This window comes from Gymnoscopelus microlampas, assembly GCF_963454915.1.
Source record: "Gymnoscopelus microlampas genome assembly, chromosome: 14".
NCBI lineage: Eukaryota > Metazoa > Chordata > Actinopteri > Myctophiformes > Myctophidae > Gymnoscopelus > Gymnoscopelus microlampas.
In genome coordinates this window covers 25646189-25701605 of record NC_139951.1, presented here as the reverse complement: position 1 = coordinate 25701605, position 55417 = coordinate 25646189, and the positions used below count along the sequence as shown (strand labels likewise).

The 55417-nt window shown below is 42.7% G+C and overlaps 2 protein-coding genes across 2 annotated transcripts; one reads left to right on the top strand and one right to left on the bottom strand.

Moving 5' to 3' along the window:
- Positions 1-772: 772 nt before the first annotated feature.
- Positions 773-53282, top strand: rhbdl1 (rhomboid, veinlet-like 1). The gene is made up of 8 exons (XM_084078564.1): positions 773-1185; positions 14346-14504; positions 31049-31273; positions 32917-33065; positions 34622-34734; positions 47329-47429; positions 51031-51091; positions 52020-53282. Exons 1-8 carry the CDS (start codon positions 1147-1149, stop codon positions 52289-52291), a joined length of 1119 nt encoding a protein of 372 aa, XP_083934690.1. The 5' UTR covers positions 773-1146; the 3' UTR covers positions 52292-53282.
- Positions 35668-36165, bottom strand: LOC311060429 (large ribosomal subunit protein bL17m-like; the record flags this gene model as incomplete). The annotated part of the gene is made up of 1 exon (XM_084078608.1): positions 35668-36165. The coding sequence occupies one exon, from the start codon at positions 36163-36165 to the stop codon at positions 35668-35670; it is 498 nt and encodes a 165-aa protein (XP_083934734.1).
- Positions 53283-55417: the final 2135 nt, after the last annotated feature.

The window sequence follows — 55417 nt, the reverse complement described above, 5'->3', positions numbered from 1 at the left end:
GTGTGTGTGTGTGTGTGTGTGTGTGTGTGTGTGTGTGTGTGTGTGTTAGGGCTGATTGTGCAGCAGTGCATACATTGCGCTAATGTGCTTGTGTGTATAATTAGAATGGAAATATGAACGGCTTATGAACAGTGTGTGGTTGGCTGGTGGTGTCAGTAGTAGTACTATTAATAATGTAAATATTCCTGTTCTCTGATCCTTTCAAGTCACATAGGATATCATTTTACACACACACACACACACACACACACACACACACACACACACACACACACACACACACACACACACACACACACACACACACACACACACACACACACACACACACACAAACGCACAGGCCGCTCGATGATGTTTACAATTCATGCAGTCGCCTGTGAATGTATTTGTGTCTGTGCATGTGTGTAACAGTGTGGACGTGTGCGTGAGATTCTGTGCCAGTAGTAACGCACAGAGCCGCAGTGGAGCCCATCCCCTGTTCCCTCCCTGAGCAGCCTTGCTTTGCAGTGGGAAGAGGAACAGCAGCCAGCGGCCACTCCTACCCCGGCTCCCATTGGTGGAGAACGGACACCTCCCTCCCCTGCCTCATTGGTATGCAGGCTGTGTGTATGCCAGTGTGTGTGTGTGTGTGTGTATGTGTGTGTGTGTGAGAGAGAGAGAGAGGGGGAGAGAGAGAGGTAGCAGTCAGTGCTGTAGGGCAGAGGAGAGCGAGGAGGAGGAGAGTGAGTGAGTGAATGAGAGCTGCTTGCTTTGCCTGCCTGCCCGCCTATCGTCTGCTGAAGCCTGGGCTTACCTCCGCACCACGCTGCTACACTGGCACAGAGCACAGCACACACACCCACACACTCACACATACATATACGCACAGCCTTAGACTCCCCAGGGCCGATCACTCCCACGACACTGCTAGCAAGGAGATACGGGGGGGGGCCCACTAGGAGTCGGGCTCACTGGGCTCTCTCCATCCATCAAGGCAGAAGGGGGGGAACGTAGCCGCTACGGAGGGGCCTGACGCTACGATCTCGGCACCCATTCAAGCCTCACCCGAGTCCTCCCCCAACCCCTGATCCATCCTCGCCGACACCGTCACCCCTCTTTCGCTCCTCCCTATGCCCTTGTCCTCGGCGGCTCCCTGGCCAGTATATGGATAGAAGCTCCTTGTTTCAGCTCATACAAGAGCAGGTAAGGTTTCTATGGTTACAGTCCCTTGCCTCTCTCTTCTTGTCTGTGACGGGATCGAGTCTGGGGGCTGCATTGACTAAGGGATGTTAGTGGTGGTTAGAGCAGGGGAGGGGGCATGTTTGTGTTGGCTGATTGAGATCATAAGACAACATGATGGACCATGCTGGCCCCTGTGGACGTCAGACTTTGGACTGCGTCCTGGCATGGATGGATGGATGGATGGATGGATGGATTCTTTATCTTTGTACAGCAAGAGCATGATCGTAAAAACGTAGATGATACCCATGCTCTGCTAGAGTGTAGTATAGGTCACTGAGTTCACTGTGTGTGTGTGTGTGTGTGTGTGTGTGTGTGTGTGTGTGTGTGTGTGTGTGTGTGTGTGTGTGTGTGTGTGTGTGTGTGTGTGTGTGTGTGTGTGTGTGTGTGTGTGTGTGTGTGTGTGTGTGTGTGTGTGTGAGATAGATATTGGAAATACATATTTGCATCCAATTGAGACATAATGAGAGATTGTTCCATGTTTTGGCATTAGAGTTGTTTTCAGTCTGCTTGCCATCTTTGAAGCACAGAAGGTTGCTGTGTTTCCTGGTTTCAAGGCAGACCTTGGCAAAGGCTCCAGCTCAAGAAAGGAGGCTGTTAAGAGGCTTTGAACTTCTTTGTTGTCCTCATTTTCGTTTGTGGCATTGAATGCCCTTTATTGCTTAGATGATCAGTGAAAAAGGTGTCTTTTTCACTTCTGGTATCAAAGAGACTTTTGGCCATGTAGATATTTTTGTGGTGAAACCGAAGAGAATCAGGACTCTATATTTACCTTTTTAGTCTGCCACTCTCCAAAAGCAGCAGACCAAAAGCTATGTTAGAAGGCAGCAGCTGCCTGTTTATGCAAAGTGAGAAGGCATCTCTTCAGATACCATTCCCCTGCGGACAGGATTGCTTGCCCAAAATGTGTATACCATATACCTGCCTTGGAGCAAATCCAGTCAGCCCTATTTCATATCCCTTATTCATTTCTGGGCCGTCTACGGGTAATCTATCTGTGGTCTTGATGATACACTGGTCCATAGGGGTTTAGGCAGATTGGCAGATAGATTGTGCAATCATTCCGACCAAGAGGGAGGAATTGATTACCTGCTGTAGGGCCTAGTGGAGGTCACGAGTGGCCTATCAGCAAAACATTGATCAACAGACTCAAGAGCCGAGGGCAGACATGCGTATGTGTGTGTGGATGAGCCTGAATCTGTGCACGCATGCATTATTTTTTGTTTGTGTGTGTTTGTATGTATGAAGTGCAGGAAGCCTGATGTAGGCTATAGAGTGAATATCAATGGGGCGAGATGGTGCACTATGGTCACGGTGGTGGTTTTTCAAACCCTCCTGGTCGGCAGTCAGGCTTGGTGAATCATTTATAAGCACTTCATTGAAGGTGCTCAGGTGATGGCAACTAGATTTAGTTTCTTTGCACCAGCAATGCTTTGGTGAGACGTTGCTTCTCCGAAAATACATTTTTTATGTGTTATAAAAGGGGCTCATTTATTCACATCAATATCCTCTTCCCTACATGACTCAAGACTCCAGGCCGCAGATAAAGACAATATATCCTCGCTGTAAATGGCTGCTTGTCTTATTGATTGTTAAGGTTGCGCAGCGTGTGCCAATAATGTTTCAAAAGACCACGGTTTGCACTGGCATAGTTGAGCAGGCCGCACTCCTCTCAGGCCCTTGCATTGGCTTCCATGTGAGCTTGTAGATCTGCTATTTTCAATATTTCATTTTGACTAGAATATTGGATACTGACAAAGATGAAAACTAAGGACATTTTAGTTAGTTTCACTTCATTTTATAAACACGCAACACAGTTTCATTTAGTTATCGTTTTTTTTGTAAAGCCTTGTTTTAGTGTTATTTCAGTTAGCTAAAATGTTTTTTTTTTTTTTTTTTTCAATTGTAGTTGTAGTTCATTATAATAACCCTGGTTAGGACCCCATGTAAGATCCCTCTGTTTAGGTTCCGTAATCCAACCAGAATGACAGCGGTCATGTCTGATGATTCATTTAAAGCTAACATATTTTGCATAGTATTGTACTGTCACGATGACAGCCAGGCCTGTCTTTCATTTAGGGAAGGGTTAGGCTGTGCACACTGCTCTCCTCACCTGGAGGCTGCCTAGTGCAGTGGTTCTCAAACTTTTCCATGTCAAGGACCCCCAAAATGATATGTATTTGGCCGCGGACCCCCATCTCAAAATATTTTGTTCCAGGGACCCCCAGAAGCAAAGGTTTTATCTACAAAATGTTTGCTTTAAAACATTCTACAAGTTCATAGCGCCATGAGCTTGTATATCTGCTATTTTTGAATAGCCAAAGTATAAAAGGTTAAAGTGGTTAAAATGATTGTGATGCTATATTAAAGGTAGGGTAAGTGATTTGCTTTTGTTAAAATAAGTGCTAAATAGCTCTATATTGTGATAGTACTCATTGCTATAGAGTGTTTGTTCAGTAACAGGAGTCTCCTTGTCTCTCCACCTCTTTATCAAACAGAAAATGCATGTTCGTTTCAGTTTCAGTTTCATTTCCAATTGTATCCAACCAGGATAGAGAACTCAATCAGGATATAGATTAAACAAGTGAAATTGGAAGTGATGACACTAAGAAAATGAGCAGACAAAATTTGAACTGGAACACTATACAAATTAAGCTTAAAAATGGGTACTTTCTCCTGATTGGCTGAGATTTTGACACCTACCGAAAAATGTATTTTCTGTTTATTAAAGAGCTGGAGAGACGGGGAGACATCTGTTACTGAACAAACACTCTATAGCAATGATTACTATCAGAATATAGTCATTTAACCTTTAAAAAAAATACTTTTTGTTTTAACCAAAAAATATCACTTACCCTACCTTTAATACATACATACAATACAATGCTGCCCCCCCCCCTCCCCCAAGGACCCCACTTTGAGAACCAATGACCTAGTGCATCCACTGACTTTTACTAGTGGGCAAGTAGAGCTCCACTGAAGCAAATGAAATTTAACCACTTAACCCCAGCATCCGCATTCTACAAGCTTGTATTGTGAGCTTGTAGATCGGCTGTTTTCTACGAAGATATTTAATGTAGTTTGAAAACAGAAAAGTCACTAGTATGGGCTATAGAGCCCTGAGGGACTCCGGTCAACCATATAGGGGTTTTTAAGTGGTTAAGTGCTTTGCTCAAGGGCAAGTGTTGAAGGAGAAGCATTTTTCGGAACTGGTCAGAGGATTTGAACTGCCAACCCTGCACCTCTCTTAACCTTAACCACATACTGTATACCTTAGCATCCCTATTCTGGGGGGGGCGATCATTTGGTGAAAATAGCTGACATACAAGCTCACAACGCATCGCAATGCTTTTTTAGTTTGTAGATTGACTATTTTCTGCAAAGATATTTGGTGTTGAGGGAAAAAAGGACTGTGTCTAGTATAGACCGCTGGGGAACTCTAGTCAACAAAGTACTGTATACAGTGTAGGGTTTAAGTGTTATGGCAGCTGTGGCTGTTCGGGGTCCAGCAGTGAACAGCAGCTTGACTTCTTATAATCCCAAGGAAGCAACGTTTTCTGCTGTAGCGTTTGTATTTTTCTTTTTAAATGTTTATACACATTGATGTATTTTGAATATTGTGGTCACTACAGTCTCAAATGGGATCAGTTGACAAAAAAGTTTGGAAACCTCTTGCTCACATGAATGCCCCATTAACACTGGCCTTGCAGGCATAGAGGAGAAGAAAATGTTGTTTTTATGCTCTTAGGTGGGAACATATGAAAATGCTGCAGGGAGAGAGAGAGAGAGAGAGAGAGAGAGAGAGAGAGAGAGAGAGTGAGAGACATTAAGAGAGAGAGTGAGAGAGAGAGCAGTGGCTACACAAGTATTAGTCTTTGTCTGCAAGAAGTAGCAATGCTGAGCTCAGGCTATTTCTGGCCCATGCAAGCACACATGCACACTCATGATGACAGCATGCACATGCGCATACACACATGCACTCACATATTTGTGTCATTGCCTTTCTACAGCCATGTAAGCACCATCAGTGAGGCATGCGGTCATTAGTCAGTGAATATCTCACCGCCTATGTCATTCTCTTCTTATCTGACTTATCTCCATCTACCCCATAAAGACCCACATTGTCAAGCAGAGAATGAGACTCCTATGCACCTTCCTCTTTCATCACCGAGTGATACTGATCCGCATTGATCTGTATACGAGGAATCCTTCCCGCCTGTTTGTTTATACACAACTGACCGCATAAATGTCAGGAGGAAATGTCATAAGGTGCTCTACTTTCATTAAGACAAAACAGCTCGGAAAGGACCTCTGCGATAATCTCCAACAGAACCGCGAAGAGAGCAAACGATGTCTGCCGTCTGGCAGTGATGGAAACAGTTGCAGGGCTGCGAGTGGGATGTTTGTAACAGTAGAGCATAAAATGCATTGTGATAATTATGGAGAGAGTGACCCAGTTGTGTGTGAACAGCAGTGGGACCTTAGGGCAGGAGGCATCATTCACAGGGCAATCTCTGGTTCATGGCTCATAATACCAAGCCCAGTCACGGCCATTGCACCTACACAGTCAATCACTTGAACCCCAGCAATCCCTATTCTGGGGGGATCGTTCACCAAAAATAGCAGAAATTTAGTGTAGAGTGAAAAAATAGCATACTGTATGTGCAGTTGCAACTCAGGACCGTTTTACTCAGTATAAGGGTTTAATTGGTTATGCCTAATTTGATACTTCATCGTATGATGGTGTCATCAATAGCCTATCAATGTGTCATGATGTGATGCATTGTGAGCTTGTAGCTATTTTCACTATTTTAGAAAATGTTTGCAAAGTTTCACCTTTAGGCATCCCCAAAATAGGTATGCCAGGTTGAAATTGGTTAAATTACAGTACAGTACAAACTCCAGATTTTGCTGTGTATGCACAGCTGCACCAGGTTCGTCTGATGCTCACACAATTGTTGGCTACGTTGCTTCTACTCGACACACACAACCTATAACTACTACTCAGACACTATAATTAAACTAGCGCACTAATTATAGCGCTTCATTTGTTATTATTCACTTTAAAAGGCCTTAGACTCTAGCCAGTTATCTACATTGTTGACTGTTATACGTATATGACACTCAACTCAACACACACACAGACAACCCATGACTATACTATTCTGCCTCTCAGACACTATTGCTTTTGATCTTATGACTTGTGTTGATCCTATATACCATTATGTTGCATCACATCAACAACTAACTAATATCATAATTTAGTACTGTATCACTGAGACGCGTTCTTTGTATCATGCCTGTGCCCTGTATAGTGAGGCAGGCCTCATTGTTTGCCGTGCAACAGCAGCAACGTACATGCCCGTTTGAGTCTAATTCATGCTCCGTCCATACAATGGCTTCGTAGACCAAAAATAGCCGATATATAAGCTCACTTATTAGATCTACTAGGTTTGGTCCATGACACTGTCATGCAACAAAGTATAAATCGGGCTTTACAGCCCACTGGCTGTATTTAAATCTGTGAAGGTGAGGTACTGTATGTACCCAGGACAGGGTCTCGTCTCAGCCCCTCCCATGTGGATTCACCCCTGGTCTGGGTTGGAGCTGGGCGATATGACTTCAAACCAATATCACGATTATTTCAAACTTTTGCCTCGATTACGATGTATGAACAATTGTTTTTGCACACCACCATTGTACAGTGAAGTATAATACAGTGCTTTATTTATTTTTTCAGACTAAGCGATGTAGTCGATTAATTACAAAAAATCTATTTGTGTCTATTTGTTGATATACAGATTGTTTTTACAAACCTGCATCTCGATTATTCGATTAACCTACTAGTAGTACTAGTACATGAGCAAGAGTAAGTAAGTTGGTTATTGGTTCTAAATATCGGTTTCGATATGTTTTCAGTTAATTGCCCAGCCCTGGTCTGGGTACAGTGGAGTGGCTGTGCACTCTCCACAGGCAGTAATAGAGGTCGTGAGGGTTAATACTGCCATCATTCCCCCTGTAGTCAGCAGTCCCCCCCTCTTCCTTGTTCTCCTACTCCTTCACACTGCTCCACTCCCCCTCCATTCGTCCATAATGTTAGACTGTGTGATCTGCCACCCCTTCACTCCTCCACACATTACCGCCGTCTCATGTCTCATCAGTCCTACCGTAACACACTGAAAGCTTCCCTTCAGCTGTTTGTTACCACCTTGTTCGCTTTGCTCGTGCCTCACATCTCTTCCCATATGTCTGTATTCTAGCAGACTCTCCCAGCCGTCTTGTCTGTCTGTCTGTACCAACAGCCCCCCGCCACACACACACACACACACACACACACACACACACACACACACACACACACACACACACACACACACACACACACACACACACACACACACACACACACACACACACACACACACACACACACACACAGATAGACAGGTCCCTTACACTCCCTTTTGTCTCCTTCCTCTTCTCCTGCCTGGTTTAAAAAAAAAGAAAAATGGAAAGAGTGGAAAAAACACAAGAAAAGCAGCGACAAGCATGCAGGCGGTAACCATGGCAACGCGTGCAGCTTGTCACCTCATCGTCCCTCGCCAGCCTTGGATCGGCTCAGTAACCGCCCCCACCCCCTGCACCCCCCTGTCTTTTCTCTCTGTTTATCATCCCTCCCTCTGTCTGTCTCGCTGTCTATCTTTCAGTGTTTTTCACGCTTTCCTCATCTCTCCATTCCTACCTCTATACTGTTTTTATGTTTTTTTTTTATAATTCTGCATGGCATGACCAGCAAAGGACCATGGGCCAGTGTTCATTCATCACTGAGTTCAAATCATCCTAGGCATGGGCGATACAACCTCAACTCAATATTGCTATCATTTGAACATTTTGCTTCGAATACGATTATTGAACAATTTGTTTCATTTAGATGTGAAAATAGTCAATCTACAAGCTCACAGCGCGTCGTGAGCTTGTAGATTGTAGATTTTCACAATCTTTGCATGCCACCATTGTACAATGAAGTATAATATAGTAACAGGCCTCAAGTGGTTAATCAGACTAATCAATTTAGTCGATTATAAAAACATCTATTAGAGCGTTTTCGTGTTGATTCGTTGAAAAAAAGAAAACCTTGCTTCACGATTACGTCGGTTATTTGTTCCAAATGTCGGTTTCGGTATAAGTTAAGTTAATTGCCCAGCTCTACCTCATCCCACTAAATGATAATCCTTAACTGGCTGCAGCAAGTGCCATCCCTCTGCCATGCCCCCCCCCCCCCCCCCCCCCACACCTCCATGTTGTGGACAGACAATCTCCCGTGGGTAATGTTCCCATCAGCAGGAGACCAAAACAACAAGGTAGCTGAGGCTTTTTTTCACCATGCAACATTAGGGAAGGGTAGATGTGTGTGGCCCAAAATCACTCTCCGAAAGACAGGATAAGGATTTACTATGTATCTACTATCTTCCTCTCTCTTTCTTTCACGTCTCCGTGTGGTATGTACTGTATGTGGCAGCGTGTACATAATGCACGTCTGAGCTTCTGCGTTAATGTCTGTGAATAAGTGCAACCGCTGGCTGCCGTGTATACTGTTATAGCCTAGTGATGTGCTGACATATGGGGGATGACAGTAATCGCACGTCCCCGATGTACCTCCGTGTTCCCCCTCCTGTCAGCCCCCCCGACCGTGCCAGCGGCGCATTAGAATCTGTCTGAATCGGAATCCGTCTCCTCCGCGGCGGCAAAGTGGATGCAGAGCACTGGAGTGTGTCACAGACCTCTGATAGACTGAAAGACACTGCAGGGAAGGAAGCAAAAAGAGCGCATGGCAGGGAGATGACATACAGAGCGGCAGGCAAAGCGCCCTGTGCATTCATATTCCCTCTGCCTGATTGTGTGTGTGTTTCTCAGAGAAATATTAATCTGCCCTTCTGCCCTTTCTGGCTAGATAAGTCCTCTCTCGCTCTCCCCCCGCTCTGCCTGTCTCTGTCCTTGTCGGTCCCTTCCCTGGCTTCCAGCTGCTGCATGCATCCAATTAAAAACACTGGTGATGACCTACAGGTTAATCAAGGGCATGCCCCCCCCTTACCTCCAGTATTATGATCCTCCCCTACACCCCTTCCTGCACACTCCAAGCGTCCTAGACTCTTCTCCCTCCTGGCTCTCAATCTGCGGAATGACCTCCTCCTCTCAGTCAGGACTGCAGACTCACTCCCTCTTTTCCGCCGCAGTCTGACCTCTTCAGACTCTACTTCAACCAGCACTCCTTATTCTTTGTATCACTTTAGTTGCCTGTAGATGCTAGCTAATACTATGCTGGTTACCTGCTTACATACGCATGTTATTGAGATAGACATATACTATTAGCTTGACCACACATGTTAAGCATGTTATTTCGATAGCATGTTGTTCAGACTGCTGCTATGTTTTGATGTTTAGATTGGCTAGTTTCGCCAAAGAGATTTGGTCTAGAAGGGACGAAGTATATAGAGCCCTGGGACCTCAGTCAGCAAAGTACAGTATAGGCAGGGTTTAAGAGGTGAATTGATTTCAATGCACTCTATTGACGTGACCATTTACCCTGTCGCTTGTTGACTTGGGTTCATGCCATTTACTCTGATATTGCACTTCATAAGTCGTTCTGGATAAGAGCCGCAGAGCGTCTGCTAAATGCCTAAATTGTAAATTGTCTTTCATGTCTACCTCCTCTATGCTTTGCATGCTCTCCCTGTTGATCCCTTTCACCTCCCCACCTCACACTTCCTCCCAATTTCCTGCTTGTCTGCGACTTTTATGTTCACCCTCTCCAATTTTCCTTCACTTGCTTCTCTCCTTGTATTTAGTGTGTGTGTGTGTGTGTGTGTGTGTGTGTGTGTGTGTGTGTGTGTGTGTGTGTGTGTGTGTGTGTGTGTGTGTGTGTGTGTGTGTGTGTGTGTGTGTGTGTGTGTGTGTGTGTGTGTGTGTGTGTGTGTGTGTGTGTGTGTGTGCAATATTCTTCTTCCTCTTCTCTCTCTCTTTAAATTTTCCCCCCGTGTTATCCCAGTGCCCTACAAAGCCCAAGCAAACGGCAACCATATCCACACCCTTCCCTTCGCAAGCCTCGAGGGAAGAATGGGCCACGTTCTTAAGTAAAAACTCCACGGAGCACACAGTTAAGGGGATTAGCTAAAAATAGATCGGAGCACGCTTTTCTGTCGCTCCTTGGCTTCATTTTCAAATAGACCCGTTTAGCTTTCTAGATGCATTTCAGGAAGATGTTTGCAGCGTGGGGGGGCTGCCTCGCCCTGATGCAACCCCCCCCCCCCTTTCTGTGTGTGCGTGTGCTGCCCCCCATTTAGTGGAGATTACAGTGTGTGTGAAGTGTGTGAGAGCAGGGGATGGAGCAGATTGCTGATCTGCCACTGTGTAATGGCGTGAGGCTGTGGTGTGGCTGCACCACATTGGTCCATAGCAGCGATTACCAACCTGTGGGCCAGGGCCCACTGGTGGGCCGTGAGGGTATTGTAAGTTGGCCCCCAAATAATTGACAAAAACATGATTAATGATAATACAACATTAATAATAAACGATGTAAAATTGAAAAGTCATGGTATATGGCATAAACGTTCTGCTCCACGTTCCCACAGCTCGAGCCATTTACTGCACTTTACATTGTTCACCTGACGTGCTGTCATTTGTTCATTCCATATATAATATTATTATTATATTTTTATATTGTGTATTTTTTCAAAGACACCCATTTTGATATGCATTAGGGTGGCCATGGACCCCCATTCGATAGGGATTTTACCTCTGGCACCCCAATCTACGCCATACAATCCTCAGTGTTATTTCAACTCTGAGACTGTACAAATGGAAGCAAATGGACCCTTTCCCCAAACCCAACGTTGATAACCAGTGGTCTGTTGCGAAGGGACACTAGGGATACTTAGCCTTATAAAACTATGTTTTAACTAAAAATGACCTTGAACTGAATGTTTGAACATGCCAATTGTTTCCCCTGATATCATAACTGCAATGTGACTACTTTCCTAGACAAGTAGACAGAATAATGGTTGTTTAATCTAGTAGCAATACCCGGCACAGTTGTGTTTGGTTAACACTGCTTTCAACATAAGCCTTCATTTAACATATTTGTGTGATGTCAGGAAATGTAAAAGCCTTTCATGAGCCCCAAGTGGATCAAGGCATCATCAAAGCTAAACTATTAGTCCCCTACTGCCAGTACAGTATACTTCCCCAGGTTAATACATAGTAGATAACAACTGATCACATGGAATTAAAGGGCAGCTTGTAACAGCAGTAAATGCTGCTGAAATTAGCACAGGGGAGAGTGCATGTAAATGCTATAAAATAAAATGAAATACTGTATACACACACACACACACACACACACACACACACACACACACACACACACACACACACACACACACACACACACACACACACACACACACACACACACACACACACACACACACACACACACACACACACACACACACACACACACGCTCTTGTGCCAAGGAATTTTGTGATTGATTGTCCTTTTTCCTTAGTTGAGCAATGGAGCTCTAAACTTTAAAGCACCTGCTGTAAGGACTGGCACAGCATGGCATAATTTAATGTTAAATTAAAATGCCCATGTCTCACCCTGTCAGAGCAGAGCGCAAACTCTGTCCTGGACCTAGAACTCAAGCTCAGACTCTAGGTTTTATGGTACTGTACCTTTATGGCAGTGTTTTTTCTTTTTGTCATGGACCCCCAAATCGATATGAACTTGAACATGGACCCCCATCTGAAAAGAGTTTGTGCTAGGAACCTTGTCCAAATGTGTCAGAAATAGTAGATAGATCTACAAGCTCCCAACGCGTTGCATTGCAACACATTGTGAGCTTGTAGATGGGCTATGTTTTAATGCCTGAAAAATACAATAGGGATTAATTGTTTAAACTGTTCCTCATTTTGCTGGGGACCCCCTGAAACCCTCTCAAGGACCCCTGGAGGAGAACCAGTGCCTTATGGGAAATTTGGTTTGCAGCAAGAAACACAATACCCATCAGATAAAAACATTAGGAGGTACAGTATATCATGATCACCCAGTGTTTAGAGAGACCTTCCTGTAATGGAACAGTGTCATGTTTGAGTCTCACAGCCGGCAGTATGGCAGCATGTCCTTGAATAGTATGTCCTCAGTGAATGTAGTTTGCTCTTGGGGAGGAACATAGCTGTCAGGTAGGCTACATGTAAAATAAGTAGGAAAAACACATATGACACGTTGTGAAATGTTCAAATATTCAAATACAGTACGTGGCCAAAGGACCTTTTAGGATTGAAGGGAGAGGCTCTGTTACAGTTGAAAACAACGTTTACGACACACAATGGGATAAATGAAGATGGAGTCTTCCTCATGGACTGTTGACACGGGCAAACAGTGACTACACACTGACGCAACATCTGAAAGCCCGCTCTTCCCCCTGGCTGACACACGGCTGTTGGTTTTCCATCCGAAGCCTAATGAGGGGCTGTGTTAGCATTCAGGAAACGGTAAAGCTCGACGACAGCTCTTCCCATGTGGTCTCTTTGTACTGCTTGAGATTGTCCTTAGGCACACTCTCTCAAGCGGGCGCCAGATTTGGTGTGCAAAAGAAAAAATAGAATACCAAAAAAGTAAAATAATGCACCCTCAAAAAGAGCATTTGAACTGCCTTTGGGAAGGAAATTATCAGAAGAATTTGAGTTTGAAAGCAAGCAGCATGTCCCCCCCCCCCCACACACATAGAAAATAAAGAAAGAAACCACTTACACAGCATGAAAACCACATGCACATGCAGCACACACCCTATACTTTAAGGGACATTTTTAACTGGGCACTATTTCAGACAACTGTTCTCCGGCACTTTTATGACACTCCCTCGCTTAAATCAATTACAAGGAGCAGCAGTGGCATGAAGGCATCAGCGGTAATAACCCACGGGGCCGCAGTGCCTCGCAGAGTGAGAAGTGATTAATGAAAACCATACTGATTGGAAGCTGCAAAAAAAAGAAGGAAAAAAATATCACCAGAGTTGGACTCACACAGTCAAATGAGGCATATACTGTACTCCCAAATGAATATGAGGGAAGAAAAAAATTGCCTGGGATTTTTCGGCTCCTCATTGATTGCAGGTAAACTATGGGTCACTGTGTACCATTAGAATGACATGTCAGCGACACATCTTCGCTTCCCTTTCTTCTCCCACAAAGACAACAGTGTTGAGACAATGTTGCAGGGTTTTCTCTTCCAGCCCTGCAACCTTTAATGAGGTTGCATGTGGCCTGATTATTAAGATAGATCAAATTCTCTCATCTGCATCATGGTGACAATATTTCTTAACCCTTGCACTGTTGACTGAGACCAATCCCCCCTCACCTGATAGCTCCGTGTGTGAGTGTGTATGTGAATGAGTGATTCCAGAGCTAATCTTGCACAGCGCTAGACACATCAAGCCCAAACTGTTTGTACACGCTAGTAGAGCAAGGAAGACACTCCACAAATATGTTTCCAATCCGTATGCAGGTGATGAAGTCATTGCCTGTACCTTGAGGCCGTGTGTCCAAAGCCTTTTTCCTGAGCCCAACGTGTCTACATGTATATCCCTTCACCCCATTGCCCCATCCTTTTTCATACGTGTCGTGCACACAACCCCCACATGATCCAGACAGAAAGAGGGAGGTACGGAGTGCCCCCTGAAGGAAATGTGCACCGCACCTCCTGTCTATAGTAGTTATCACTGTTTCCTGTTTGACATTTACCTCTCACCTCAAATCACAGCCTGACACAATGCGTTTCCCAGGGTTTGGGAAGAAGGTTACAAGTGTGATTCGTAACAGATTGCTAATAGTTGTGCATGTAGTTGTGATCAGCAACCTAATCTCAATAATTTCAGCATGCGGTTAATTAGTAATCTGTAATTATCTGTAACTCTGAATGTAATCCTCCCTGCCATGGTGTTTCCTGAAGGGGGATGATGTATAAAAGGAACATTGCTGTGAGGGCTGCTCTTGGCAGAGATGGCTTTCATATCCAGACGCTCTCCGAGTGGACTGTTACTGACTGTCACTATCGTTCTGTCTAGCTGGACCCAGACAACACCGGTTTCATCGCAGTGGAGAACTTCACCAGCTTGGTGGAGCACCATGAACTGCAGCTGGACCCAACCAAACTGGACATGCTGTTCGCTCTGGTCCAGAGCAATGAGGACGGACAGGTGTGCTACCAGGAGCTTATTGAGCTGGTGAGTGGAAAGCAGTGAAAAAAAAGTGTGTGTGTGTGTGTGTGTATATATATATATACACATACATATATACACACACAATACATACTGTAGTTTATACGTATATATGCAGCAATATTATTTAATACATACACATATGTACAGTATACACATACATACATACAGTAATTATTTTTTATTATATAGTACACACACACACACACACACACACACACACACACACACACACACACACACACACACACACACACACACACACACACACACACACACACACACACACACACACACACATACATACTGTTACAACAACTTCAACTTCATATTATTTACACATTACAGGTTTACAGGTATAAAACTGTGGGTGAAATGATTTGAGTGCAAGCTAAATGGGAGGAATAGGTGTAAAAAATACCAAATATCGACCAAATATCAAATATTCATAAAGTTTGTAATAAAGACAGAGTTCCTCAGTTTCTTGTGCAAATAAAAGATATATCAAATAGCAGAATATATCAAATATGCATAACATTTATGGGAAATGAGAGTATCTACAGTCCTTTACTGTACAGTGTAATGGGAGCATGTAAGACTGAAATGGCGACAGGTCTCAGTGCCTATTCAGCAGCCTGATGGCCCGACTGTGGAAAGTGTCCCTTGTCTGTTCGTTCAGCATTTGATATTGCGGTATCGCCTGCCTGATGGTAACAGCATGAACAGATTGTTGCTGGGGTAGTAAGTGTCTTTGACGATCTGCTTAGCCTTGGCTACGCACCGCTTGGCATAAACAGTACTGTATGTCTTGGAGGGAGCGAAGCTCAGTTCCGACCCTGTGCTGAGCCGTCCGCACCACCAACTGTATCGCTCTGCGTCCGAGGCCGTTTGCAGTGATGCAGGACTCGTCAGGACACTCTCGATGGTGCTGCTGTAGAACGTCCTGAGGGAGCGTGCTGAATTTCATACGGTACATCTGCCTTCAGCAGCCTGAGGCCGTACAGATGTTGGACCCTTTTCACCAGGTGTGCGGTGTGGGTTTCCCATGTGAGGTCCTCAGAGACGTGTAAGCTGGGAATTCAAGTCACTGACCCTTTCCACTGAGACACCGTCACATGGGGATGGGTGCGTGCTCTCTTCTCTCTCCTGTTCTCTCCCGTTCAGCTCCTTGGACTGACTTTTTGGTCTGGTTTTTCTCACTATGTATCACTGTGTCAGTGATCTGACCTCATGTAGGCAGTCTCATCATTGCTGAAGATCAGGCACATCATGATGATGATGATGATGGAGCTGAGTGCATAGCCACACAGGGAGTAGAGGAGAGTTCTCATCGCACATAGCCCTGAAGGGCTCCTCTGCTGAGGGTCAGTTGCACATGGTTGGTCGGGTGTAGTAGCCTGGCATGCCCAGACTAATATCACTGCGTAGAATCTGTGTGGAACCTGCATTTCCGAGGGACAAATAAAAAAAATGCCTCTGGTGATAAACCCGCCCCATATTTGCATACTGGGCCCTGATTGCTCCCTCACAACTTCGGAGGGAGAGAAATCCAATCTCTATTGAGAGGGGCCAGTCCTAATCTGCCACGGGCATTTTTTTTTTGCAATGGCAGATTTGTCTGGAACCAGGCTACGGGTGTAGGCCCATGAGCTTGGTAGGAATTATTCTGCTGAATGCCGAGCTGTTAGTCCACACACAGCATCTACACACCACAGTTTTTCACCTGCAGGTGAGAAAGGGCAGTGTGAAGAAGAGCCATTGCAATTGCATTGTCAGTAGATCTATTTTGCCATGGGTCCAGTATAGCAGGCAACAGTGAAATAATTAAGTCCCTCACCAAACCTCTCCAAAGCATTTGCTGACAATTGAGGTGATGGCGGCAGGTCTCCAGTCATTCTGACAAGTTATCTTGGAGTGCTTAGCGACAGGCAAAAATGTTGGACATCTTGCAGCCCGCCTGCCAGCTGGTCCACACTGTGTGGACGCAGCCCAGGGCCTGCGGCCTCGCGGATGTTCACCCACTTGAAGGCTTTGCACACGTCAGCCACTGAGATAATGTAGGCTGCCTGGCCTCCTTAGGTGCAGTGGTGGAAAAAAGTTCTCAAATGTTTTACTTAAGTAAAAGTATCAATACTGCATTGTAGGAAAAAAAAAGTCCGGAATTCAAAATGTACTTAAGTAAAAGTACAAAAGTATTGGTGTCAACATGTACTTAAAGTACCAAAGGTAGAAAGCACTCATTATGCAGAATGCCACATTTCACAAGTTTTCAAATGTATAAAAATCTTTTGAAAATAGCAGATCTACAAGCTCACAATGCAACGCATTGTGAGCTTGTAGATCGGCTATTTTCAAATAACCCATATATATATAGGGCTGAAGTGGTTAATGCATGTTTTGTAATAATAATCAAAATCTACAAAGTATCTAGTAACTAAAGTTCTGAAATAATTGTAGTGGAGTAGAAGTATAATATTTGCCTCTGAGATGTAGTGGAGTAAAAGTATTGAACATTGGAAATACTCCAGTTAAGTAAAAAATCCTAAAAAGTGTACTTAAGTACAATACTTCAGTAAATGTACTTAGTTACTTTCCACCACTGCTCAGGTGTTGCTATCCCCGATTGGTCGGTGCTGTTTACCTTGAACCGAGCAGAAAATGTATTCGGCTCACCCAGAGGGAGGGCGAGGGGTTTGCTACACAGGTGGCTCTGCCTCTGACGTCTGTTATTATTATCTGTAACCTTCGCCACATACTCCTCACCTTATTTTCTGTTGAACTGATCTTCCACTTTATTCTTGTACTCCCACTTGGCCTTTGTGACAGTTCTCTGGAGGTCAGAGAGGCATATCAATAAACCTGGCTTGGTCCAGGAGCTGTAGGTTATGTCATGAACATGAAGTGCCGTCGCCACCGTCGCCATTAATCCACAGTGTCTGGTAGGGATATATTCGAACTAACTGGGTTAACTTGGAACGCCATCTGTGCACTTTCTGATCCAATTCCAAATCCTGTGACTGTAAGAGTTTTTTTATTTGCTGATATGTACTTGCTGATGTTATTCTCAGAGGTGTGCTGGAACAACACACACACACACACGACACACACACACACACACACACACACACACACACACACACACACACACACACACACACACACACACACACACACACACACACACACACACACACACACACACACACACACACACACACACACACACACACACACACACACACACACACACACACACACACACACACACACACACATACACGTGAATGCAGATGACTAAACAAAACACAATACATGATAACCACAATAAAATCATAATCCATATAAGCAAGACAAAAGAAATTGCACACACACAAATACACAATTGCACATTCTGGCACGTGCACAAGGGGAACACACATTAACGCTGAGAATCCCCTGGGATCCTTGGTGTCTCTGAGTACAAACTGTGCTACTGAGGTTCACCAAACGTGGTGAATCCCAGCATGCACGCACGCGCGCACGCAATGCATTAACACCACACATGAGAAGGGAGAAGTATAGGTGCATTAAATGATATGCCCAAAATATACGTCATTAAATGTCAGACAATGGCAAATTCGTACACATGCACACGCACGTCCGTAATTTTAGAAAGGTTAAAGAATTGATTCTGCACCCTCCAAAGAGAGCAAGTAAGCTTTACGCTGGCAAAATTGACCATACTATCGGAAGTCTGCAGTTCCAGCAAAGGGAGGCTCATTCACTCCAATTAAAAATATTGATAAATCCACATGATGTACCACGCTAGTGAACGCCCACGTGAAGTGGACTCACAGACAACTGTTACAGTACACATTCTGATACTGATACTCCTGATAGGAGTAATCTTCATAATCTTCACTTGCATCTCTGTAATCCCTTAACTACACCAGTGTTTCCCAAACAATGGGTTGGGGACCCATTGTTATGGGTAGCAAGTAAATATCCCTTTTCTTTTACGTTTCCTACACATTTCTTTTTTTTCCCAAACATTTCTCCAAAAAACAAAATAACGTTTTTTCAATAACTTTCATTAAAAAATGAATCTAACGTGTCTGAGCTGAGCAACACTTTAGGGTTCTTTTTGAAATTCATAAAGGAACAGCCCTGATTCTCACAGATATGAGCACCTTCCTCTGCTCCTTGCAGCTGTATACGGTTGAGAGGAGCGTGATTAATTCAGCGCAATGCAATTCCAGGCATATTTTCACTTCCTTAAGCTCTATTTTTCTCTCTCTCTTTCTCGTTCTCTCTCCTCTCTTTCTTTCAAATGTTTCTCCCTCGATAGAGCCCAGGGCTGTTGTCTCAAGACCACATTTTGATGGGCTTGGTCTCGCCTACAATTGTACTCATTCTTGACTTGGTCTCAGACCAGAGGAGTCAGGATTTATTTTTTCTAATTTCTCCAAAGTTGGCTACTGCATCTTGAAGAGATTTCTTCTTCTTTTTAATACAGACATTTATATACAGAGTTTATACAGAGTATGTAGCAGGCCCAATGTTCTCATCATCAGTAGCAGTGGTAAGGCGTTTAGCACTCTTGTTTCTCATTATACCCGATTCTGAGCTTTTCCAAAATCAATAAGATATAATTGCAACTGTAAAAGTCTTGGTCGGGAATACATCACTACTTTGTCTTTGTCTCTTATTCCCTTTATTACATTTCTCTCTCTGTCTTCCTCTCCTCCATCCTTGAGATCTGTCCGTGGTTTTGTAATGAAGGCTGTTCGGTTTGGGGCACGTCCAAGTTCCTCAGGTCTCTGCCTCCGAAGAGAAAAATACACTGCGGTGCTCCCACACTGACATTTCAGCTTACCTCCCTGCTTGTTTTGCGGATCTGTACTGCTCTCCTTGAAGGTTTTTTTCTCCCTCTGAACCATCTAATTTTAATGCCTCCTCTTTTTAACCTCACTCATGAAGACCTCAGACCTCCTTTCCTTCTCTCACTTGTACCAAACTCCTCAGCAGCATAAGTTATTATGTGAAGGGGTTGGGAGGGGGTCACTCTGCTTTGGTATCCGAAGGCATCAGAAGACACGCTTTTAACATTGCCTGTCAGCCAAATGCAAATTGGCTTCGATCAGCCCAGCGCTGGCAGTAGCAGGCAGTAATCTGAGGTAATTTGAGTATGCCCCAACCTAGGAGAGATATCGACCCTCTGTGTCTGAATCGCCAAGATTTGTCTCCGTGCCCATATGTGCAAACCCCCATCATGCACCTCCCCACCCACAAGCGCACACAGACACACAGACACACAGACACACACACATACTGTACTGTACTGCATATATACTGTACATATAGTACAACTCTATACCCACACACACATAAATGCATGATCGCCCATGCCTCCTTTCTCCGTAAGCATGCAGTTAGCATAAATTACCTATACAGACACTCTCGCTCACATGCAATGAAAGACCAATACAGATGGACGTATTTCTCTCCCTCTCGTTCTGTCTGTCTTTACACACACACACACACACACACACACACACACACACACACACACACACACACACACACACACACACACACACACACACACACACACACACACACACACACACACACACACACACACTCACACACACACACACTCACTCCCATTGATGCACACAAGTGCTTCTGGTGCAGACTTGCTGACTAATTTCGATTGGTATACTGATGTGAATGGTCTCTCGGTGTCTCTCTTTCTCTGTGTCTCTCTTTTCTCTGTGACGCGCCTTTCTTGTGCAAACCTATACAGGCTCTCTCTTTCTCTCTCCCTCTCTCTCTCATGCGTTTCTTTCCCCAGCTCACTTTTCTTGTTTGCCCGTGTGACACTGCCCTTTCTCCCTGTTTTTCACTCTGCTTCCCTCACCCCTCTCTCGCTTTTTGCATCCTTTGCCACAGCTTTTCCTTATTCCTGTGTGGGCGTCTGATCTTCCCCTTGCACTCCTCCTCTCCTCCTCTCCCCCTCTATTCCCATTCCCCTCTCCTCTCCAGCCATTTCGTCCTTCCCAATCTCTCTCTTTCTATCCCCTCCCCCTCTCTCTCCCACTAGGGAAGACACCATGGCATAGACAGTATGTGACGGATGACATTGGTATTTTGAGTTAGAAAGTGCAGCGCTGCCATTCTATTATCTCCTGGATCTACGGTCTGCCGTCTGGTTTGAGTTAGGGCCCGGCTCCCAAGATGGAAAACCCCTGTCCGGGAAGATCGACTAGTGTGTAGTGTGTGAGATTCAGAGTGTGTGTATGTGCATGCGAGTGTGGCTATTTCTCCATGCCCTGTAAATGTGCTGTTGTGATTTAGAATCCTCTGTTGTAATCCTGATCGCTCTCCTCTATTCGGAGGTGGTGACTGGTCATTCGATTGATTTACCCTTCTGCAAGCAAGCGTGAGCTTGGAGAACAAGATGACACCAAGGCAGTGTCACACAACATGTTCTAAAGTTTAATAAGCACACATAAGAATACATACATTTGACTATGTGACCGAAAGACATGAATGATACAGAAGTAGGCAAGATAGGACGTTATTTAATTTCAAGCTTTTTTCCCCACACTATGCCTTTTTGTGCAATATATTTCTTAAATGTGATGAAATATTATTTAAACAAACACATTTTTGATCCATTTAACAAAGGTATAATATATTTTCCCCAGGACCACCTGTAATTATGCCACAGTTGAGAAACTCTGTTCTAGCAGATGATGATATTTACGTCAACAGGGACATCCTGTATACTATGGCATGCAGTATCTTGAGGAGAATACATGGTATCAGAAACACATCTTAAGTGTGATTACGTACAGTATAGTTATGTATATGTCATAAGATATACACATATTAGGATGTGGGTCAAGTGTGTGTGTGTGTGTGTGTGTGTGTGTGTGTGTGTGTGTGTGTGTGTGTGTGTGTGTGTGTGTGTGTGTGTGTGTGTGTGTGTGTGTGTGTGTGTGTGTGTGTGTGTGTGTGTGTGTGTGTGTGTGTGCGCGCGCGCGTTTGTCTTTCTACAGCATGCACCTATTTTCCTTATTCCCCACTTAGTCTTTGATGCAACTTTAAGAATGTAGCATATTTGATCATATTTACGTTACATTTACACTACATTATTCATTCTTTTACCACCCCATAGCGTCCATATATAGATAGATCAATAGTTCTCAAGCCCTTTTTCATCTCCAAGCCGTTGTGCTGCACATTCCACTCCGTGTTTTTAATGTAGGTCCGACTTTTTAAAAATGTTCTTCTGGCTCGGTGAGCTTTTGAAACTATTTGTCTGTGGTGCCTGTCATGGACTGTGTGGGTGCAAAATGTCTCTCAGCCACACACTGATTCTGGGGGATGTGTTTGTGTGTATAACAGCATTTGACATCTTTCAGGTTAGTCATGCAGACTTATCTGAGCTAGAGAACTCCATCCGCTCAGCCGGAGGGCTGAATAAGTAGCACGCCACTAAAGCATCTTCTCCTGGGACAGCGTGTACACACACACACACACACACACACACACACACACACACACACACACACACACACACACACACACACACACAATCTCTCTTACTCTCTTCTACATACAGTATGCACATACCGCATATACCTAGACATATAGAATTATGCAAGCATGAATACATGCATAAACTCTCCATCTACACACACCTTTGCATAAATGCTATACTTATCCAAAGTTGTCTTATTGTATAGTGTATCAATGGGTGGTTGTTGGGTGTCTACTCCCGGACACTTTAATAGGTCATACTAGCACTTTAGTAGGGTTCAGAATCAGATCTGTGACATTTTTTAAGTACATATAGTAAGTTATGTCTCGTCATATATAACATAGATACTAGTTACATAGTACATATATTATGTATTCAAACAATGTAAATCACAAAACGTTTTAATTTGTTATTCATTTCAAAACTACCACTCAACAATTAATCATGACATTTTATCCTTTTTTTTTTTACATATATATATATATTTTTTTATATTTGTTATATTATATTATCATTTATTTAATTAAAACAATGATACAATCTCGCAAATAAATCTTGAGTTGTAGTATAAAATTAATAACAAATGAGAACATTTCATGAATTACGTAGTTTGAATACGTAATCTATGTACTATGCAACTATCACTAAGGCGAGTCATAACTTACCATATGTACATAAAACCCATTAGTATCCACTGTACGTTTTCTAATGAGATCGTGTTGCAAATGCAGACTGAAACAAACCTTAGTGTATGCTCCCACATCTGCATGCACTTGCACTCACGTAGAATATAAGGTGTCTGGTGGTCTGCCTAACCTCGAACACTACAGCAATCTGCACTTCAGAATACAGAAGTACATTCACACTTAGTTCCTCCATCTAGCACTCATCTCCCAAGACGGCTGGCACTTGCTTTGGATCCAGCGACACATTTCCACTTAATTACATCTCAGACTCGGAGCAAGCTGAAAAAGAGAATCACTCATGGTGTCTAAGTTCACACATGATAACTGTTGTAATATATATGAGCTTGACCACTGTGCACAATCTTATAGCTATGCTTAATCACCATTAATCAGTGTAATAATATTTAAAGATGTATTTTTCTCCTTACTAAATACTGTCTGCCCAGTATACAGTTTGTGCTGCATCGGTCTGTTTCTGTGCCTGTCCTTATATATTCCAGCTCGGTTTGTACTAAGCACTTCTTTATTTATAGTTGATATAACCTCTTAACTTTCTTATTAGCTAAATCTTGTGATTAATAACTAGAGAGTTCTCTTCTGAACCACCTCTTCTGGGAGAAACTCCCAGAACCATATTTCCGGGCTCCCTTCCATCCTTTCCAACTGGGCTTTGCTGCGTTCTGCAAGCTGTGACCTCCACCAACCCATCCAAACCCTAACAAATGTATATCTTCTCTGTGAGAGCTTAATAAACTTTAGAAAATGACGTGTGACACTGCCATGCTGTCGTCTTGTTCTCCAAGCTCACGCCTGCTTGCACAGGGGTAAATCAATCGAATCACTAGTCACCACCTCTGACTAGAGGAGTGACCAGGATCACAACAGAGGATAAGTAAATCACAACAACTGTCAGAGCTTTCAGGAGACGTGCCAGTCTGTGTGCAGAGGGCAAACTAGGGACACGCGGAGTCTGTGCATTCCTAGAGTATGTGTCATGTGTAATTGTCCAAAGAAAGAATAACGCACATCCTCCGTTTCTTGGTGCTGAGCCAAACTGCAAAAACAGAATCATGAAAAACAAGATGGGGGGGCTTGCAACTGACTTTTAAATGCTCCAAATTTTATTTACGGCAAACAGCAGCAGATACGACGTTTCAAGTTTGAAAAGAAAATGCTGCGAGGACTGAAACATTATATCTGCTGCTGTTTGCCTTAAATCTAATTTGGAGCATTTAAAAGTTAGTTGCGAGCCCTTTTCATCTTTTTCATGTGTGATTGCACATATCAATTTCTTTAAAGAGAGCACCCTCGATGCTATCATGTACCAGTCATGCAAATAGAAGAAGTGGGTCATTGTTTTCATTCGAGGGTAATTTGGCTAATGTGCATTGCAGAACAGGAGTTCTGCAGATGTTGGGTATTCTCTTTGTTCTGCCTCAATCAAATTGAGAGAAGTTTATTTGAGGCCAATGTTTTACCTCTGTTCTTTACCATTCCTATTCCCTCTTGTAAAAAAAAGTTTTGCTTGCAAAATGCTTTCTCCTTTTCAGAAGAGACCCGTTGTGTGACATTTAAAGCGCAAAAGTGGATTAGGTTTAATGTCCAAGTCAAAGGACTGCCAAAACACCTGTATCCCTTCAGGTATTGGCTGTCCACTACCCGGGTGTTTGTGACATTTTAACGGCTATAACGTGGTCGTTAAAGGGCTATTGGTTGTAAAGATTTCAGTTATAGCCTCTTTGGCTGCATTAAGTGTCCACAGTAGTGCATCACTAGAGGATACGGATGCAGCCCATTAGCATCACTGTCACGGGTGGCAAGCACCAACACACACAACCCCACATAATCATGTTTTGTGCACACACACACACACACACACACACACACACACACACACACACACACACACACACACACACACACACACACACACACACACACACACACACACACACACACACACAGGTGTACTAACATATGTGACACTCAGTCAGGAGACATTCCTCTAGATGGGTTGTCGGCTAAAAGTTGTGTACTTTGCCTAAGTGTCCAATAGGGAAGGTTTTTCAGTTTTTAGCCCATGATGATTAAACCATGAAGGAGGGTTATGACTATGGGCTTGTTGGAGGATAGACGTAGATTCATATTTTAAAAGGATTTGGCCAGAACATAAGTGGAGAATCTGGGTCAGGGGAGACTCAGAGAAGTCACTGCTGAGAACCACAGGGGTTTGGATTCTACTGTATGTGGATCTGTGTGTATGAATGTGTACAGTACAGTACTGTATGCTTGTGTTGTAAGCAAACAGTACTGTAACAAAATACAGTTTTTAAAGGTGTGCGGATCCTGTTAACAACTTTGTTTTTTGACTACAGCATGTGGAGACTGCTGAGGTCCAAGCTAAACCAAACATGGTTTAATCAGTCTTAGTACATGCTTAATCATTTAGTACCATTAATTGAATGATTTATTTGCATATTTGCCTTTTGGAGTCCACGCCTTTGTGCAGTGCTTGCTTGCATGTGTGTGTATGCCTGTGCATTGTCACGTGTGTGTGTGTGTGTGTGTGTGTGTGTGTGTGTGTGTGTGTGTGTGTGTGTGTGTGTGTGTGTGTGTGTGTGTGTGTGTGTGTGTGTGTGTGTGTGTGTGTGTGTGTGTGTGTGTGTGTGTGTGTGTGTGTGTGTGTGTGTGCCTGTGCCTGTGTGTCTCAGTGGGGTATGTAGTGGGGTATGTACTGTACATGTCGTTAAACAGATATGGAGTTACTGAACTTGATGGAACAGAGTCGCTCTGATTTAGAATAAACCAAACTCAAGTTTGTGTACTCAACGCTGCTGTTGAACGGCCCTTGAATTTTTCCAACTGTCATTAGAGTTTCCCCAGTATTGAGCTTAAAGCTATTGACCATGTGGTGCGGCTAATTAAGCCATCCAGGACAGCAGCTAGAGCTGAGAGCAGCATGTGCAGTGAGACCACACACTGCTTCGAAGAAGCAGAACCCCCCCCCCCCCCCCACCCCCACACACACACTCAAACCGCTGTCAATTAGGCCGTTCAGCTGTTCTATCTGTTCTATCTTTAGCTCTCTTTTTCGCTCTTACCCTCAGGATCAATTATCCTTGGCAGACTTTGTCTCGTAAGGAGACCTCCTTGGTTACGAGGCCTTGTTGATGGCCGAGACCGAGTGGGAGGTTTCCCTTGGCTTGTTCGGACGTGATGTGATTTCCTGCATGCTCCCTGCTTCACAGTGCGTCTGCACTGTTTTCCCAAGCCTCAACCGTCAATGTCTACTTCATCTCGGTGGCTTATATGCACTTTATTGTCTGCCTTCCTCCCGCCCCTCTCCCCATCCCTACTTCAAAGGCTTACTAATGCTGTCTTTAGATGTGGCGGTCCCACATGTTGCTAGAATGACAACTGTGTCTGACCGTGTCTCTGGGGAACGTTCTGGAGCGCAAATCTTGGAGAGTAGCAAATCAAACCGGGGAAAGCACTGCAGTGCCACGACATGAGAGGGAGCAGGTGTTTTCAGTGAGAAAACACAGATAAACCACATTTGAAAATGCTGTCGTCATTTAGAGAAGAAGGCCTGTGGTGGAGGTAAAAAGACATTTCCTATACACTCACAGTCACTTCCCTTTTAGTACCACACACACACACACACACACACACACACACACACACACACACACACACACACACACACACACACACACACACACACACACACACACACACACACACACACCTCTCCCTGCCAAGTTTCTTGCCCACTGTGATGAAGACATTGAAAACAAGAAAAGGGGGATGTTGTACCTCCAGCCCATTTGAGTTTGTGTAAGCGCATTCAGACTGGTATCTTATTTTTCCGCTGCTTAATTTCCCTTTCCTCCCTCCTAATGCACCCTACCCTCTTCTTCTGCTGCTTTTCCTCGCAGCCTCACGTACAGTATAATTGCATTTGCCGGTCCTGATTTCCATACTAAATATGCTTCCCCGCCTTCCATGGGAGGGCCGACTGCATCGCTCGACTCCATGCTGGTTATCGCTATACTACAGGCCCTCACGCCCTCATTGTTCAACCACCAGCATCATCATAATTAACCGAAATGTGTCTCGAGGCATACTGCTCTGCCAACTTTAGCAGCGTCAAAACAGCTCAGCACTATTTCTGTTACTCCTAAATGATTTCTTTCAACAACAACAAAAAAAAAGCAAGAGACAATTAATTACTCCATTTGCGTACCAATTTGCGGATTATTTGCTCAATCATTTGTATAGTTTGTCTCTTGATTTGTTTCATTTATTAGCTTGTGTAGACATTGCCAACACCCCCAATTTCCCAAACCCCCCTTCTTTCAATATGCTCCCTGTAGTCTCCGGATGTAATGAGCATCCACACAGCTGTAGCTAACTAATGAATTATAGCTGGTGTGTTTTAGCTGGTGGGCTCTGCTTCTGCTGTCTTCGGGGACTCTCTGAGATGCAGTCTTTGCTACACTTGCTGAGCTTCCATAATGTCCGTGTAGGCTAACATCTCAGACGGTGACATAGTCGTACCCTTCAGCTCATCTGAAGTACATTCTGTTATTAATAGCAACTCTTGTCCTCCTTTGCGTCCCGCTTTTCTCCACCCTTTCCCTGGAAGCACACTTTTTTTTTAACAGTGTCATAGCATATCATAACCTAACAGAGATACAGTAACTGCTTAGTCAGGCATCTGTCCTGGTAGGACCTGAAATGGAAAAGCTGCCATTGCTTGTTTTAAGCTATCCCACAAATCCTCCCCTGAGGCATAGGTTCTTCCTGTTGAGTAAACACAGGGTAACAACTTGATTTTGCAACAGCTTTTTTTTTCAACCCATTTGTCAACACGATGGGAAATCTCTGTTAATATACAATCATAGTGTGTAGATATTTAAGGGGATATTTCGCCGATTTTGCATCAATTGTTATCTAGGTCTAGGACCCATAAACATGATCCTGGTGTGTTTTTTGTGTTTTATCTGTATTTTTAGATTTGTATCCATATCCTCAGAGACTATGAGTCATTTGACTCATAGTCTCTTTATCTCACCTTATTTCCTGACTACAATGTAGACAACACCCCCACGCAGCCTCCCCTCCAAACAAGGAAGGGCAGTGCCCCAAAGCATTATGGTCATTGTAGTAATGCAGCAGTCCAGTCAAACCCCAGTCAAACACACAGGCTTCTATATTTTTCTGGCCATAGGGTGCAAATTTCAAATGTTGCTACTGTTATCTACTACAAATATTATTAACATTGAGTGACTGTAGTAGTTCTTCTTCCAGGGGTGAAATGCTCCTTTAACAAAGATCTCTCTACTACAGTGTATGCAAGGTTAGAAAGTAAGGGATTACATGAAAGTGATCATTAATCAGTTACAGTTTCCAAGAAGAATGTGGTAATTGCATTACAGTTGGTGAATGATTGTGATCGCAAAAGAGTTACAGTTGAATATCTTGAAAGTAAAGTACGATAATTGTAAAATCAAAATTGATATTTCCTTGCTTTTATAAAGCATGATTTTTGATAGTAATGCTTTCCACAAGAAGAAAGTAGTCCCTGAAAAAAATCTTCGTCAGTCTCAATGTGCAGCTCAGCCTGTCATCCTTTGCAGTATGATACTGGCATAGAAATCTCACAAAATGACATTAAACCATACATTTGATGCTGTTTGAAGAATTAAAGCTACAGCTTTTTCATGCTGGTCACTATATTCCACTGTAAAGTAAGCTGTTGCCAAATACAGTCATTGAATCTTCATATTCAAGATATCCCGATTGGGGGTACAGTAACTAGTCCAATAGGAGTATTCTCAATACTAACATAGACTCCACCATTATCTCCACGATCAAGGTGTTGTTTTTGAGTGCTTCTTTTAAAGAAAGTATCATTTGTGTCTCACTCAGTGGGTCATGGTAGCCTGCAGGCTGCAGTGTTTCAGCTCAAGTAAATCTGGACTCTCTGTGATAACGGGGAACTCTCATCCATCTTCCCCACAATGCTTCTCTCCTCCCCATGAAACGGTTCCACTCAACAGAGTTAGTAAGGCTATGGCTTTACCCCTGCAAGGCAAAAACCACTTCAATAACCCATTTGTTCAAGTTGTCTGAGACTTCACCTGCCCTTGTCTCAGTCCTCAATCTTACTGATTTTCACTTTCTTCTCAAAAATATATATATACCATGTATTGTATTACTTTCTATCTCACTCTGATGGTGAATATTAATTTGGAGACCCTTTGGAGACCTGCATTGTAAAGTAAGCTGATCGAGGGAGAACCAAGTATCAAAATGAGATTTTCAAGTCTTATGTTCCTGATCACACTTTGGTGGAGAAAGTGATTATAGGTTATTTATGCAAGTTACTTGAGTCTAAAATGAATGTTTTTCAGTGACAGCCTACTACAGACATAATGAACAAAGAAGGTGAAAGTGGGTTTTATTTGGCCCTATTAGAACATGATTGCAGTACTCCTTTTATCACAGCAGGTTTCTTGGACTGTAATGGTGTAATTGCGCTAATTATCCCTATACCGACATATTTCTGGACCACTTTCAATCACCTTTTCCCATATAATGTCTTTATTAAAGTATAACTTATACTGACTGACCCTACCATACTTATGAATTAATTATGTACAGGACTTAATTAATGTACAGTATAAATACATGCTTAAATAGTTTTGATCAAATTACGAAGTGAGGCATAAAGTTTCCAAGATGTTAGTTTGTACATTTTAATGAGATCAGGTCATCCATAGCAAATACCATGTTTATAAGCCAGCCATTTACATAAAATACGACGTCAAAACCACTGGGAAACGTGAGAAGTCATTCCAATAGATGTTACAATTATGAAAAAAATTACTCTGTGATATCCTGAGTGTTAATTTTTTTAAAAGATATTTTTCTGCCTTTACTGATAGTACACAACAGAAATTGACCCGCAAGGGTCCATTTTTACACTCCCAGAGTTAAATTAACATTCAGAATTTTACACTGCACGGTAAAAAAAAAAAATAAGTCGCTCATACTCATATCTAAACCTGGCAGCCTGGCCAGCTTTCATCAGCCAGACTACTTGGAGTCTTGACTAATGACTGTGAGGAGTGAACCGCATTCACTATAGTTTTGAAGTAATTCATAAAGTCTGGTGAAATCAGCAGTTTGGTTCATCAGACATGCATTTTAACAGTGTTTTACGGTTTGACGCAGACCCATAACTCAGGTTCTGCAAAATTGCGTGGGCTTCCAGATCTGCTACCAATCTCCTGGTCATCCTCATTTTCGAGTTTTATTGGACTTGCCACTTTCAGCAGCGGAGTGATCATTCAGCACTGCTCGATTGCCAATGAATTATTTTGACCATCTTCAACATAAAAAAATAATAATAATTATATATATATATATTATATGTGTGTGTGTGTGTGTGTGTGTGTGTGTGTGTGTGTGTGTGTGTGTGTGTGTGTGTGTGTGTGTGTATGAGACAAGCCTATATTTAACTGCAATATATACATTAACCACCATCTCTTCAACATGCATGTCTCGTACTGATCCATATTTTGTTCCTGAAATGGTAAAAAGAAAAAAAGAAATTCTATGCAAAATATATTTCATCTTTAAAGCAAAAGTTGCAGAGAACTGCACCTTCGCAGATCCAATACCCTCCCTGTCAGTTCAGATGTAGAGGATCTCTGTGTAACAGTTATATCTACAGTACATTCAGCACATTATATCTACTTTTGTATTTTATTTCAAATATAGACTTAGGGCTGCTGTAAGACAGATACAGTGTATCTTGTGCCTTGTTGGATTTATATTCTTAGTTTTTAAATTGAAATATTTTATACATTTTATTTATCCAGTTTTATTTACTTCTATTGTTTTCCATCTTGTTGGGCTTCATTGTCACTTACTGTTTTCTTCTACATCTGCATTTTTCCGTATTCTATTAGTTTAATTCCTTAATGAGCTTTAAAATCATGTCTTGATTTTGACTCCTTTTTCTGTTACCAATACATGCAAAAGAAACAACAACTTTAAACTAAGATTTGTCTTGAAGAAAAATGAGGCTGAGCGAACCAATATTAAACTGGCACAGAAATAAAAAAAAGTATTTGGTTTAAATGAATTGCCAGTTGGCAGGTCTTAGAGTTAGTATTGTGTTTCCAAAAGACAAGAAGACCAATTTGTAATGTTTTGTTTACACTCCTAATACCAGCTAGGTGCAATGGGAACAATGTTCATGGTGTATACTGTATCTATTTTCCATCTCTGCATCTTATGTATTTCATTGTTTGTTTCAGATGAGCAGCAAGCGCTCCAGCAGTTTCCGACGGGCCATTGCCAATGGGCGGCGCACGCTGCAGCGGGAGATCCTGTTGGACGAGACGGGGTTGGGCGTGTATAAGCGATTTGTTCGCTACGTGGCCTATGAGATCCTGCCCTGTGAGACAGACCGGCGCTGGTACTTCCACCAGAACCGCCTGTGTCCCCCGCCCATCTTCATGGCCATCATCACAATTGTCCAGGTGAGAATTGCTCAAATTTCTCTAGGTCTTGAGATGAATAATTCAAACCCATGACACTGAATAGAGACAGGTCTATTGACTCTCTAGAGTCCAGACCCACCTTTAACCACTTGAGCGCTAGCGTCCCCATTCTGGGCATTTGATAATAATAGGCTGACATTTGGTGAAAATAGACAAACATTCTGTGAAAATAACAGATCTACAAGCTCATAATACTTTGTGAACTTGTAGATCAGCTATTGCGAAGAGTGTAGGGGATTCTTTTTCAGAAGAGAATCAGTCAGAAAAAAGCCTTTCACAAACCTATCACTGTTCTTTTGTTGAGTCTGGTAGATGCAGTAGCCCATTACACTGACCATAGATCATTCTCTATTGAGTCTTTTGGCTGAGGCCCATGTGAAGGTTTTTCACACTGCAGTTGAACACAGCACTTTATGCTCAGCCCGATATGGGCTGGTGCCCCTTAATATTGGATAGACTATACTGTAGGCTATGTGTTTCGGCTCAGACCCACCCAAAATTGTTTAGGCCTTTTATTTGTGTCTGGTTTGAGCTGGTGATGCAGTGGTTTTTAGGGATTAGTAGGCGTGTTTAATTCCTTTTCTCCAAGCTGGCGCTCTCATTGGACTGCTTAGATTCCTTCCAGTGCAGAAAGTAAGATAATCAGGTCTGTGAGCTCACTGCTCTCTGTAATATTACTGTATGAATTGATCAGTTGTTTTCATTTGGAGCCCACATGGGCTGGTGTTGAAATGGCTGTTTGGGGATAGTGAACATAATGTACTCTTCATAGCTTCATTGTTTCTCCTGGATTCATCATAATTCTGCGGAACACAAAGTAACTGCTCTTAAAATGCCTCTAAGTGGCACTGAATGGTCTGTAATGACAATGAGGATATGTTAATGGGAGTTCACTATCATTTAAATTCATAGGAACGATGATTCATTGATCTATGAAGAAAAGGCTAATGGAATCGGAGCAGATGTGCATTTTCTTTCTGAGCAACGGCTGTTTTCAGTCCAATTATAGTCAGCAAACACATTTAGCAAAATCAAACCGTATGTGGCTTTTTACAAAAGACAACATTTTCAATCTCTGCATTTCTTTCACAGGGGTCTGTAGTAAACACATTCTGGGTATGACAGCAAGAACCTGACTTGAATATAGGCCTGTCAGAATGATTACATTATCGCCTAATCGTAATTATTTTATATAATCGCAATTACTTTTGCATAATCGTCATAATCGTCATTATCAATTCCATGTTAAAAAATGTCATATATATATTTTTTTAATCTAAAATAGTGTAAATAGCAGATCTATAAGTTCAAAACGCGTTGCGATGTGACACGTTTTGAGCTTATAGATCGGCTATTTACACTATTAATGTTTCTTTTTAAGTATAAAGTAATTAAATAAGTGTTATTTGTCATATGCAACCTGTGCAACTTTTGTTTATGAAAACTAAAAGCCAAACAGAAATGTAATTTTAATTCATAATGTTCCATTCATTTTCAACGACAGAAACACAATTAAATCGTTAATCGCAATTATTTGAGCGACAATTAATCGTCAACTTAAATTTGTAATCGTGACAGCCCTACTTGAATATTGCGCTTGTTTTGTTCCTCCCTGGACACAGATCATTGTGTTCATGTGCTACGGGATCATGCTGAACAAGTGGGTTCTGCAGACGTACCAGCCCGACTTCATGAAGAGCCCCCTGGTCTACCACCCTGGTCACCGCGCCCAAGTGTGGCGCTTCTTCAGCTACATGTTCATGCATGTTGGGTAAGCTGCTTTAGTCACCCCCTCCATCGTCACCTCTGCTAGGATATTGTCACCAGAGCCATAAAGAGAGTTCTGACACTAGCGTCGACTCCCATTGTAAGAATGGAATGCGGAAGTGCTCTGTCTATCTCAATGACATAGTTCCAATGTTTGGAACTATAGCCCATAGGAGGCCGCTTTGCGGCGAGATCAAAGCGTGTCGTCACTCTCTTTTCTACACTCTGATTGTCACCATGCAGGGTTGCCAGATCTGCTTATTATAATTTCCCCGCAAGATTTTATTTGAAAATAGCCGATCTACAAGCTCACAACGCGTCGCATGGCGGCGCGTTGTGAGCTTGCAGATCTGCTATTTTCAAATACTGTAGCTGATGTATATGTTAAAGTGCACATGTGGCCCATAGTTGCTTCTTTTGGGCTGGTTTTCGTAGACCTGGTTGCTTGTTCTCTCACAGAATCTGGCAACACTGTCACCATGCGTCACCCTGTTAGCTAAGGCCAGCTTAGCCAGGCCAGGCTTGCGGTTTGACACATGACCTTTGTTGCATGTCACCCCTTTTTTGCTCTAAAAATCCCATAAAATGATAAATAAATACATCATGAAATGTTTTTCTCACCATTTTTCATGTGTAACCCTTTCTGAACAGCCTGCTGGTCAGATGTATGCCATCTATGTCACTTGGACTGTAGAATGCTCATGGTTACATTAACTGTCAGACTTTTTCTGTGTACACACTGTAGTAAAATCGTGGGCGTTCATTTAATAATACAAATGGACACTCACAGTTAACCTCTCAAGCCCTATATAGGGGTCCCTGAAGGCTCTACACTACAGTATTGGTACGCTCCTTTTTTCCCCTCAACACCAAATCTCTTCGCCGAAGATAGCAAATCTACAAGCTCATTCTGAGCTTGTACAGGTAGATTGGCTAATTTTGCCAAATGTTTGCCCCAGAATAGAGACGCAAGGGTTAATGTGGTTGAACTAACACGCAGGGTTTTGCTATGCATGATTATGGAGCAGCTGTCACCAAATAACACAAGGATGGATCGAATTAATGCATGGCAGTAGTAGACCATCACTGCTTATCGTTTCTGTCGGGCAGAAACCTCACATCCACTTTTGTGTTTTTTCATACATTAATTATCTACTACTACAGTGTCACACAAAAGTAGCAAAAATAGCCTACCGGTATCTACAAGCTCACACACGCGTCGCGATGCAACACGTTGTGAGCTTGTAGATCGACTATTTTTGTATTCTTCTTTTGACATTTTTGTAAGTCAAAGTGGTTAAGTGTGTCTGGGTTTTATAACTATAATTGAGCCAATTAAAAATGACTAACAAGAGCTTATGTTGTGACTAAATAATAACTCCATTGAATCCATTGGACACAACACAGACATTGTTCAATTTTCTGAAAAGTAACAGCTATGGACATGCAAGGTTTCCACCCGACGGTGACGTTATGAAACATGAAAGGCTGCAAAGACTGAAGCTGAATCCACCATCCTTCCATTTGTGCCCTCCTCTCATTTTGATTCTTCCACTTCAGTTTGGAGCAGCTGGGGTTCAACGCTCTACTCCAGCTGATGATTGGCGTTCCATTGGAAATGGTCCACGGTATCTTACGAATAAGTCTGCTGTACATGGCAGGAGTAGTGGCTGGTGAGTATCAGTGACCAGAGCCTATGTATTCCTTAATAGGGCTGGGCAATATATCGACATAATATCGACTGGACTAGATCCCTGGGAACGTAATGAGTGATAATAAAAAGTGTAATAATTGTTGCATTCTCCTAGTTTTAATCACTTACGCCTTATTTTATACTTTTAAGATTGTCAAAGTAGCTGAGCTATCAGCTCTGTTCTTGTGGATCTGCTATTTTTGACAAAATTGAACAGTTAAAATGAAAATGTATGTTATCATCACAATACTATGTTATTGTCACAATATCGATATCGAGGTATTTGGTCACACATATTGTGATATTTGATTGTGTCCATATTGCCCAGCCCTAATCCAGAAGATCATTTTTGTCTCATTAGTTTCAAATGTTTTTTTGCCACGTGATTACATTACAGCTGTCACATTGTGGATAACATCATAGTAATAATAAGCTTCAAAAGCCAGAATAAAGTGATATTAGCTATCTATTTGTAACAAGAATAGTAATGCAATACAATAAAATAAAATACAAAAGAATATATAAGACTGTAGATTGTTAGGCTATAAACCTGTACTTAGTTCAGTGTGTGTGCCGGTGAGGGGTGTAGTATGTTTGTTAATTTCAAGCAAAATATAAGCGCTGGCATATTTAGAATTTGTGTTTTTCTATTTTTGGTTTATAACAGTGTTAGAACTATAACAGCATTTTGGTAACTTATTAAAAATGTTCCAGGTACAGTAGAAAATTCAACAAACAAAAGAACAAATACAAGAAAGACACATACACAGACAGGAAAATAAAGAAAGACAAATAAACATTGAAGTTGTGTTGAGGTGGGGGTTATTATTTCACAACGTGAGCATCTGCAGATCAACCGTCAGGCTTCAATGTTAATCCACTGTGATCAACACAATTATCCAGTGACACAGTGTTATGCGCTGACTGTCAACTGCTGTGACCTCTCTTCTCTGTAGGCTTTGAGCAGCTGATTGATCAAAGACAGTTTGTTTACTTTTCTGGCAGGGTAGAGGGGTGGGAAGGGGTTTCTTTTGTATTCGATCACCGCCATCTTGGCTCTGTCCAGGTTCTCCCTTCTGGGAAGCTGTGCCAATCGGGTGAAACCATTTGGCTGGGTCTCAAACCTGGGTGCAAGGACCTTGAAGAGCTTTGGGACAAGATCCTTCTCCGTGAGCCAGAAGCTTGCCATTTTCATGGCCTTCTGATCTGTATCTCCTTTTTTGGCATAGTCAATCAGCTTTTCTGCATAGAACTGAACCTCATCTGCCCGAGCATATGTGGTCTCTATCCTCTCATGGCGGACCAGGCCGGTCAGGAGGTTCCTCAGCATGTTGATCCTGGACTCAGGGCCCAGGCCCATCAGCCTGTGCACCTGGCCATGGGAGATCAACAGCTGACATGTCAGCCGCATCTTTCAGAGTATTATCCTTTGGTCAACTATAACAGAATTTTGTTGGATTTTGTTAGTTATGTAATGTATCTACTCTGGACCTCTGACACTCATGTCACTACGTTGTCACGCTCATGTCACTATGACTCAGCCATAACCATATAAGGAGTTCCCAATGCAGCTACGCCCAAATATGTGTTGTCTTACCTCAATGGGGTCGTTATGGCATCAGGCGCAAACAAATCAGTCATCTCCATCCATGGGCACAGAAGGGGGCATGCCCATATATATACAGTGGCCGTATACTGATGACATCAGCAATCTCCATATATGGGCTTAAAAGGGACAAGGACTGACAGATACAGAGATCTCCATATATGGGCATATTGGTCGGATCGGCGGTGCAATGTAGAACTCTAGATGTGAGAGCTGTGTAGCGCCCGAAGCTCTAGTTGATACAATTGTTGTTTTTTGTGTGACATAAAATAGCAGCACAGCCTCCAAAAAAATCTAAAAATCTAAATGTACTTTTGACATCCTATGGCTATTGCATTCCCATGTACTTGTCAAAAGCAATAAATACACATTTAAAAAAATATATGTATATATAGCAGCAGCACAGCCTCCAGTTCCTGTCAAACGGAAATGGAGGTCTGGTGGGCCTGAATTTGCACAAAAGCTGAAATAATTTGGATAGGCATGACACATCTAAGTGGCACAGTCAAATAAAAAAGACAGACAATCAAGTCAAATCCTCTTGGTTGACTCAAAAACTCAAAAAGTGTTCGGAGACGTCGCAGTGTCACTTTTGATAACAAACTTTCATCCTTCCAAGGCAGCTTGAGCATTAGGACCTTTTAAATCCACAGTGATTGTGGCGTATAGTGTTTAACTGGGAAATGCACAGCTCAAGAATCCAGGATCAGTGTTGGGATAGTTACTAAAACATAGTAATATGTTACTTATTACATATTACTTGTTTAAAAAGTAATGTAGTTACTTCACTTATTACTCCCTGCCAAAAGTACCTAGTTACTTATTACTTTAGTTACTTTTTTTTTCTCGCCCCCAATAATTTGCATCCTTTCTCCCCAAAAGTCTGACTTTGCATTTTCAACATTAGCAGTTGTTTTTTTCTCTTTTCTGCAGCCTACATTGTAAAATCCTCATTGTACACTCATTTGAATTATATTAACACTAAGACTTTTACAGTGTATGAATTCATAACTTACAGACTAAATGAAAACCATTTGACGACTATGAATTGAATACTAAGGACCTCAATGGAAACAAGTATTTTAAATGTATTTAATGTATTTTTTGCCTAATAATATATATAGAAAATAGCCGACCTACAAGCTTACGGCGCATCTTCATCGGTTAACAAGTCGCTTATAATAAGCAGACATGGCAACACTGTTTGTTCCGGTTTAAGGGCGGCCCGCCCAAGTGCGCAACGTTTCCGTATCCGCTCTAGACCGGATCAGCAAGCAGCCTGCATAGCAACTCGATCCCAACCAGTCTACCATTATATCAATGGACCAAAAACAACACAGGATCAAATAAACACACTCAAACCCAGAGTACCACCGAGGCTCGTGAAAAAAAGTAATAAGTTACTTTTTGAAAAAAAGTAAAGGTAATATTATTACTCAAAACGTGAAAGTAATTAGTTACGTTACTAGTTACTGGGAAAAGGTAATAATATTACTTTAAGTTACATATTACTTTAGTTACTTCCCAACACTGTCCAGGATACATATTGTACAATCCTGCTTCCCTTTCATCTATACTGTTCACTATTTTTGTCTTGAGCCTCATAAATCACTCGATGACTATTATTTGATTACTGTCAAGAGCAACAGTCTAATTCACATTGACTGATATTCATTCATATTCAGTAACTTGATTTTTACCCATTTCTTTCTGTATGTCTGAAATGACTGGGCTTCTCCTCTGCTGATAAACCCAAATCCGTTATATCACTCTGTGCAAAAAAAGAATAATCCTTATTGAACGCACACTGTCACACAGTCACACGCACGCACGCACGCACGCACGCACGCACGCACGCACGCACGCACGCACGCACGCACGCACGCACGCACACACACACACACACACACACACACACACACTGTACTTTACGCTCATGAATTATTGGAGCTTTGATTTATTTTTGTGGTGATGACAGACAGGGAGAGAGGGTAAAGAAAGAGTGAGAAAGGGAGTTAGGAGAGTTAAAGTAGCAGAGTAATGCAGGCTTCCTTCCTGGGGAATTGGCTTAAACACAGTTTCAGATGCTGCTCATTGTGTAGATTTATGTTGCGGTCTGATGGAAGGGGTGAAAAGAAGACATTGGCTGTACAACTTGAACTGCGTTTATACAAGTCTGTTCAATTGGAGTCATTGGAATGAAAATTGTAAATGAATGGATTATTTTTATTTATATATATGAATGACTTAAGTCCTATAAACGTTGTTGACCTCGGTCCTCCAGGGGTCTATACTTCTTTTATACGTTCTTTTTTCCCTCTACACCAAATCTCTTAAAAAATTGCTTCGAATAGCCAATCTGCAAGCTTCATACTGCAATGCGTTGTGAGCTTGTAGATCTGCTATTTTCACCGTACGTGGCCCTCACACCTACATTGCACCGCCGATCAGGCATTTTTTCAAAAGGAAAATGTTTTCTCCTCTTCCTCCTCCACCTTTATATAGAATGCATGCCCATGAGCTCAAAGTCAATGCATCAGTCAATTCTATTTAACAATTAAATAAATAATGAAACTTGACCTTGACCACAAAAAAAAAATGTGATCAAACTATTCATCAGAACTAAAATATGAGAATGTTTAGAAAAGGTCATTTACATGAGGTATAATAATATGACCTGGTGGCTGTGATCACACCTAACAATGGATTTGTTTCCCCCCGGAATAAGGTTGCCTTCAGGACAGTCTTCTTCCAACCTCTGAAATTCCAGTCAAGTTTAGTCAAGGAGGCAGACTGAGATGAGAAGACTAGAGAAGAGAGGGCAAGAGAGAGAGAGAGAGAGAGAGAGAGAGAGAGAGAGAGAGAGAGAGAGAGAGAGATGAAAGTGAAGAAACAGAGCAGAAGCTAAGGTAAATCACTTGGTGCCAGAGGGTTGATTCAGGCGGTGGCTCTGTGCGCTCTGTGACTTTGGCCTTCCAGGCTCGGTGTAAAGATAGTTAACATTCACAGTGATGTGATTGTCCCGTGGTAAATTTGTGAAGGGTTGGCAAGGACAAGGCACTTTTATGACTTAGAGTTGTCGAGTTGTCTTTGTGTCGCCTTTGCCAGCTGAATACCAATTATTCTCAGTGCCCTTTTTTGTTCAGTAGGCCCTCTGGTGGTCTTTTTGCCATTTAGGGATGCAAATTATCGATTCATTCATTTATTGATCGTGATAACCTTATCGATGGATTAAGTGATTAATTGATGAGCGTCGTTTTTTAGGATCAAAAGGAAAATTATTGTCCGAAACCGAAAATGAGTGCAGAAACATAATTGCCTTGATGTACCGGTATATTTATAGCTTGTTAATATATAACATTAACGAGCGTCAACGAGCATCAGCTGGACACAGACACACACACCTCCCCTCTACAGGGCTCTATGGAGTCTGTCCCATTTATCTCCAAAAGCCCTTGAATATAATGGAATATGATTAAGGATTACTGTGATTATGATAAGATCACATTTGATATCACACACACACCATACATGTAACTTTCACTAGCCCATTTTTTTTTTTCAAATAATTGAAAATCGATACATATAATCGAGTAAATTCTTAACAGCAATTAATTGATTATAGATTAATTGTTAACATCCCTAGTGCCATACATAGTGTAGTGTGTGAGGTCTGTTTTGTGTTTTTTTAAGTACTACTAGTCGTAGGACCCATTTTGCACAAAATAATGCTAGAATTGTTTAAAGAGCACTGCCCCATGCCTCTGTAAGCCCCACTGATGTTCTCCCTTGGTGCTCGGCTATGAGTGAGTGTGCATCGAGGAGGCAGAGTGACCTTTGTTCGGCGCACGTGATTATGGTAATCCCCGCTCCCCCACCCCTTAGTCTTCCTACACTGGACCCAGACTGAGGGGCTTGCTCACTGCCAACCTCATTCCCAAGCTCTCTTTCCTTACAACCAAACCCCTGTGGCCAGACCTGTAACCATGCCCAAGATAACCAATGTCTGTAATATAATAAAATCTTAGTGAAGGCTTTTTAGTTCGACACCTCTCTGGGACCCAAACTATTGAAACCAGCTGATGCTATTTTCACTACTTCTTAAATAGAAAGAAAAAATACTTTTATGGAACTTCTTGGATTTTTTGGGGGGAAAATTCATGAAATTATTTTGAAAAATGTCCAGATTTTTTTCACAATGTATTCTTTTTTACTCACTCACGACCCACTGTTTGGGAACCACTGCTCTACTGTACAGTAAGTTGACGAGTCTTAAGTATTTCGCCCAGGCATTACAGAATAGCTAATTTGTGGGAGTCCTGTTTGTTAGAGTTGGTACAGAGGCTATTTTCTTAGGCCCATTTAGCTCCATTCATTCCACTGGTTTATTACACTGCACGCACGCACGCACGCACGCACGCACGCACGCACGCACGCACGCACCACCTTCCCTCCCTCTCTCCCTCCCCATTAGCCATCACATCACACTGAGTGGCTTTAATAACCTTGAGCATACTGTGGGAAGTGATTTGCTGCTCTTTTTGTCTCTGGAATTTGTGAAGATCTTGAGTACTTTTCATTCAAGGTCAGCTATTGTGCTTTCTTTCGTTTCACCGAGTTGCAGTCGTGTCTGAAGGCTGCTTTTTGGCCGTGACAAGAATTCACTCTGATTTGATTGGGACATCTTCAATGACTACTTTCTCATGCGCTTGAGATGAAAACAGTGATGCGGTATAAACACAGACAGCTCAGACGTGACCTGAACATCCTAGTTTTGCGACTCGCCTCTCTTCTTTTCCCCTGTATTAAGCAGGTGTGCACACACATAGTGCACCTTATCACTCACTCAGGCACGCCTACACACACAGCACAGGTCTGACATAATTATACCAGGCCCTTGATGCTTGGCACTGTGTTGAGTGGTCGCCTCTCAACAGTTCTGTGGAAGGGCCTAGCTGCGGTACACTATTGATTCCCCAGTGCTCTGGGGAAGCACAAATATTATCATATTTTTCCCCCGCGTGGCAGATTTGGACGGAGGGTCGTGATAGAATAAACCAAATCAATCTCTGAGGAGACCAAGGGCAAAGAGTCTTTGGACCGGCTGTTTTAGCACACTGTGAAATTGATGCATATTATCTGTCCCTCCAGGGTACAGCGTGACACGGACGGACGGTGCCCCTGTACGGATGTTTTTAGCCGAGTGGCATGTCGAGCGGCAGAGGAGATCCTTCTCATTCTTACGTCTGAAGGGTGTGTTTTGACTCCGTCCGCTTGTTCAGTCCACTCGTGTTTCGCTAACGATTTGTTTTGACTGCAGCACAGATGCACAGATGCACTGTGCGTGTGGCTATGATGCTGACTGCTAAGAGCTCCGCTTCAGACTGATATTTGTGGACAGGGGATAAGTTAAATGCCCTCAGACTCAGCGGTTATCAACCCCAACCTCACCCTCTTCTGCACACACACACACACACACACACACACACACACACACACACACACACACTATACAGACACACACTCTCTAGACCAGGGCAGAGAGAAATGGATGAAGATTAGATTAGAGCTGATTGCAAAACCTGCTGTTCCCCTTGAAGGAAATCGCAATGAGGCAGAGAACGTTTCACTTTCTCTCTCCGTCTGACGCCAAAGGGGACCAGCTTGCAGCTGGCGTCCATCTCCATCCCAGGTGGTTCATGTTTTTAATAGAGCTACCCTGGACTGATGGTCCTATTATGGTTCAAATGGACCTCTTTTCTACCAGACTACAGAACAGACAAAAGCGCACGTGACACATGGCTGAGCTCCAGTTGTGTCACCGTGTCTGTCCTCCACCACCCACCCTGACACACACACCATGACAGCCTGTCCAGGATGCTCGTAATTGTTTGCATTTGAATCCAGTCACCTCTAAACTGGATATGTTGGCATAACTAAACTGCCAAAGTCCTCTGCTTACTCCATAGACTTCCCTTTACAACGAACAATAACAGTGCCTTCAGCGTGACGGTAGAACTGTAATTCATGTTTGTGATTTCTACATTGTGCTAAATGTGACTCGACTTTAGATGGAGAGCGTGCAAATGTGTTTCTCCCAGCGAGGTCTCGCCGCTTCATCTCTCAGCCTTGTGGTTGGCAGCAAATGTATCTGGGGGTGTCAGTTTTGGTTCAATAAAGGTCGTCACAGACCACAGAGCAGGTCCTCCCACTGTGGGTAATGGCTAAACATCGTACAACCATGTCGTATGACAGGATAAATGAGGCTTTAAAAAAATCTTTTATCCTGAAAAAAAGAACAAAATGTTTTCATGCTGCCCTCGCTGCGTAAACTCCTTTCCCTCCTTCCCTCAGACTCCATCTCTCTCTTTCTTTCTCAGTCTCAGCTCACTTTCACCCATGCCATGCCAACACCCCATACACTTTCTCTCTCCGTCACACTCTTTCCATCACTCTGTCCCTCTCTTCTTATTTGTACTTGGCAAATAAATCTGATCGGGCATTTCCTCCGTTTATTAGCCAGTAGAGGCAGCCCCTGTGAGTGGACGAGTGCTGACTGCAGCACATCTGAACGCCAGGGCCTGAAGATTAAATGCCAGGGGGATAGATCAGTCTGAGGCGAACGTGTACAAATAGAGCAACCTGAACGTAAAATGAAACAAAACTGGTATTGGTAAGTAGAAATATCCGTCACTGACATAGCCCCAGAAAGGAGAATTTGTAAGCCACTGATTTGCTTTTCATGAGCTGAAACCTACCAGCATTGCTTTATTCTTCCCATTATTTTTCTTTTTTTTTAACTGTCAGTTTCAAAGGGTTCATGCTAATGGAATGAAGTCATTATTGGACAGGAGAACCTGAAACCAAGCTCAAGTCCTTTCCTTGTTGTGAAACATGACAAAATAGATTGGCCTATATTGTAAAGTGTTCATTTAACTCTGATAATGGCAAAACATTGCCCAAATAGACTCGTAAGGGTCAAATGTGGGGGTTAATTTAACTCTCAGAATAAAAAAAACACTGAGGGTGACTTTTTTGTGGATCGGTTCAGGGAAAAACGTACTTTGTGGGATGCTACTATTGTGTCTTAAGTAGAAGCAGCTCTGGGTGGTCCTAACTGACAAGAAAACTGCCTAGTGACTGCCACCAAAGGACTAATGCTATCAAACCCCAGAAGGAATTAAAACACTGTGTTAATCGCCAGATTTCCTTGCACTGACTACTGCCTGAATCGCATGAATAAATCACTTCTCATTGTCCTTGCAGTGTCCCTTCTCCATTCTCCTATTGACTGAACAATCAAGAAATGCAGCTCGATGCATGTTAATGTTTCTGGGCCTATCCAGTAAGCTCCTGCAGCCATCGTCTTTGGCACTTTAAGATTGCAGTAGGTGGCAAGTGGTTCTGGGTGTGTCATGTTTCATTTCAGATGTTTTCTCAAGATTGCATCACCTGTCCCATCTGCTGTTGTGACTTGGGCACATCATTCCTATTCCTCTGGAAGTTTATTCTTGCTAGATTGCTGGACTAAGTATGATGAGACACAGTAGATAGTGGAGCAAAAGGATTCATGGACAATATATCACATTTATATTAGTTTCCATTCTTTTAAGTTGGCGGATTTGTCTGTATTTCACATTCACTTTAGTTCCATTTACAACACCGCTTCTAGTTTAGAATAGTTAAGATGTAGATGTAAAATAAGGAAACTTGATATATGATATTGTTACTTAGAGTATCAAGATGACTTATTACTGCAACTTTCACAATATCATCAGCCATCTTCCCAAGTGCAGAATTATTCATATACCAAACTCTCTCAAAGCATGTAGGCATCAGATTAGTTGCTCCTTGAACCACAGCCAGTGAGATTTGAGCAGAGGCATGATTTGTCATATTTTGTCAGGATTAGAGGTTTTTCTTTTTTCTGTAACATTTTCTCTGCTCTGCTGAAACTGCTGGTTGCAGCCACCTGAGTGGCTACAGACAAATGTTGTATGGCAGTGGCACTCTCAAGCATATTTATTGTCCTGGGATCCCCTCACCTTACTGTAGCTACCGGCAGCTGAAAAGTGCAATGCTGACCCATTGCTTGGGGGTTGCCTCTGGAAATGCAGGTGTTGTGGAACTTGTGGTGGATATTCCATTGCTTTGAGGTTGGCTCTGGAAACACTGGTGTCGTGCTGGGCATTCATTTGATAGATAGACAGAATCCACTGTGGTTACATAATGAATTATAGGAGATGGGACTATCGGGTGAGCGGGTGAGCTGTTGAGCCATACTCTCTCATACTGTGCAAATCATCATAATAATTTATAATGATACATGACGTACACAAAGGGATTTCGACGAAGTTGGTGATGACTCCAGAAGTTGAATGATAAATAATGGCAAACGTGCTAGCTCCTTGCATAAATAAATGAATCGTAAAACCTCAGGTCTCCTCTCCTGCTGAGTGAGATGTCCCTAAATCTCAAATCCCCCACATAAGCAGGCGAGCACAGATGACAGGTTTTGTATAATATTCATAATATATTCTGCACAGCATTCACCAAAGCAGAGCGTGGCAGGAGAAGCAGTGAGGCCTTCCCATGGAACACTTCCCTTCTCCTCAGCCCTGGGTTCTGTATTGTCCCTCACTTACAAATATGGGCCTGATTTGTACTTGGTTGCACGCCTTGTCATGCACTGAAAAAAGCCGATCTACAAGCTTGCGTGTGTCACTGGCGTGTAACTAAGTATGAATCAGGCTTAAGAATGATGGCAGGATCAAGGCGGCTTTCCATTGTGATATTGTGATTATTTGGCAGTCACCTACAACTCCATGTTTTGTTTTGTTTTGATTTCATGGCATTTACAAATGAACCTATTTCTTGTTGGGATTTATCTTTACAAGTTAAGAGATGTACCCGAGTTGCTTCCATGATTACCTCAGACTGTCTGAGACTGTCAGACTGCATGATGTATAGTGAAGTGGTGAAGGACATAGGAAGGAGACTATGAGGACATCTGTATCTCTGCATGCTGCATTGAAGTAATAATTGAATTGCAAAACGCCCTACGTTTGTGAAGATTCAGAGGAGAATAAAAGAGAACTACAGTTGTTCCAATTCAGTTTATCCTTTGCTTTGAAGAGATTAGAGAGCACAGCACATGTGCCGCAGCAATGTGTAATTGCAATTTCTCTGAAACTGGTAAAAAAAAAAAAAAAAAAGAAGGGCCACTGCGAATCTTACAAATCGTGAGATGCACCATCTACTTCATCAACCTTCAGATGCCCCATAAATCCATGTGAAGTAGGCCCGTAAGTGTCAGGCGATGGGAGATGAATGACTCAGGAACACATTGAGCTCTGAACTGAACTCTGATTATTTGACTGTCTTATCTGTCTTATCTGTCTGTCTTATCTGTCAATCTTAACTGTCATGTCGTGATCATCACCATCACCACCAACAGGCTGACGAGGCATGTTTTAAGAGAAGCTGTTTATTCATTATGCACCCCCCCAACACACAAACATACACACACACACACACACACAGGCACCAAATATGAATGTTAACAACATGCATTATAGATCTGAGATCACTACTTCGACAAACCCCCACTGCGATTAAACGGATGCTGTTTTGTTTTATCAGGCCTCCCTGCTTCCCTTATCAGCTCATTTGCATAATTAACAGTGGCTGACGCTGTGTCCTCATGAGCAACTGCTGCTGCGGTCGCTCTAACTCGGAATTATGTCCCACTTATTACAAGCGAGTGTCACTTTAAAGCCTCACTCACGCCATGCACCATCGGCACGGGGTAAGTGAGGGGTGCAGTCGACTGCATTCGGGGTGTTTGTCTTTAACAGCACTGGACAAAAACCTCCCTGTCCCCTGGCTGTATGTTCAGTACTGTATGTGTTATCTCTTAGCTTTGACACAACCTGAACTTCCACCACTGCACTGCACTCAACCTACAATTACATTTAAAAAAAAAAAAGACATTTGGCTTCGTGCCATGCCATACATATCCCTGATTAGACTTTTCTCATGAATACCAGAAGAGGCGTTCTCTTGTGAACAGGAAAGGCTCAAATTAAACTCAAGTGAGGAGGTGGGAGGGGGGAGAGTACCGGGGTGGTCTTTGCTGCAATTCTTTTTTTGTCCACATATGTCATCTCTCCGTCGCCTTTTTTCTTTTCTCTTCTGAAGAATCCCGAAGGAAAATAGAATTTATTCCATCTTACTTTCATTCTAATGAGTCATCCTCAATTTTGTTGGACTGTTTATACAAGAATAAGCCCACTGAGTTTAATAAAGAGGACAGTGTCAAGCAGCGGGGAGTAGAACGTGTGTGCTTTTTGTGTGTGTGTGTGTGCGTGCGTGTGCGTGTGCGTGTGCGTGTGCGTGTGCGTGTGCGTGTGCGCGTGCGCGTGTGCGCGTGTGCGTGCGTGCGTGCGTGTGTGTGTTGTCTGCCCGCTGCTGAGGGTTTGTGTACACACACATGCGGTGGTGTATACATTCGTCTGCCTGTGTTTATTGTGTTGTAGATGTAAAAAGAGGTTATGTGAAGGTCAGCTGATGCAGCAGTAGTGGTGTTCAGACAGACGGGGTGTTTTCACACAGCTTTTCGGGAATGCTGGGAGGAAGGTGACTTGAACTGCTGTGTGATGGGTAATCTAACCGTGTCCTCTCTCCCCCCCCCCCCCCCTCCTCTCTCTCTTTCTTTCCCGCTGTGCTCCACTCTCTAAACATTCTCTCTCTCCCTTCACTCTCACTGGCTCCCTCCCTCTGTTCTCCTTTCCCTCTGCATTGCATCCCCCCCTCTTAAATATACATCCACACCTTCTCTCTATCTCTCCCTCTCGCTTCTGTCTTGTATACATACATCTCTCTCTCTCTCTCTCTCTCTCTCTCTCTCTCTCTCTCTCTCTCTCTCTCTCTCTCTCTCTCTCTCTGTGTTTCTCTGTTTGTTTGCAGGTTCATTGACAGTGTCCATCACAGACATGCGTGCTCCGGTGGTGGGGGGCTCAGGGGGGGTCTACGCTCTGTGCTCGGCGCATCTGGCCAACGTCGTCATGGTAACTGCCATCATCACCACCTTCCATTGTTAATGTCTGATAACGGTATCAATGGGGAGTTGAAATGTCAGTGCTGCCCGCTTGGAGAGAGAGAGCGAGAGTGCTTCTCGGCACACCATCACAGCTGGATAGATTCACAAGCTGGATCTTTGTGTTTTGTGTTGAGAGAGAATGCAGATTTATTTTTAACCTTTTTCTTTTCATGGCTAAGTGGTTAAAGCTTTAACCGCTTAAACCCTATAACCCTCCTTTATTCCCTCTACACCAAATCTCTTTGCCAAAAATAATGCAACGCGTTGTAGATCTGCTATTTTCAGAATAGGAACACTTGGGTTTATGTGGTTAATGGAAGCACTCTGACAGGTTCATATCAATGCAATGAGATAAGGACTTTTATCGAAGTCTCAGACAACTTGAACAAATGGGTTTTTGAAGTGTTTTTTGCCTTGCAGGGGTAAAGCCATAGCCTTACTAAACAAGCATTGTTTTGGGGAGAGTAGCACCATGAATATTCCATCTCGTTTTATCAACCAAATGGAGGGGGTCGTCCCTCAATTGGCCCTGCTGAGTAGCACGCGAGGAAGACTTAAATCCAATATTTGATATTGCTAAGTCATTTAATTTACACAGTGGTCTTGTAATCTGTATTGATCAACCTCTTTTAAATCAGCACTTAATTCTTCAGTGGAGTCTCTCTCTTAATTATTTATGGAGGTGTCCAATTGTTTTCACTTTGAACATTAACGTGTACAATCATTCCCTTGATACAACTTGAGTGCCTGCTCTATCTCTACACGTATATCATCACTGTCGGGGGGGGGGGGGGTGGGGGGTCCAAAGCCGGAAAGTCAAGAAATGGAAAAAATAACAATTGTGTTGCAATGGATCCAGTGTAGTTATTATTTATTTGTTAATACTTTTCATTGGTTTAATATTTATAAACCCCACAGGCACTCTTCAGAAATAGAACCAATAGTAGATAGCCAACAATGTGTCGCGATGCAGTGCATAGCGAGCTTGTAGATTGACTATGCTACCTACCTAAAGTAGGGCTTTAATGTACATTTAAATATGGAGATACAAGGTGGCTCCCTGACAGCAACGATATGCGTGCGCATATCACACACACACACACACACACACACACACACACACACACACACACACAGACAGACAGACAGACAGACAGACAGACAGACAGACAGACAGACAGACAGACAGACAGACAGACAGACAGACAGACAGACAGACAGACAGACAGACAGACAGACACAGATAGAGGCTTGTGTTAAATGTCCTCAGTATATTCTGTCAAGGACTCAAGGCAGCGTAAGATCTCATTAATCACTTTAGCCTAGAACGTCACTAAAGGCTATTGGAAAGTGCCAACAGAAATGGGAATCAAAGCGCAAAAGCAAGAGTTTCTAACTTTGGTGTGTGGCTCTGTGCTGATAGCAACCAATTGCAGTTTGTTTGGTCTAGTGTGCTTGATGACTGTCTACTGGGAGCCCTCAAGGAATGTCTTGCTTCGGCTCAGTTTGAGGTCGTTCAGTACGACGGGAAACATCCTTCTGTGTACAGTCTTACCGCAGCCTCGCCATCTGTGACGTGTTCATCAAATTGTTGAAAAGAGACAGTCAAGCTCAGTTTAGTTTTTGAGGCCAACTGTTTGCATGAGTCCTCTTTGCATTAAATCTGCCTTGATGTCCATTGCAGGGTTTTTCTTCTCTCTGTGTAGCTTTTTTTCTTAATTTGATGCATCAATTTGTCCAAACCAATCATCCAAACCACATGTATTTTTTTATACCGAAAACAGCTGGGCTGACAATTTGATTGACAAAATGTTTCGCCTGTCAGTCCCAGACAGAATGTTGCTGTGCGTCTCACCGATTCTCGACTTAATCATCACCATTATGAGATTATTATAACAAGATTCGTACCATTGAAAACTGACTGGGCTGTCCTTGGGTTAAAGATTGCAGAAGAGTGTATGTCAAAGCAAAGTGCCTTTCATTAGAAAAGAGCATGGCACCTGGCTGAGTTAAGATAAAGATAACAGAAACCTTTATTGATCCCCGGGGGACATTCAGGTTTCATTGCAGCAAAAGAAGTAAGACTGAAAACAGGTAAGAGTCAAGAGCCAATAGAAAAAAATATATATAGTAGAAAAGAGTGCTCCTCTGGCCGTGTTGCCTACCCAGGGCCCGCAAACTTTGGTCACAGCCACTTGGAATGGGATCTGAAAAGTCAAACGTATACATCTTGATCACATGACCCCAGAGATAATGTGTACAGATTTGTGTGAGTGTTGTACAAAATCTGTAGGAGTAGTAGCAAAAAGTGTGTTTTGAAGAAACACACAAACAGGGCCTACACAAACAGGGAAAAAATAGGTTGATTGTACGACTTACAGTTAAAGAGTTATAGGCTATTGTAGCGCCACCATGAGGGAGTGTGCGTGCCCAGTTTCACGTCTATTGGGCCAACGTTGCCAGAGATTAGCTGTACACCGACGGACACACACGTGGACGGCCGGACAAGGGCGAAAACCCTTCAGCCTGGCAGAGACAATAAAATAAAATACATTTAAATAGTTAGGCTTTAAATGTATTTAGACTGTTCTGACACAAGGCATAGTACGAATCAATGGTTTCACATGTCTCAATAAATATAGTCTATCACCAATGAATATACTAAATGAATGGATCTACGGTATGTACAGACACTCAACAGTGAACATTAGAATGAATATGTACAGTGTCAACAGGCTTCAGCAGTGAGTATCTGGGTAATTTATGAACCGTCTATCAATCAACAGTGTATAGCAGTAACAGTGTCAATAGACCTTCAGCAGTGAGTCCTTAACAGGGATCTGTCGAAGTCCTGTAGTGTACGTTCTAGTACTCCGTGTACAAGTGCACTGGAGTCGAAACCAGAGTCAGTAATCCCATCCCAACATTACAGACAGTGCAGGTTTTAAGCTCTCACATGGGGGTCAAGCCTGGTTGTGGACATAACCTCACCACCACATACACACACCATTATTTGTGATATTATTGGGATTTTATTATTAGACATATGGGCAGTGTCGTTAGGACTCCATTTTATTGACTTTTCCTGGCTGTCTTTAATCTTGCATGGCAGTCGCCTTTGCTTCCCTTTCAGCGTGAGGAGAGGGGAAAGAAATCTCTCACACACCCCAGGGCCAGGAACTTAAGGAGGGATGTGATTGGTGCAATTATTCATCCCCAGGAACAAATGTATTATTCTAAAGGCAAGGAGCCATTGTTTTTTCCTTTATCCCAGAAGAATCACCAGCTCTTTATTGGCCTGTTCTCAGCCCTGTGTTAAGCTATCTTAGCCCTGATTAATAGAACGGCACTGGATTGGAACCAGTAAGTGGAGAGCAGCCGGGTGTAAAATAATGTCTCATATACAGTAGGTGCCCCTTGCCTGCCCATATAAATATGGATCGTCTCTCTAGAGTCTAAATATGTTCAACAAATTGGAACGGGAGTCATCTTGCTAAACTCTTAATATGCTATTATTTTATGTGATTGCTTGTTCATGTGACCTGGACATTTTCCTTTGCTTATTGCAGAACTGGGCTGGGATGCGCTGTCCATACAAGCTCCTTCGCATGATCCTGGCTTTGGTCTGCAGTAAGTTGTCTACTTTTTCTTCATGGGCCATACTGTAGAAGGAGTCACTGGGCCAATCTTCGTAGCCAATCTTCGTAGCTACACACAGTTACATTCTTGTTATTTCCATTTATATCCCTAGCTAAACATTTAAAAAGAAAGCATACCCCTCACGGTCTAACTTAATTGCCAGGAAATTATCCTACAAGTGGGCCTTATATTAGGCTCCTAAAAGAAAGCGCAGGGCACGTCACTTATGTAATAATGTTTAATGACTTGGAGTAAGTAGTTTGTCGATTGGACATGTCGCATTGTTTTCAAAGGACCTGAGTTATACTGTATGGCTGTGTACAGCACATGAGAGCCAATTCACTATGACGTTTGTTTGCGAGCAATATGTTCCCTCCATCTGTCCGTTATCTCACTCCCTCTGCTAAAATATTGTACTTATAGTTTTCAAATACAATTCAGATCAAATACAAAAAACAGTATATTATTCAGCCTCTCTCACTTTGCAAGGACCTGGTCCTTGCAAAGGCAATGGTCAAATAATATTGCAAGTGGCTTTTGATGGTAATTTCTCTGCATTCATTTGGGGGTTGCTTTTTAATCCTCCCGGGACTCATCTTTGGCTATGATTCAAATGTGGAATAACCTTACAGGATGTAGCTCAGCCTTAACCATCATTATATGCTCATCTCCCTGCTGGCTGATAGCACAATATAAACCCCACTATAATCCTTCTCTCGCCTGAGTATCATGACTGCCAGGCTGAACTCAGACTCTCACCTTGCTGATTCTGTTGCCGTCTCATTGACCATATTTACACAGCTGATATCTTGTTCTTACTTCATTCTCGGGAGGTGGGGACCGGGGACCCCATCCCCCGAATATGAAGAACAAAATGGCCACCGTGTGAATATGGACAATTGTTTTCTGTCGTTCACAGTGAGTTCGGAAGTTGGCCGGGCGGTGTGGCTGCGCTTCTCGCCTCCACTACCCTCCTCGGGGCCTCAGCCGAGCTTCATGGCTCACCTGTCAGGGGCGGTGGTGGGTATAAGCATGGGGCTGCTCATCCTGCGTAGCTATGAGGAGAGCCTGCAGAAGCAGTGCTCCTGGTGGGTCATCGTCTTCTCCTTCATCACTTTCCTTCTCTTTGCAATTTTCTGGAACATATTTGCCTACGAGCTACTGGGTGTGCAGATTCCTCCTCCTCCCTGATGAAGGCCCCCCCCCTCCCCCCCAGCCCCGAACCCTGCTTTGTGCATCCAAGTTTTTCTGCACTGGCCACCGTAAACCACCCGCCCCCCCACCCTCTGCCATTTCCTTTCAAATTCGAACCAACCGATATGAATTCATTCAATACTGAAGCCAACCAAGAATAATATTATAAATATTTTCTACAGATACTTTGCAAATCAAAGAAATACTTCTCTTTTATTAAAGAGGGATTACAGTAGCAAGAAGTACAGGTGACAGTTCCTCATATCCACTTTGAGGAACATCTCTCTTTTTATATATGTTGAAATCCCATCCACCTTACTCGCTCTAACCTTTCACAGAGCAATTTGCTGTTGAACTCTTTTATTCTGAGGGATTCCATTATAGACAAGTGCATCCTCCAATCTTACCATTTAAAGACCCCATGAAGGGAAATCTCAAACTCAATTCATGGCCTCTGACCAAAAATAAAAGAATGGTTGCGTTGCAATGCTAAGGTGCTAGCCAAATATTCAACAGCAGCAACTTATGAAACATTATCTGAAGTGAGGGCAATGCCAAACAAGGAAGCAGTGATGAGATTTTGTAATATTTATTTTAAGGCATTTGGGCTATGTTAGGTTTACAATGGAGAGAGACAGGGAATAGGGGGCAGAATGTTTGGAGATGCCATGAAGCACAGGGAGGTCATGAGCTGGATTGAAATCTATGCCATTGCGAGTGGGACCGTGGCGATACGTTTGAATCACCAGAATGCCTCATGAGATATTTCAGTCCGATATTTCCCACTGTGCATGTTGTATCTTGCTTGGGGCACTACAATATTTAAAAAATAAATTGAAAATGTCTATTAACCATATTCACATAGTGGCCACTGTGGTGGGAGTACTGTATGATGTATGAGCAAAATGGCTGCTGTGTGAATATGGACACCAACCCATTTAAACCTGAGGCTGATTCTAAAAAGGGCTTCTAAATCCTGACCTAAGTTCTGAGAAGAAAAAAAAGTAATATATATATATATATATATATACTGTATATAGCAACAACTACACACAGAGGTGTTCCCGGCTTGAAAGGTATAACAACGTGGGTGTTCCAGGTCTAAATGGGTTCAAAACTTTTTCGGTCAAGTGTTGCACCTCAAGTAAGAGATCTCATTCAAAATATCTAAGTGAGAGTTAGAGATCTTGTTCAAAGTTTACAAGAATACTCTCTCTCTCCCACTCTCTCTCTCTCCCTCCCTCCCTCTCTTCTTCTTTTCTTTTCTTAGTTGAGTGCAGATACATTTTTCTGAGATTTTCACTTCATGGGATCTTTAAATCTAAGAGGGCACAAGTTTTATAAATTCCCATCCCTAACATACCTACACTGTGGATACCAGTAGTCACAAGAATATGGTACATATTATATTAGATATACAAGACACCTGTGATGGAAGGGAAAGAGACAATGAAGGGGGGGGGGGGGTGCGGTGAATATACGTCTAAGAAAAATGACTCAACTTAATTATTTATTTGGTGGTCGTCTCTTCAGCGAATGAGCTTCATCTATTAATGTGGCATATGCTAGCTACAAACCTGCTAAAGTAGCCTACTGTGTAAGATATATCATCTCATGCTTTGTGGATCTGACTGAGACGAGGACAAAGACAAAGTGGTCCCCTCTGTCTTCTGAAAACCACTGCTGACTCTGAAGGTCAACGTGGTCTGAGAGAACACACACACACACACACACACACACACACACACACACACACACACACACACACACACACACACACACACACACACACACACACACACACACACACACACACACACACACACACACACACACACACACGCGCGCGCAGAACAGAGAGGCCTCTGCCTATTCTCGCTCTAACAGACTGAACTGGGGAGGGCACGGATGTGTCACCACCTGACCTCTAACCTCCATGTCCCAGAGGGCATTGGGGTCTCTGTCAGGCCCAGTCTATACCTCAGTTTCACATTCTTAGGGACTGTATACTTTTGTAAAGGAATGTATCCATAAAAAAAGAGTGTTAAGTTATTTCAGTTCTTCATTTGATAGTGGATGTGTATATTGTATGTTCATAACTAAGAGTATATTTATTTGTATTTTTTTCCTTGTTTAGGGGGAAAAATGAAAGTTTCAAATGGTGCAAACTTCATGCTAAGATTGTTGTTCTTCTGATAACTGTTACTGTATGGCTTTGATCCTCTAAAAAAATTATCTGTGAGGCAAAATCCTGTTTTCTTGGCAGAGCGCCAATGACTCAAGTCCGCTTGACATCATAAATCTTTTGTGCTTTACAAAATAAGCCATAGAAGAACCAACTCACTGAAGGCAAAGGCTGCAGAGAAATGAAAATAAATGTATTAATTGGAATTGCTGGTGAGCTTCACTGAACATTGTTCATTTAGAGTTGGTGTGGCCAGAGACTGAATAATAGACATCAGCATTCTGAATATTCAACAGATGGGGTGGGGGGGGGGGGGTCTTTTTGTGCAACTATTGTACATGCCTGTGAGAGTCTGGACTCTTTTGCAGAGTGAGTTACACTTAGCTGCAGGTAGGTTTCGTGCACTGAAAATAGCCGATCAACAAGCTCACAGCACACCACGCTGCGACATTGTGAGCTTGTAGATGTGCTATTTTCGGTGTCCGACATCTATGCGCATCTAAGTATAAATCAGGCTTAAATATTGGTCATTCCCCTGTAGCTAGCTACACACATTTTCACATCTTAGCTTGCCAGATAGTAAACACAGACAGTAGGCTGAGGTCAGTTGTGATGTTGCCAGGTTTATATTCTCGCCTCCGGTGTGTTGATGCCTGAAAGCAAATAACAAAATATGGCGAGAGCTCCCGTCAACATATATTTTAAAAAGCTCAGGCTTGGCTCGCAATTACATTGACTCATTCAATGTTCATTTTTCCCACCCTTTCAATCAATAATTCATTGGAATGTCCTTTGGCTGCTTGGGAATATTTATGCATTTACCAATCGTGATGGTTGGTCATAAAACAGGAGACTGGTAAATGGAGGAAAAAGGTTTGCCGTTTTCAAAATGAACCATTTTAGGACATTAAACATAACATAGACTGAAAAGATTTCCC

Bases quoted from the DNA above. Each gene is read 5' to 3' on its own strand.
- rhbdl1 (XM_084078564.1), top strand. From the start codon at position 1,147: ATGGATAGAAGCTCCTTGTTTCAGCTCATACAAGAGCAG. The intron at 1,186-14,345 runs GTAAGGTTTCTA...CGTTCTGTCTAG, and splicing joins TTCAGCTCATACAAGAGCAG to CTGGACCCAGACAACACCGG. The intron at 33,066-34,621 runs GTAAGCTGCTTT...CTTCCACTTCAG, and splicing joins TACATGTTCATGCATGTTGG to TTTGGAGCAGCTGGGGTTCA.